Genomic DNA, 67,590 nt, shown 5'->3' on the forward strand with positions numbered 1-67,590 from the left:
GATCAAGCCACTTTCCTCAGGGTTTTCTCCTAGGAGAACTTTGACTTGTACTTTAAAAGGGACATGGAAACTAAGGAACTGGTGGAGTCTTTTGGGAAAGGTGAGTATATTTTAGGTAGTTGGGTAGTTTGGGAGTTGTTAAGAAGAAGGTTTTCAAATTATTTAATCCTTTCTTTCACCGTTTCTAACTTAGACCTATGTTCTCTTTCCTTTGCCTCTGAGTACCATTTATTATAGCTATCCCACTCAAGAGGCTGAGTTTCCTTATTCATCAGTTTCTGCCTTAAATACTGTAATCTGTTCTTATCAAAGGTGCTCCAATGAGGCCAGCAAAGTTTAGGGTCATTGCTAATCAAATCAACCCAATCCTGGCAATATGAGGAACAGTCAAAATCATATTTCTTATACGTCTGAAAGGCACATGTTCATTCTGGGGGTTTGCTGATAGGAACTGCTGTATCTTCCCCCATACCTTTACAACACATTTGTCCCATTTTAAAGGTGTATACTCAAAGATAATAATACCACTTAACTAACAAGTATATACAATACACAAATACACTATAAGGGGATATAACAACACAAATACACAATTAAAAGTATTCCACTGTGCTAGCAATTCATTTGAATTATATAAATAAACATTCCACAATTCTAACCAAACTAGAAAAGGTCCCAAGAGCATTCCTCAAAATGAAAGATGGGGGCAGCTAGGTGGCGCAGTGGATAGGAGCTGAAGAAAGCAAAAGGAAAAGAAAAGCAGGCAACCTCCTGGGACCAGACTACCCCTAGAGTTCCAGTATTGCTGGTTCCAGCCCAATACCAGCTAAGCTGCCAGAACCCTACAGCCTCCAACTGCCAACATTGGAGGTCCCAGCACACAAAGCCAGTGACCAGACCTTAGGCTCCCCACACACAAGAAGCTTGGGTCAGTGCCCTCTACTCCCCAACAGCAGAGCTCAATCTCTTTAAAGGCCAGGAAATAAGCAAACACCAGGAGCAAAAAGAAACATACCATAGATTCATATTATGAGAACAGTGAAGATCAAGGCAGAAATTCTGAAGAGAACAACATTGTCAACAAACCCACATCTGGAACCTCAAAAGGTAATGTGAACTGGTCTGAAGCCCAAAAAGTCTTCTTAGAGGAGCTCAAGAAGGATTTTAAAAGTCAAATGAGGGAGGTAGAAGAAAAAATGGGAAAAGAAATGAGAGGTATGCAAGCAAGAATCAATAACTTGGAAAAGGGAGGAAAAAAATTAACGTAGAAAACAAGTCCTTAAAAAATACAACTGGCCAACTGGAAAAAAAAGTACACTGAAGAAAACAAGTCCCTAAAAAATACAATTGGCCAACTAGAATAAAAGTACACTGAAGAAAACAAGTCCCTAAAAAATACAATTGGCCAAATGGTGAAGGAGGTACAAAATCTAATAGAAGAAAAGAATTTGTTAAAAATTAGAATTGGGCAAATGGAAGCTAATGACTCTATGAGAGAGCAAGAATCAGTCAAACAGAAACAAAAGAATGAAAAAATAGATGCAAATGTAAAATACCTCATTGGTAAAACAACTGACCTGGAAAACTGATCCAGGAGAGACAATTTAAAAATTATTGGTCTACCTGAAAATCACAATGAAAAAAAGAGCCTGGACGGTATCTTTCAGAAAATCATAAAGGAAAACTGCCCTGAGGTCCTAGAACCAGATGGTAAAATAGCCATAGAAAGAATTCACCAATCACCTCCTAAAAGAGATCCCAAATTGAAAACACCAAGGAATATAGTAGCCAAATTCCAAAATTACAAGTTCAAAGAGAAAATGCTACAAGCAACCAGAAAGAAAGAATTTAAATATCAAGGAACCATGGTCAGGATCACACAGGACCATCCAGCTTCTACATTAAAAGACTGTAGGGCATGGAATATGATATTCTGTAAGGCAAAGGAGCTTGGATTACAACCAAGGATCAACTACCCGGTGAAAATGAACATGATCTTTCAGGGGAGGAGATGGATATTCAATGAAATAGGGGACCTCCAAACCTTCCTGATAAAAACACCAGAGCTCAACAGAAAATCTTCAAATACAAGACTCAAGAAAGACACAAAAAGGTAAACAGGACAGAAAGATACAACATGTTGTTAATAAGGGCAAACTGTTTACATCCCTACAAGGGAAGATGACACTTGTAACTCTTACATAAAGGGGGTGGATATAAGTTGATTCTGAAATAATGATAAAAAAAATCTAATCAAGTGGGTTAAATGGATCCAAATAAGTGGATTAATCTGAGCTAAGAAAATGTACTGAAAGAAAAGGAAAGAAGGAGGCAGACGAGGGTAAATTGCATTACAGGAAAAGGCACAAAAACCTATTACAGCAGAGGGAAAAAAGAGAGGGTGATAAGCATTGTTTGAACCTTACTCTCATCAGATTTGGCTCAAGAAGGAAATAACATAATCAGTTAGGTACAGAAATCTAACTTGCCCTAAGGTAGTAGGAGGGAAAAGAAGAAAGAAAAGGGAGGGAGATAGAAGGATGGGAAGAAGTAGTAAGGATAAAGGAAAAGAAAAGGGAAGGGGCTAAAAGAAGGGAGGCAGGACTGAGGGAGGCAGTGGTCAAAAGCAAAACATTAGTGAGGAGGGAAAAGGAAAAAGGAGAAAGAAAAACATAAACGTGGGAGAGTGGGAAGGATGGAGAGAAAGACAGAGATAGTAATCATAACTGTGAATGTGAATGGGATGAATTCTCCCATACAATGGAAGAGGATAGCAGAATGGATTAAACACCATAATCCTACAATATGTTGTTTACAGGAAACACATTTGAAAAAGAGCAACACACACAAGATAAAGGTAAAAGGCTGGAGCAGAATACATTATGCTTCAGCTGAAGTGAAAAAAAAGCAGGGGTAGCAATCCTGAAAAAAAGCACAAATTAAAAATCCTCAATTAAACACCAAATTAGAAATATTGAAAACTGAAGGAAAAATTAAGAAAATTGAAATTAAGAAAAATATTGAACTAATAAATAAAACTAAGAGCTGGTTTTATGAAAAAATAGATAAACCTTGGTTAATTAAATTTAAATTTGTAATTTAAAAAAAGAAAGAAGAAAACCAAATTACCAGTATCAAAAATGAAAAGGGTAAAGCCACCTCCAAGGAAAAGGAAATTAAAACAATAATTAGGAATATTTTGCCCAACTGTATGCCAATAAATTTGACAATCTTAGTGGAATGGATAAATGTTTACAAAAATATAAATTGCCCAGATTAACCAAAGAGGAAGTAAAATACTTAAATAACCCCATCTCAGAAACAGAAATTGAACATGCCATTGATGAACTCCCTAGGAAAAAATCCCCAGGACCAAATGGATTTACAAGTGAATTCTATCAAACATTTAAAGAACAATTAATTCCAATAATATATAGACTATTTGGGAAAATAGGTGAAGAAGGAGTCTTACCAAATTCTTTTTATGATACAAATATGGTGCTGATACCTAAACTGGGAAGAGACAAAACAGAGAAAGAAAATTATAGACCAATTTCTCTAATGAATATAGATGCAAAAATTTTAAACCAAATACTAACAAATAGATTACAGCAACTTATCACAAGAATAATACACTATAACCAGGTAGGATTTATACCAGGAATGCAAGGCTGGTTCAATATCAGCATAATTGATCATATCAACACCAAAACCAACAGAAACCACATGATCATCTCAATAGATGCAGGAAAAGCTTTTGACAAAATACAACACCCATCCCTGTTAAAAACACTAGAGAGCAAAGGAATAGAGTCATCCTTAAAATAATAAATAGTATCTACCTAAAACCTTCAGCAAGCATCATATGTAATGGAGATAAGCTGGAAGCATTTCCAGTAAGATCAGGGGTGAAACAAGGATGTCCATTATCACCACTGTTGTTCAATATCATATTGGAAACATTAGCTTTAGCAATAAAAGAAGAAAAAGAAATTGAAGGTATTAGAATAGGCAAAGAAACAAAGCTATCACTCTTTGCAGATGACATGATGATATACTTAGAGAATCCTAGAGAATCAAGTAAAAAACTACTTGAAATAATAAACAACTTTAGCAAAGTTGCAGGCTATAAAATAAACCCACATAAATCATCAGCATTTCTATATATTACCAACAAAGCCCAACAGCAAGAGATAGAAAAAGAAATTCCATTCAAACTTACTGTAGACATTATAAAATATTTAGGAGTCTACCTATGGAAACAAACCCAGGAACTATATGAACACAATTACAAAACACTTTTCACACAAATAAAGTCACATCTAAATAATTGGAAAAACATCAGTTGCTCATGGGTAGGCTGAGCTAATATAATAAAAATGACAATTCTACCTAAGCTAATTTACTTATTCAGTGCCATACCAATCAAATACCAAAAAATTATTTTATAGAGTTAGAAAAAATAATAACAAAATTCATTTGTAAGAACAAAAGGTCCAGAATATCAAGGGAACTAATGAAAAGAAATGCAGGGGAAGGTGGCCTAGCATTCCAGATCTTAAATTGTATTATAAAGCAGCAATCATCAAAACTGCTTGGTACTGGCTAAGAAATAGAGTGGTGGATCAGTGGAATAGGTTAAGTATGCAAGACACAGTAGTCAATGACTATAGTAATCTATTATTTGATAAACCCAAAGACCCCAGCTTCTGCAATAAGAACTCACTATTTGACAAAAAAAACTGCTGGGAAAACTGGAAAAGAGTATGGCAGAAACTAGGCATAGACCAAAATCTCACACCATATACCAAAATAAAGTCAAAATGGGTTCATGATTTAGATATAAAGGCTGATACTGTAAGCAAACTGGGAGAACAAGGAATAGTTTACCTATCAGATTTATGTAGAATGGAAGAATTCATGATAGAACAGTTCATGACAGGAGATAGAGAACATTATGAAAAGCAAAATGGATAACTTTGATTACATTAAATTGAAAAGTTTTTGCAGAAAGCCAATGCAAGCAAGATTAGAAGGGAAACAGAAAACTGGGAAAGAATTTTTACAACCACTGTCTCTGATAAGGGCCTTATTTCTAAAATATATAGCGAACTAAGTCAAATTTGTAAGAATACAAGTCATTCTCCAATTGATAATGGTCATAGGATATGAACAGGCAGTTCTCACATGAAGAAATTAAAGCCATTTATAGTCATATTAAAAAATGCTCTAAATCACCATTGATTAGAGAAATGCAAATGAAAACAGCTTTGAGGTAGCACATCATACCTATCAGATTGGCCAACATGACAAAACAAGAAAATGATAAATGGAGAAGATGTGGGAAAATTGGAACATCAATGCTTTGTTGGTAGAGTTGTGAACTGATTCAACCATTTTGGAGAGCAATTTGGAATTATGCCCAAATGGCTATAAAAATGTGCATACCCTTTGATGTCTCAGACACCTGTGTCAGCGACTGTATTTATTTTCCAGTTGAGTATGAGAGAGAGAAAGACACGAGCCCAGGTAGAAGGTGCAGAGAACAGACTCCGTTTATTGATCTGAGAGTTAGGGTTTTTATACCTCATTCGTGGGAACAGAACCCAGAGTAGCAAAGGCAAAAGTATCAACAATTATTTTTCTCATGGGAACAGTAACCAGGGGGAGTCCCCCCTGAACTGTCTCCTCGCTTCCCAGTTATCTTCAAGGTCCTTCTGTTCTCAAGAGAGAGACAGAGTAAGGGGGGGTTGGAGAGCCACGTATCTGACTTAGGCAGCCCTCGGACAAAGGACAGTTAGCAGGTAAAACCCGGCTTGGCCTAAATCCTCAGACTTGTCAGATCAAGCCCTCTACACTTCAGCCCAGCAATAGCCCTTTTAGGGCTATATCCCAAAGAGATCATACAAATGAGAAAAGGACCCACATGTACAAAAATATTTATAGCAGCTCTTTTTCTGGTGGTAAAGAATTGGAAATTGAGGGGATGCCCATCAATTGGGGAATGGATGAACAAGTTGTGGTATGTGAATGTAATGGAATACTATTGTGCTATAAGAAATGATGAACAGGCTGACTTCAGAAAAACCTGGAAAGACTTGTATGGTCTGATGGTGAGTGAAGTGAGCAGAACCAGAAGAACGTTGTACACAGTAACAGCCATGTTGTGCAATGATCAATATTGATAGACTTAAGCCTTCTCAGCAATACAAGGATCTAAGACATCTCCAAAGGCCTTATGATGGAAAATGCTATCCATCCAAAGAAAGAACTATGGAGTTTGAATGCAGATGGAATTGCTATTTTTTTTCTTCTGTTGTATTTTCTTTCTTCTTTCTGGTGGTTCCTCTTATTGGTTCTAATTCTTACTTACAATATGGCTAATGTGAAAATATATTTAATAGGAATGTATATGTATAGCCTATATCAGATTGTGTGCTGTCTTGGGGAAGGAGGTGGGAAGAGAGGGGGAGAAAAATTTAAAACTCAAAAGCTTATGCAAATTATTTTTGGTAATTCAAAATACATTAATTTTTTAAAAAATCTGACCCCTACCTCCTTCAATCTACCCTCCTTTCTGTCATTTTCCCTTTCCCTTAGCCCCCTCCATTCTTACTTCCCTGTAGGGTAAAATAGATTTCTATACTCAACTGAGTGTGTATATCACTCCCTCTTTGAGTGAATTCCAATCAGAGTAAGGTTCAAGTGTTATCCACCATCCACCAACTTACTTTCCACTATAAAAGCTCTTCCTGTTGTCTCTTTTATGTAAAATAATTTCTCCTGTTTTATCTCTCCCTTCCCCCTTTTCCCAGGCAATCCCTCTTTCTCACCCCTTAATTTTACTTTTTTGAAACCATCTCATTATAGTTAATTCATACACATGCCCTCTGTCTAAATATATTCTTCCTAACTGCCCTAAAAATGATAAAGTTCTTAGGAGTTACAAGTATCATCTTCCCATGTAGAAATGTAAACAGTTTAATCATATTGGATCCTTTGTGATTTCTCATTCATGTCTACCTTTTTTTATGCTTCTCTTAAGTCTTGTATTTGGAAGTTAAATTTCCTATCCAACTCTGGTCTTTTCCTCAGGAATGCTTGAAACTCCTCTATTTCCTTAAATATCAATTTTCCTCTGGAAGGATTGTGCTCATTTTTCCTGAGTGATTCTTGTTTGTAATCCTAGCTCTTTTACTCTCTGAAATATCATTATTCCTAGCCCTCCAGTCCTTTGATGTAGAAGCTGCTAAGTCTTTTGTTATCCTGACTGTGGCTCCACGATATTTGAATTGTTTCTTTCTGGCTGCTCGCAATATTTTCTCCTTGACCTGGGAGCTCTGGCATTTGTGTATAATATTCCTGAGTTTTCATTTTGGGAACTCATTTAGGAGATGATCCTTTTCATTTGTATTTTCCCTCTGGTTCTAGGATATTAAGACAGTTTTCTTTGATAATTTCTTGAAATATGATGTCAAAGCTCTTTTTTTTGATCATGACTTTCAGGTAGCTCTGAATGGCCAACAGACTAGACTTGTTTCTTAGAGGATAGTTTTGCTTAATGCTTAACTCAGTACTGCAGGTTATACTGACCCCCACCAAAAAAAAAAAACCTTCCAGGGGAGCTGGAGCCGAGGGTTGATGCATGGAAGGTAAGGAATTTCCTCCCACTGCACATCTTAGTGTCTTATCTGGAAACTGCCTCCATGCTAGTCAATCAGCTCAGAACAAAATTTTCCTAAACAAAAGTAATGTTGGAAAAAGTGTATTAAGTTGTCCAGCAGAGAGGAAAGCCAAAAGAGGTGAACATACTCCCTTCATTCTCTGAAAGTTGCAAATTGATAGGATTCAAAGGAGCAAAGAAACAGTAGTTAACTAATACATAATGTTTTCCAAATAAACCACATAGATTAATTAAATTTTACATAAATTAATTAAAATGTACTTCTCAGGAAGCCAAAAATTACCTGGAGCTTCCAAACATCAATCTTTGGGTCTTCTGAAGTCTTCTGGGATCAATGTAACCTGAGGTGTTAGTTTAAGAATTCAAGTCATCTGATTTGTAAGCAGTACATTTCCAGTTTCTTGTCATACAGGGCTAGATTTCCTACCATTCAGTACTTAATAATTTTACCTAAATATTCCCTTATGTCTAAGTCAAAGCTTATAGAAATCTTGGGGGTCATCTGATGCTCCCTTATGTTCTACAATTTCCTATTTTTAGAGGGGTAGAGGACTGCAAGGTGGGAGTTATTGTTTCTGATTCTGATCACAAAACCAGGAGGTCCTCAGGAAGTTGGGGAGGATCTTTAGGAACTATAGAGTAGAATTGTTGAGGTGCAAGATGTGTATGTCATGGTGTTCTCCCAAAAGAATTCAAGCTTAGGCTATCTCCAAATCAAGTAAAGTCATTTATTTAGGGTGATGTACAGGGCAGGCTCTTCACCTTAAGGGAGATAGCAGCCCAGGAGAAGCTAGGGTTTTTTTTTTTTAAATAGAGGAAGCATGCCTGTGGGCAGGAAGATGAGGTTATCAGGAATATGCAGGCAAGGGACTGTAGCTCAGAGTTCTGTGTATATCTAGGCACATCATTATTTCATTGTCCAGCCCATTTGCCCAGGGCAGAGGGGCCTCTGTTAATCTCATCATCTTTGGAAAGGTTTCAGCTAATTTCATCAGAGTGGACTAGGGTCTGGGACACTCAGAGTGGGTGCCTCACAATTCTTGGTAGCAACTGTGATAACAGTATTCCTCCATCTTTTTTTTTTTTTGGCTAGGCAATGGGGTTAAGTGACTTTCCCAGGGTCACACAGCTAATAGGTGTTATGTGTCTGAGGCCAGATTTGAACTCAGGTCCTCCTGACTTCAGGGCCAGTGCTCTATCCACTGCGCCACCTAGCTGCCCTGAAAGGTGTCTGATTTTTTTTATTTTTTATTTTTTTGCTAGGCAATAGGGTTAAGTAACGTGTCCAGGGTCACACAGCTAGTAAATAGCTAGTAAATGTTGAGTGTCTGAGGTTGGATTTGAACTTGGGCCCTCCTGACTGCAGGGCCAGTGCTTTATCCACTGAGCCACCTAGCTGCCCTATTATTCCTCCATCTTTCAAATGAGTTTGTAGACCCCTCCCCAAACCATTTTGAACCCCAAGACCTGAGAACGGCCTAAAACCTGGATTGGCCAATCAGGAGAGACATTTTGGCCCACTCTGGGCTTAACCTACCATAATGCTTTGCATACTCCAATGTAACAGACATGCTTTGCAGCTGACCATGAGCATTCTTCTGTTTATGACTACTAAGGATAGGATGCCTGAGACCTGACACTATCTTGAACAGTGGGACTTTTCTTATCTTGGTATTTCATGGACATATGCTATGCTATGTCCTGTTAAATGGTAGAAGAAACACAGACATCCTGGATCTATAATTTCAATTGACACTTTGACATTTTCCCATCTTATTGCTTTTACAATCCACCCACTTAAGAAATTCCTTTCTTATATCATGGTTAATACATTTGGAGACTATAATTTTGTCTTACATAGGCATCCTGAGCCAGGAAGGGAGGGAGGGGTGAGAGGGAATTGCTCTGAAGATATAAGGTCTGCTTTGTCTTCCATCTGTTGAGGTTTAGAGATTTGGGGTGCTGGGACCCCAAAAACACAACGTGTGGATCCTGCCAAAAACGGTTTATTAGTACATCGATTTGGGGTGGGTGAGATTTAAAGAATCTACCATATTGGCCAGACTCTTAAGGAATCTAAGCATTTGTATCACTAATGCAAGCAGGCCAGATCTTGAGAATCTGAGTACTTTAATGGAGGCCAGATGGACCTTATATACAGAAAGACTGTGGGAGGGATCTAGGAGTGGCCAAGTAGTGGCCAGTAAACTGGGGTGACTATGAGGTAACAGAATGCCAGGGAAGGGAGAACGGAGGCTAGATAGGATTAATGGTGGGAAGTGGCCCTGGGGTGGGAAGGTGGATGGGATAGGGGGGTAAGACAATGGAAGGCTAGTCTAGGTTAAGGATAACACAGAATTGGGAGATTGGGCATAGGTGATAATGAAGGCCAGTTGATAGGATTATAGCCTCAGGTGAATGCCAGAGATTTGGCCACATGGGAAAGTCCAGGGCTTTTTCTTTTTGGGGTCCAGATCCCAAAGACATGGTCTTTTCCCTTTAGGGGTTCAGATCCCATCCTCATCACATCCTTGGGCTCATTTGCACAATAAGCTCCCATGCGTGTCTCTATTCGCATGTTCCACAAGCTTGGAGAAAAATAAACACTCATATTCAGCCTAATTTTGTTTGTCTTTCTGAGATCAAATTTAGTAATGGTCGACAAGTTTTAAGCTAGTCATTTCCTTTGTCAGCATCCTCTCATTTTCCTCATGGCTACAGATATCAGATTGAATTTTCTTTTTAGTTGCTATCTCATACCAGAGGAAATAAGTGTCTCTCTGGTGGGAATGTTTAATCTCAATTGCTCTTCTCAAATAAACTAATTTTTGTAAGTCAAAGGAGCCTTCCTCAGGGTCCTGCTGAAAAGTAGGATCATTCCTGGTATAAAAATACCACTGTGTAAGATATATCACAAGGCATAGGCCATAAAGTTTAAACATCTTATTATCTGCAGTCATCCCTGGAGAGATCTTTGAGCTGGATTGACCCATTGTAAAAGAGGACAACACTAAACAAGACACAAGACACCAGACAAATGTTTCCCTGAGAAGCTCATAGGGTAGGTCATAAAGAAGGAAAAAAAAAAAAGAAATTCCCTACTGTTGGGGTATGAGTGTCTGACCTGCAAACGCTCAACCCTAGTCAACAGGTTATTGTATTAGTGTATTAGTCTTCTTTTCTTAACCTAAGGTCTTCCTAAATGAATAGGATTGGGACTAAAGTTAGGCGACTTAGTCAAGGTCACACAATCAAGTAAACATCATCAGGACAAACAAAAATCTAACACATTTTTTTTTCCCAAAAAAGGGATTCCCTCCACAGCAAGGCACATGATTAAACTGGTAACTCTTGTGTTTGTGTCCTGGATCACAGTGCCTTCCTCACCAGAATCTCAGGGCAGCTGCCACCAAGTAAATAGTCACAGATATAAATATCCAGTTTATTTTCTTTCCCCCCCCCATTTTGCTTATGTTTATTTTCTCAATTTCATTATCTTTTTTTACATTTAATTTTTGTTTTTTCCCTCAATTACATGTATTTTCTCAATTACAACATTGACAGACCCTGCTTTTAAAGATTTTATTTTTTGCCTTTAGGGCTAATATGTAATATCTTCAGATATAGATATCTATTAGCATTGAGGTCTACAGTGGTTAGTGTTTTTCTGGGTTTTGAGTGAACTATCATGTATTCACTGTATGTATGTAATCACAGAATGAGATTATTTACTTAATTTCTAATGATTGATTTCTGCTCTAGGATGGATTTAAACTAGGATGGATTAGCCTTGTGTGTGTTTATTGTTAGCTGTTATTGCAACAATGTGAGAAAAATAATAATCATAGCTGTAACCCTAAGCTGAACCCAGCTATCTCTTGGGACTGTAATTTGATATTGAGTTTTTATTTAAGATATGATAGGCTGACATCAATAAGTCAATAATCCACCATTCAAGGGAAATGATATGTGCTTCTTGAAGACAGTGTCATTTGAGAAACACTACAGTTGGATATGTGTGGCTGAGAACGTTGAGGCTTAGATTCTAGCCAATAGTTCACTAACATTCCGACTCCTTAAGAGTCTGCCCAATATGATTGATGTTCTAATAAACCTTGTCTTTGGCTGAAAGAAGGTTTGGGTCGAATTCTTTCAGACAGGACTCATGTATTGTGATTTTTGGGGTCCCAGCACCCCTAAACCTCAACATGTTGGTGGCCTGTACGGGGAAACTGCCTAACCCCAAGTTCTTTTCCAGCCAAAACTGGAAGGTATGTAAGCCTCCCCCTGCCCCTTTCTTGCTCTACAATTGGGGTCACTCTCCAAGCACCAAGGCTGGGAGGTGCTTTTTGGGCAGACAGTTACAAGGCTGTCTCACACTCAGCCTGACACTCTCAGGCTCTCGGTTGACTGGGTCAACTCGAGGCCATGGACCTGGGTACACCTTCTGCAGCACAGAGGACAAGGACAGACACCCTACTGGGAAGTGTATGCTGAATTCCCTTAGCGCTAAGGAATTGGGGAAAACTGCAGTTGCTTTTTGGATCCCTGAGGCTTACTTACTCCCTTCCCTCTACACCTCTGAATCCTCCTTCATGGAGGTTACAGGGAAAAGTTAGAACAGCTAAAAATATCTTGGCAGATTCTGAAGGTTTTGTGACTGATCATTAAGGAGTTTTGAAACTCCTTCTTACAACCTTGTTCACTCTTTTCTCTCACTCCCTTCCCTTGAGTCAAGAGAGTATCTGTTAACCCCTGTCATAAAAGAGAGTTTCTTCCCTTTACCCCTCATCTTTGATTTTGCCCTCCCCCACCTGGGAAAGGAAAGAGGAGGAAGGGGCAGCAGCTACAGCATGCCCCCCCCCCCCCCCCCCCCCCCCCGGCAATGGCCTCAGGCCCTAGGGCAGTCTTTGCCTGGAAGCATCACCCAGGTTCAGCACATCCTACTCAAGATAAAGAAGCTAGCCTCTAAACTTGGGTAAGCATGCTCTTTTAAAGTTGTTATTTTAACTGTTAATGAGATGTTGATTCTCTGTGTAAAGTAATCTGGAAATGCATTTGACAAAATTGAAGTCACCTGATTGGTAATGGGTTTGTTTCAGTTTCAAAATCTCTCCTTCACAATAGTAGCTGTCAAGTTTTATGGGATTATGACTGTTTCTTTTGTACTTGAATTTTTTTTTCTTACTCAGTGCTTGTAGTATTTTCCCTTTGATGGAAACTCTGGATTTTGACTAGATATTTCTAGCTATTTTCCTTCCAGGCTTCTATTCATAAGGTGACCAGCATATTATTTGTGTTTTTATCTTGCTCTCTAGTTCTAATAAATCTGGGAAGTTTTGATGTATGTATGATATCCAGGCTTTGTGGAGGAGTTGGGGAGGAGGATATCATGATTTTCAGGTAATCTTATCCTCAGATTATCTGTCCTTGGCCTGTTTTCCAGGTTGGTTGTTTTTGATGATATATATTTTCTTCTTTTTTTAATCTTCTGGCTTTTCAAAATATTTATTGTAGTCTCATAGAGTCATTACTTTCTGTTCAGCCCATTCTAGTTTTCAAGGAGTCATTTTATTAGATAAAATTTCCCATGTTCTTTTCTAAGCTATTTTTCTTTTCCATTTTTTTCTCTATAGTCCTTATTTCATTTAACATTACATTTTGTTGCTTTTGTTTCATTTCTTCTAGGTACTCTATGGTTCCTGTGGCCAAGCCATTCTTTTCTATAGAATCTGTTAGGACTTGTTATAGAATAACTCTTCTTCTTTCCTCTTTGTTATCTCTAGCTTTGATTTCTGGATTGGGACTTTGTGCTTTAGTCAGATTCTATTCCCTCCTGTACTCTTGAATAACATGGGCTAGCCCTGCTTCTTTCTGGATGTAATGGCAAAGGCGAGGCTCTGTTTTCTGTAGGAAATCTTTAGTTTTGATTCTGTTGCCTGTTAAGTTTATTTGTTCCCCCTCTCTATCTCTTTCTGGTACAGTCCCATACCCAATGTTCATCCATTGCTGTGATGATGACAAACTCCAACTGGATGTTATTGATTTTGCTTGCAGAAAGCCTATTGCAAGGTCCCAGGTGATAAAACAAACAAATAAAAAAATACATAATAAAAAAAGGTGTTTTATTTCCCAAGTCTTACCTTGTCCATTTATCCTGTTTTGGTCTAAGTGCAGACTGCATGGATCCTGTCTTGTGTATCAGTCTGGCTGTGATTTCTGTCTGCTGTGCTTTCTGACATCTCTGCTTCAAAAAGGAGTTCTTAACCTTTTTTTTTGCCATGGACCACACTGACAGTCTGGTGAAGTCTATGAACACTTTCTTAGAATAATGCTTTTCAGTGCATAAAAATGAAATATGTAGCAATGGAAACCAATTATATTGAAATACAACTATAAAAACATGTAAAAAATAAATTCTAAGTTCACTTACCCCAACTTAAGAAGCCTTGACTTAATGTTGTTGTTGTTTAGTCATTCCAGTTTTGTCTGACTCTTCTTCTTGGTAAAGTGGTTTGCCATTTCTTTCTCCAGCTCATTTTACAGATTAGGAACTGAGACAAACAGAGTTATGTGACATGTCTAGGGTCATATAGCTGGTAATGATGGAATGCTTGGGTGCTTGTGCTTGGGTACTTGTGCTTGTACTTGGACCCCAATTTCTCCCTAGTCTCAGAAACACTGTCTCTGACAATCACTCCCCAGCCCAAGGACACTGTGCCTAGCAATCATTCCTGCCTAGGCACTATCAAGACCCTTATCTCTCTTCCTAGTCCAGCTACACAAAGCTGAGTGAGAGAGTGCTGGGCTGCTCAGGCCTCAGCCCTTAGATCATGTCTCTGATTCCTTAGTAAGTTTCTGTCTTGTGAGAAAGCTTTCTCTTGTTGCAGAGCATTCTCTCAACAAGACAGAGAGGGAGGGGTGCCTTGCACAGCCCAAGGAGTTTTGTCCTTGGTTGGCCCAAGGACTCTTCCTCCTGCCAGACTCCCAAAATCCAAACCTCTGTCATCTCCCTCCCTGTCTGGTATACTCCCTGTACTTTCCAATCCATAGTTCCCAAAGACACCTGGACCTTCGGATTACCTAATCAGTATCCCTGGCATTTCTTTCCCATGCCCTTTTTCATATAAACCCTAGCTCCATCCTCAGTCTCTCGCAGGTTCCTTAAGAATCCTTGCCTGCTTAAAAGGATAACAATAAATCTTTGCCACCTTGACCTAAAGAATGCTTGAGTCTGCGAATTCATTCCAGACGACCCTGTCCTGTACTCGATCCTGTACTCGAGTCTTTGAGGGGTCTCAACCTCTTAGACCGCAACAGTAAGTGTCTGAGGTCACATTTGAACTCAGGAAGATGAGTCTTCTTGACTTCAAGCCCAGCACTCTATCTATTGTGCCACCTAGCTGCCCTTAAAAAAAAAGCACTATTTCCTTCTTCAGCTCATTTTACAGATGAGGAAACTGAGGCAAACAGGGTTAAGTGACTACTCAGGGTTATACAGCTAGTAAGTATCTGAAGCTAGATTTGAACTCAGGTCCTCCTAACTCTAGGGCTGGCACTTTATCCACTATACCACCTAGCTGCCCTTGGCTTAGTACTTATGCATATTTTTTCTTGTGTTCTTGTGCAATCTTATACTCTTTTGAGGTGATTATAGTAATTTCTCTTTGGTTTTCTTGTATTCAAGTGAATTTTTAGAGCTTTATTGGGGTGGTTGTGAGTGATCTGGACTCATCTATGGACTACCATGCTACCATATTAGAAAGAAATCCTAGCCATTTTTCATTATTCTTGACCCTTTGTCCCTCCGGATGAATTTTATGTATTTTTTTCCACGGGCAGCTAGGTGGCATAGCAGATAGAGTGCCAGGCCTGAAGTCTATGTAGTATTACATACATTATACAGTATTATATAATAGCATATTTTGGCCAGAAACTCTGAGGACGTTCTATTCCCAGATTAAGTTGCTGTTGTTGTTTTTTGACTAGGTAAAAGAAACCATTCTCTGCCTTGTTTCTTACCTAGTCTTAATCACAGAATGTTGCCTTCCCTCAGTCAAACTGAGATCTTAGCATAAAACATCTAAGGTCTCCAGGGCCATTTCCAATAGTCCTGATCTCTATCTTGCCACTGGATCCAGATGGCTCCTGAGTGAGGCTGGTGACTTTGCACCGCCCTCCTTCACTTAAATCCAATTCACTTGCATGTTAGGAAAAAAAAAACCAAGGCATTATCCCTGCACTCAGAATGTGCAGTACAACCAATGGGGGAGGTAAGACAGAGACACTAATGTAGAAAGAGCTAACAGTGTCAAGAAGGAATGGGGGGGGAGGGAATGGGGTGGGGGTAGAGAGGGGAATGCGCTGGAGCGGTGACGCAAGTGACTCTCTGAACTCAGACTTCCGGTGTCCCTACCCTACACCCCCCCACCCGGAAGTGGGGTGGGGTGGCCGTTAGGAATGGGATTATGTTGTGGAGTTAGGCCGGCCGAAAATTTCATGTATACTTCCGGCCTTTGTAACCCACTCTCGCACGTCTTTTGTGTGGGTGTCTGGGGGTTGAAAGAGAAGTGAGCGTGCCTAGCTGCCCCCTTGCCCCCGGCCAGGGTTCGCGGTGAGTGGGGTCGGGCCGAGCTGTGCAGGGTGGTTGCCGCCGGCAGTCTCAGGGGAAGGAGGGTCGGTGCAGCCGTGGCCCCCGGGGCCACCCAGACCGGCTCGCTCTCTTGGCCCTGCCTTTTGGCTCTCACCGAACCCTTTCTTCTCCCTCCTTTCACGTCTTTGCACCTTCCTGCTCCCTACATTGCCTTCTATGACTTTTCTTCGCTGTTTCCTTCTCCCTTTCCCCCCTCCCTTCCTCTCCGCCTTTTCTTCCTTTCGTTCCCTCCCTCTTCTTCTCCTTAGTCATTTGCATCGTCCTTCAACCGTTGCTCCCTCTTTGCTGACCCTAGCAACTGAAAGAAACTGTCCTCCGAGGCTGGGAGCAAAAAAGAAAAAGAGAACGCCTTCTCCACAACACTTTTCCGTTTTGTTTTCAGTCATGCACACATCTCGCCTGTTTTGGTTATGATGTTAGAGGCCCTAGGCTTGAATCCCCATTCTTCCGCTATTTAGCAGTGGGAAAGACACGGTGCTTCTTGGAGCCCCAAGCCTTATCTCTAAGATGACTGAGTTGGACTAGATGCGGGGTTCTTGTGTCTTGGACCCCTTTGGCAGTCTGTTGAAATCTAGTACTTCACGGTCTTGTTACCTACGTTCATAATTGAAGGAAATGCTAAATTTCGCTTGGAAGTTAGTGAAAATAAAGATGTAATTTTTTTTCTCTTCCAAGTTTATAAACTCCCTGAAATCTCTTCTAGACTCCCAGATTAAGAACCCCTGGAATAAATGACTTTCAAGCTCCGTTCCAGCTCCAGTACTTACTGCCTTCCAATATGTTTGCTGGAACTTCACACTTTCCTTGGGGTGTCAGACATCAGGACTTTACTAGGGGATTGGAAGACACCAGGTAACAAAGATGACAGAAAGCAATTTATTTGCACCCAAGTACTACTATTCTAGCTCAGTCCTTCCTGTTTGTTTCACCAGTTTTCACTATGGCCATGACTTTAAGTATAAATGAATCAATCAATCAACAAATATTTATCAAGCACCCGTGCTAGATATTGGGTATACAAATACAAAGAATGAAACGATTCCTGTTCTCAAAGAACTTCTAATAGGTGAAAAAATATAAGTATATTCAGAATATAAGGGAAATAAAGACAAATCGAAGTAGTTCAATGCAAGTTAGTTTAGGAGTGAAGGCGCTAAACGTTTGTAGGGAATCAGGAAATGCTTTGTATAGAAGGTGATGCTTTCACTGCATCTTCAAGAAGGAGGGGATTCTGTAAAGCAGGAGTGAGAAGAGAGTGCATTTTGGACATGGGGTACCAGAAATGCAAAGACAGTGAGACAGGAAACGAAGGAATTAGGAAAATAAATAAGGCCAGTTTGACTGAATTGTAAGTTTGGAAGAGGGAGTGATTACTGTACTTGAAAAGATAGATTAGAGTTGGGTTGTAAAGGGTTTTGAAAACTAAACAGGAGTTTGTATTTAATTCTAGAAGAAGTTAAGGAACCACTGTAGTTTACTGAATGAGGACAGTAACGTGGTCATATGTGTGCTTAAGGAAAATCATTGGCAGCAACACATAGAATGAACTGGAGCAAAGAGATTTGAGCCAGGCAGACCAATTAGGCTGTTGCAATAATCTGAGCTAAGGGTAGCACTGTTAAGTGAGAAGGGATTGAATGTAAGAGATGCTGTGGATATAGAAGCAGCAAGAATGTGCAATGAGAGCAAGGGAGAAGTTAAGGATGATGTTGAGGTTATGAACCTGGACACTGGAAGAATAGCAGTGCCTTTCCAGAATCAGGGAAGTTTGGAAGAGGTGAAGATTGGAGTGGGAGGAGGAAATGATGAATTCAGTTTTAGACATGCTGCATTTTGAGATGTCCCTGAGACATTTGATTTGCAATATACAATAAACCATCAGTGACTGAAGTTTGGGGAGACCACAGGTTGGCTACATGGATCTGTGAGTCACTTGCATAGAGATAATTAAAATCCTGGGAGCAGATGAGATTACCAAAGAGGGAATAGAGAAAAGAAATTGGAGCCTTTAATAAAAGCAAATAGTTAAGGGTCAAATGGAGATCTGCACAAACTGGTTGATTAATTAGTCCTGGCCTTTTTTGTTTTTTAAATGATTTAAACATTCTTTTTTTCCTCTTTCTAATTTGTATTTTTTGTTGGGATTAAATACCACTTTTCTATCTCAAAGCTATCTCCTAGGGTTTTTTATTTTGTTTTGTTGTTGTTGTTTTTGGCTAGGCAATGGGGTTAAGTGACTTGCCCGGGGTCACACAGCTAGTAAGTGTCAAGCGTCCCAGGCCGGATTTGAACTCTGTCCACTGTGCCACCTAGCTGCCCCATAGGTCTTCTTTTTCAGTTAACATAAAACCATCGAATGTTATACCTGAAAGGGACTTTCATCATCTGAAGCTCAGGGAGGGGAAATAACTTGCCTATGGTTGCTAGGCAAATTAGTGGTAGAACCAGGACTAGAATTTGGATCTAGTCCAGTGTTCTTTCCTCACATTATTCTTGTATCTAAGTACTTTAAAGTCAGTGAATGACTAACTGAAGTCCGTTACATTTAGAACTACTACTAGCATTTGTCATTTCTCTAACAGTAATTAATTTCACAATGTTCCTCTGTCTCTATTTGGGTAGCCTGACTCCTTGTTGTCATTAAGTGTACAATGCTGTTTTCTGTACTGGTCATATGTTGGGTTCAGAGAATTGCTCTGGTAAGCTTCTCCCTTTCCCTTTCCTTTGAGCTTCAGGAGGAATATTTCATTAATGTTTCCTAACTCTTGGGTTTTTTTTCCCCAACTCCATTGTTTTGTGTACATGTATGTGTTTTAACACTTATTTTATGATTTTAGCTCATGGTTTTGTGACATTTAACCTCCTTATTTATAAAATTAGGGGATTAGAGTGTCTTTTTTTGTTTTTTTTATTGTACTTATTGACAAATACTTAATATACAAATATTTAAATACATAAAAATACTGAAATACATAAGAAAAAAGAAACTTATAAACTTAAATATAAAATAAGAAAAAAAAATTATGTGTACAGCAGAATGTAGGAGAGGATTCAGAATATATAGCAATAACTTTCCATTTTAAGAAAGCCTATATATTAAATTCTGCGAGTTATGTTGAAAGCTATCTATCTTTTCTTTGCTTCCTTGTAGGTTTTCTTTTGCTCTCTGCTTTATACTTTTTACTTTGTTTTTTTTTCCCCTTCCTCTCCTCTTCCCCCATCCCGAGACTACAATTAAGCATGGAAATATTTATATAGAGATATGGATACATACATACATACATACATATATACATATACATAAATATGTAAACATATACTTTCCCTAAGAGATTCTATTCCTAATCTTTGTTTTTATATTTGTATCTCTTTTTTCCTATTTCTCCTACTTCTACTTGATACCTTGCCCTCCTATTACTTAACCTACCCCACCTCCAGGGATTCCTCTCATATCATTTCATTCCCCTAAATCTAAACACCTTTTTGTACACCCCTTTGAACTATTCCCTCACCTTCCCCTCTGCAGATCCCTCCCTTATCCTCTCATTCCAGTTGAGCTTCTGTGTCTCCCTTTTAACTTACTCCCTTATCCTCCCCTCTAAACACCCTTTCTTTATCCTCTCCCCTTTAGAGTGTTATTTCTTTCTAAATTTAGAAGACTTTTATACCCTTCTAGATGTATATGTATTTTTCCCTCTTGAATCCATTCTGGATGAAAGTAGGTTTCCAGAATTAACAGCCCCTCTCCCCCATCTAATTCCTGTATATTGGTTCTTCCTCTTGAACCTCTTTTGTATAAGATAATTCCTGTTTTAGCTGTTCTTGAAGGGTTTTACTTTTTGAAGTCATATCATACTCAGGTCTTCTCCAATCTTTTTTTTGGCTACCTAATTACTAATAACAATCTTAGACATAGGTATTACATTTTACATACATTAAAGGTAAACAGTCTATCCTTATTGAGTCCCTTGTAATTGGTCATTGGTATGAACCTTATATTTCTCTTGGCTCTTGTATGTTAAATCTTCGATTGAGTTCAGGTTTGCTTTTATTTTTTAATGAAGTCCTGAAAGTCTGACAGTTCATTAAATGTCCATTTTTTTTCCATTCAGAATTATGCTTTGCTTTGCTTATATGATATTTTCGACCAGAAGCCCAATTCTTTTGCTCTTTGATATATAGTGTTCCGAGACCTGAGATCTTTTAGTGTTACCACTGCTAGGTCTGGTATGATTCTAATTGTGGTACTGCCATATGTAAACTGTTTTTTTCTTGTCACTTGTATTTTGTCCTTAAGCTGGGGGTTTCAGAATTTGACTATAATATTCCTGTGAGTTTTCCTTGTAGGATTTCTTTCAGGTGGTGATTGGTAGATTTTTTTCTATTTCTACTTTCCCCTCTTGTTCTAATTCTTCAGGACAATTTTCTTTAATTATTTCTTGTATCAAGATTTTTTTTTGGTTATAGCTTTCAGGTAGTCCAATTATTCTTATGTTTTCTCTTCTTGATCTGTTCTCCAGATGAGTTGTTTTTCTTATGAGATATTTTGCATTCTCTTCTATTTTTTCATTCTTTATATTTTGTTGTTGTTGTTTTTCCTGCATCTCTTATAACTTCCCTGCCTTCCCCTTGCCCAATTCTGATTTTCAAGGAGTCATTTTCTTCCTTAAGATTCTGGATCTCCTTTTCTAATTTGTTGGCATTCTTTTCCTAATCTCCTTATTTTTCTTGGATTATTCTTATTTTTCTTTTTAGTTTTTCCTCAATCTCTCTCATTTGATTTTTAAAGTCTTTTTTAAGTGTTTCAGTGAATTCTTTTTGGGCAGGAGACCATTTGACATTACTCTTTGAGGTAAAAGAGGGTTTCTTTTCTTTAGTGTCCTCCTCTGAAGATGAACCCCCAGTCTTCTCTATTCTCATAATAGTTCTCTATGGTTGGATTCTTTCTTCTTTGCAGGGGCATTTTTTTTTTGGTAATAGTTTAGTTTTTATAATCACCTCTAGTCCTGTGGTATGGGGGATGGTGCCTCTGGCCTCAAATCCTTTTCAGTTCTCCTCTCTGATCTTGAACTCAAACCAAGTTCTCCAGCCTCCTGTAAGTGCCCATAGCCAACTGCATCCAGCCCCACTGCTTCTGCATTTACCTGGCTTGGGCTGGTTCCTTCTCACCCCCACTGCATCTCCTCAGCACAGCTGAGTCTGCCGTTCCTTGTCACCAGAGGTTTCCTAGATCTTCCCCAGCTCAGACACCCAACTGCTCTCACTGTCCTAGGGGTAAAAGCTCCTATGGCTGGGGCCCAGGCAGCCTTCTAGCCTAACCAACCCTAGGGTATACTGCTTGTTATTTAAGTGGTACCTAGCCTGGAGGTGTTTACTCTTCACAAGGAGGAAGCCTCATCCTGGGATTTTTCTTCAGATCTTCTCTGTGCCAGGAGTACCCCTGTTCTGCCCCTTCTCTTACTTATTTTCACCACTTTGTGTTCTCCCTGAGATGCTATTTTATCTCTTTTGTGTAGGAAAATCTTGAGAGCTTGAAATTTTCTGATTTATTCCATTATCTTCCCAGAATCCTCTCCTAGAGTATCTTTAAAGTCCTGTCTAGATCTAATGATCACTGAACAATTATCTGCAGAGGTATTGTGAAAATCTCAAAATTTAATCAAATAAAAAGTTAATTGCCTTTAAGAAAGATAAGTTTGTATCATATTGAAAGCTTTAGAGAAGTAGGGCTGCTATTATTGCAAACAAATGAAGTTAGAATTAAAGTTAACTCCAAAAAGATTAGAAGTTTCTGTTTTATAGCAACAATAATTTCTTCTCTTTTAAGTGCCTGAAAGAGAAAGTCAAGACCTGGAGTTTGATTCCTTCATCATAGATTCTGTCTGGAGTAAGTGGCACCCCCTGAATCTGGATAATGTCTGCAAAATCCAGGGAGGCTACGTCCCTGACCCCTGGACCTCCACAGAAAGAGAGACCTCTGAAAATGGAGCTGGGAGAGGTTTGTGCCTGGGAACAGGAACCTGACCTAAAGTATAACACACCCTTTGATGGGGAGATTTTTCGCCAACGTTTTAGGCATTTCTGCTATGAGGAGACTCCTGGACCACGTGAAGCTCTGAACCAACTCAGAGACCTTTGTCAGAAGTGGCTGAGACCAGATATTCATACAAAGGTGCAGATCCTAGAGCTACTAGTGCTGGAGCAGTTCCTAACCATCCTGCCTGAAGAACTACAAGCCTGGTTGCAGGAGCACCATCCAAAGAGTGGGGAGCAGGCAGTAACTATGTTGGAGGATTTAGAGCAAGAGTTTGATGAGTCAGATCAGCAGGTAGGAAAGGAAAGAGAATGGGTAAACCATTGTGAGAGAATATGAGTTATGTCTTTGTAAGAAAAATGAGGAGCACAGAGCAAGAATGAAGGGATGTTGTCGAACATCAGTCTCCCTTGAACTACGTGTTTTCCGTTGGGTTAACTTCCTTTATCTGCTGCTTCTACTTTTAATTGTTATCAGAAATTTAATGAAACAAATCCTTGTTCTTCCCTGCTTTCTATTGGATATGGAGTGGAGGGGATAAGAGTCTGGATATCTGTTCTTGGAGATAGTATTTCCTTTCCCTGTAGTGATTTCCTTACATGTGATATGGGGGAAATATTCCTGAGTTCTTGTGATAGGTAACTGCTGTTGAATGATACTCACCATATGGAGATCCAGGGGGTTAAAACTTAGATTTTTATTATGCTGAAGCACAGGTCCAGAGCTCAAAAACATAACTCAGACCCTTGACTAGAGTTCTAACAAGGCTTATGTAGTTGTCAGTTACATCAGAGTGACAGAAGAATAATTTTTGGTCATATATCCTTTAAGGCCATAAAAGTTAAGAAGACTTAGTTTTGGTGTCTATAGGTAAACTAAGGCAAGCTACATACTAAAGTTTTACTTGAAGATTTATACTACAAAGCTACATTTAGAGAATTTACAATGGGCTAATTGAGAGGGGAGATTTACATGCCAAAAGATATTCACAAGGTCAGAGCTGATTGGGATCCTTCCACAAATAAAAAGTGTTAAATTACTTGAGAAGCCATGACTAAAATTACAGGTCTAATAAATTCCTTTTTCCTCCCTTTTGGCTTTTTATCTTAGGAATGTCCAAGGGCCTTCACCTAATATTAACATCCCATGAGACAGGTTCATCCAAGCAAATAACCTCCAAAACAGAAGAGGCAACGCTGAAGTCCAAAATAATAAAGACTAATAAAAAGAAATTTTAAAAATCTTATGACACCAACCTGTACCTAATTTTCTCCAGGTTAGAGCCTCTACCTACAGAAAAGAGGAGATTTTGGAGGAGTCAACACTTCTAGGAACATTACAGAAGTCCTCTTGTGTTCAGCTCCAGGCTTTGGAGGCCCAGGTCAAGTGTGAGTCACCAGAATCCTACTTCCAATCAGAAAAAGGTGAGAAGCAAGATTTTATCAGGAAAGAGGGTGAAAGTAGAGAACTACACAAATTATCTCTTGTGTTTCCTTGCCAGAAAAGTCCCCTGACTTCTCACTTTGGGAGATACCACCATATACCATGCTCTCTTAATATCAAGTTTCAATTTTATGATTCCTTAATTCTTTCTCAGTATTCGAATTGTCATGAAATCCTGCCATTTTTTATTCCCACACATTGCTACAATGTGATTTCTTCCACTACAACTTCTTCATAATTTCCTTGACTTTTAATTTGAGATTTAGATGCTAAAATAATCATTCTTTTTAAAATTGAATATTTTTTCAGTTAACAAAAATCTGTTTTCTCTCCCTCCCACCACCTTCCCTCATTTAAAAAAAGAGAAAAGTCATAACAAATATGCATAGTCAAGCAAAACAAAATTCTGTGTTAGCCACATTCAGAACTGTATGTCTCATTCTGTCTATTTAGTCCATCACCTCTGTGTCAGGAGATAGGTAGCATTCTTCATTATCTGTACTTGGGATTCTTGGTTGGTCATGCTTTGATCAGAGATAATAAGTCTTTAAAAGTTTTCATTTTTACAGTGTCGTAATGGTATCAGTTGTTCTCCTGGTTCTCCTCACTTCATTCTGATAAAGTCATGCAAATATTAGCAGGTTTCATGAAATAATGTCTCTCAATCCACTCCTTTGACTGATCTTGCTTCAGATATCCTGTACATCAAATTTTCCTTTGGTTTCATTTTCCTCCTTGATTCAGCAAACATTTATTGAGCAAATACCATGTGCAAATAGATGTAGAAGAAAATAACAAAAATATGGTTGGTACCTTCCAGGAACATATTACCTGTGCTTCTTTCTTTGCTCCTTCCCACTCAGATTTTTGCTAGTTTTATGCACACATATATATACACACACATGCAAGATCCTTTTCCATTTCAACAGCATTTATTAAGCATCTGTTGTTTTATATAATAAGAAGCTTAAATTTGTTGAAGATAAAATATTAATACTGTACCTTAAATTTTAGATATATGTGCTAAAAAAATGTTGTTATTAATTTAACATTAATCTAAATCCAAGCATTTCTGTTTCTGAGAGAGATGTCTAAACCAGCCACATCTCTTCTTGCCTTCAGAAATGTCTCTAACCCAAGACAATTTAAAATAACATTTATAGGAATCTTGAATAAGGGAAAGTTTACAGTATGATAAAATACTATTTTGAATTCACATATTACCCCACCTAAAAGAGTAGTCAATCTTCCACTAAAACTACCCAATTCCTTCTTTGACCACACTTCTCTGGTGTTCTCCTGAGTAATTAAAAGGGACCTTTTCCCAGTGATAAATACTGTAATTCCTTCAAAATACCTACCCTTAGGTAGGTCACAACTCATCCCTTCTGAGGATGGGAAAAACAAAAATCTTAACTAAATCACTGTTCTACTTTTCTATCTTTTTTAAAAATAGTGTATTTATTTTTAGTTTTCAGCATTCACTTCCATAAGATTTTTAAATTTAAATTTAAATTTTCTCCCCCTCTTTTTCCCCGCCCAAAACAGCGGCAATCTGATATAGGCTCTAATTCATTTTAAGCATATTTTCCCATTAGTCATGATGTAAAGAACAATTAGAACTAATGGGAGGAACCATGAGAATAAAGCAATAAAACAAAACAACAAAGGAAAAGGAGAGCAAATAGTATGCTTCCATCTGCATTCAAACTCCATAGTTTTTTCTCTGAATGTGGATAGCATTTTCCATCGTGGGTCTTTTGGAGTTGTCTTAGATCCTTGCATTGCTGAGAAGAGCCAAGTCTATCAAAGTCAGTCATCATACAGTGTGGCTATTATTGTGTATAGTGTTCTTCTGATTCTGCTCATTTCACTCAGCATCAGTTCATATAAGTCTTCCCAGTTTTTTCTGAAGTCAGCTTCTTCATCATTTCTTATAGCACAATAGTATTCCATTTTATTGATATACCACAGCTTGTGCAGCTATTCCCCAATTGATGGACATCCCTTCAATTTCCAATTCTTTGCCACCATAATAAGAGCTGCTATAAATATTTTTGTACATGTGAGTCTTTTTCCTATTTTTATGATCTCTTTGGGATACAGCCCTAGAAGTGCTATTTCTGGGTCAAAGGGTATGCAAGGGTATGCACAATTTTATAGCTCTTTGGGTATAGGTCCAGATTGCTCTCCAGATCCACTTTTCTATCTTAATCCATTTACCACCTCTACCTCCACTCCTTTAGGTATTACTCTTGACCTTTCAAACATTTTCCTAAAGAGAAAGGACTGGAAAGGACTTTAGTGTAGAGAATTTTGTTATCCTTCGTTTTTTCAAAGAGGACCAGTGACATCACGGGTGATGTCTTGACTCATGAGTGAATTTAAATGAGACAGAGTTGCACAAAGTTGTCAGCCTCACTCTCTCTTACAGAGTCACTGAAGTCCAGTGGCAAGACAAAAGTCAAGATCACTGTTGATGACACAAGATGCAATGTCTTCAATGTCTGACCAAGTTCTAAATGCTCTATAGTGCTCTTCAGCCATATTCATGGCCATTGGAGCAAATTGTTCTCATCCACTCATGCCTTCAGGGGAAATATTCTCATGCTTGGGGTAGACATCCCCCTAACTCACTGACAGGCTTGATGCCCCAGTCACCTTCAACTTAGTTTAGCCCATCTACTGAGATGGTTTATCAGGGTGTGGCTGCTGCATATGCTTCAGCTTCTTGGAACCACAGATAAGAGTTCAATGCCAGGTAGACACCAAAGGTAAATGAGCAGCCCAGAAAACAGCTTGGCAAGTCCTCACACCAGAGGTGCCAAATCCTCCTTGAACACCCCCTATACACTAGATAGAGAATTTAATCTAATTCTAAATGACTTTTTTATCCACCCTTCTGCTCACCATTTCTTGGACTCTAGCATCTACTCACTTTCCTTTATTATTTCTGCTGCCATATTCTTATGACTACAAGAATGTGTTTTAGATTTATTTTCAAAAAAGCAAAGTAGTATAGAGAAATATCAAGAAATCACATTGGCAGATATTGATAAGGTAATTAATCCACAAAAATATTGAAGTTTTAAGGATTTCAGGTACCCTGAAGTAGCTATAAAAGAACAGACTACCTGGTACTTAAACTTCTAAATGAATTTTTTCAGCTTACAGCCTGGAACTCTCTCCATCTAAATATTTGCCTGTTGGCTTCCTTCATGTCTCAGTTCTATCATCTGCAAGAAGCCTTTCCCAGTCCTCCTTAATCTTAGTGCTTCCCATCTGAGATTATTCCCAATTTATACCATATAAATCTTATTTGTACATGAGAGCAGGGACTGTTTTTGCCTTTCTTTGTATCTTCAGCACTTAACACAGTGTTTGGCATAGGAAGTGCTTCATTAATGTTTTTTGACTTATTGACTAACTGGAGGCCTCAACCCCATACCATATGCTCTGGCCAATATTTACTAATCTTTGTCTTTCTAAGATGTTCTGCCCCTACACAACCTAGAACACCCTCATGTTGCTTGAGGGTTCACCTACCTGAGTTCTTAGGAACAAATTTATTCACCTACTCTACAATCCTAGATTTACTTTCAGCTAATGAGTAAACTTCCTCATTGGAGTCAAGCTTCTGGTGTTCTACCTATATTTCTATATTTTCAGTTAACTAGAATTTTCATTGGCTGTCCACCATGTGTAGAATCTTCTCTTTTTGTCTGTGACTTCTTGGCTTCCATCAAGTCTCAGCTATAGTCCCACCTTCTGCAAGAAGCCTTTACTGGTCACCCTTAATGGTAGGGCCTTCCCTCTAAGATTATCTCCAATTTATCCTATATGTATCTTTTTTAAAATATAGTTATTTGCATGTTGTCTCCCCTGTTGTGATTGAAATTAAGGTAAACTGGGGCATAAAGTTCTGAGCATGTTCAATTTATTGGTAAGGCTAGCAATTACCAATAAAATAATTCTTTCACCTCCTCAGTAAGCTAAAGGACCATAAGTTAGGTCTTACTAGCCTTCATATAGTTTTGGGAAGTACAAGAGAACAAAGAACAGGAAACATCACAGATGGAAAACAATATGATTGATTATGAATTCTGAAGTATAGATGATGAAAAACAATATGGTTGGATGGAAATGGGGAATGCAAGGCTAGCAACCATCCCTCCTTACATCTTGTTGCTATGGTGGTATTTACCTACATGGCTAGTTGGTACCACTAAGTACTAACAGACTAGAAGGACAGCCAACATTGGAGAGATAACATTTTCTGGTGCCCACCTGCATCTTGCTAGAGAGACAACAGATCTCTCTTAATTGTCCGTGGATATGTAAAGTTCTTTAATGAGATAATAGGTTTCCCTTAATTGTGCATGGGCAATAAAATGTATAAACATAATATATTACTTTGAATTAAGGTAATTTATGGGACAACTTAACTCAGAGATAACTTTTAAATTCATGAACTTAACTCAGAGACAGAGAAATATAGCTTAGGTAGTTACGAATAGAATCAATTATAGAATGGAATCAAATACAAAATACTAAATAGACATTTGATATTATCCCTCCCATTGGATGGTGGATTCCTTGAAGGCAGAAACTATTTTTGCCCTTCTTTGTATCCCCAACACTTAACACAGTAATTTCACCTTCCTCAGCTCAAAGTAGAGAGTGAATGAAAAGAACTAGCACATATACCGTTTATTAGCAAGTATTATCTTTTTGTGTGTGTCTTAGCCCCTAATAAACCATTAGCTCTATGAGATGAGGGAACATGTTTTATCTAGACTTGTTGTGTCCCCTAGCATTTAACACAGTGCTCTGGTGCTTTAAAAGTGCTTATTGAGTGAACTAAAGTGTTTCCCATCCTCCAAAAATTTTAATTGAATTTCACTTCATTCCCATAGTTCAAAAAAGATATTTTTTATTGTATGCATGTTTGTAAACTTTCATTTTTCATCTGCCTTCCTCCATTCATCCAGGATCTCTTTAGAGTCCATATAATGCCCTTTAGTTTATTCTAGATATGGTTGGGAGAAGAGAATATAACCTTCCTGATTGACCCTTTTATAAGTGGTTTTCCCACTGTAGTTTGTCTGTAGGCATAGTGTTTTAAAGATAGAAAAATGATTGGCATATGCATATCCCTTATGTCTCCTTAGGCCAGAGGTTCTTATCCTTTTTTTATGTTTATGGACCTCTTCCACGGTTTTGACAAACCTCCTGTAATTTTTCTATCTCAAGCCATTAATATCTTATTGGTCCTATTCCGACCATTGCCTACTATCCTCTCCATTCCTGCTCCCCAGCACTCCTTTCTGAACCTCTCATTTAATTAAGTTTCTCTCCATTTCCAGGCCTCCCACTCTTTCCATGAGTCCCTTGTTTCCTCCCACTTATTTTTGCTCAACTTAGTTCTTATCACTACAGGATCATAGAACTCAAATGATCACAAGAGATTTGGTTTAGTCCCCTGGCTTACTTTTTAAAATGAGAATATTATGATCTTTAATGATAAAATCAAGTAAACTTACATTTACAATTTTTAAAAGTTTTACTGACAGGTTTTGCATTTTTATCCCCTTTATTTCCAAATGTTTCATTCCCTTACCTTTTCCTAGAAAGTCTATTTACAACTGACTTTTTAAAAAAAGACCTTCAAGGGGGCAGCTAAGTGGTGTAGTGGATAGAGCTTGGGCCTTGGAGTCAAGAGGACCTGAGTTCAAATGTGACCTCAGACACTTGACACTTACTAGCTGTGTGACCCTGGGCAAGTCACTTAACCCCAATCGCCTAAGCAAAAAAAAAAAAAGAAAAAGAAAAAAAAAGACCTTCAAATATAGATTTCCATATGACAGCTCAGTTACCTACCCTTTTTGCAGGTGAACATCTAAACTATCTAGAACAGATGGTTACTCTCTTCTTGGAGATCAAAAGGTCAAACAACACCACCTCATTGTTCTATTTTATTACCCACATGTTTAAAAAATGTCCTTTCCTATGACTAATCAAAATCATCTGCTGTCATCTAAACCTTTTTCCTTTCTTTTTTTTTAACTTAGTAGATAGTAAGAATGACTGATTATCATCTCCTTCATTCTTTATACATTTAAAATCCATAATCAGTTCACCCCATCGTCTGCTCTTTCCAATGCTAAACAATCCATATTATTAGCTTTCTTCATTGCTTTAATTACTTTTGTCAATTATTCCTAAAACCTCTGTAGTTTCTTCAAGTCCTGAAGTTGGCTCATTGTCCCCTTTCCATATTACAACTTTGTTATAAGTAGTATACATACACATTTTTAGTATTCTTGCTGTTTGTTTCAATCTTTTGTGTTCCTAAGAATCAATGGCATTTCCTTGGTTTGTTTATTTTAGGTGGTGATAATCAGACTGAGGAATACTTAACTCCAAAGCAGGAAATTTCTACAGAAAAAGAACTACATGAGGATGTCTCTGGAAATATTAATGGCAATATTCCACAGGTTTCAGAGTGTGATAAACACCTTAAGGGTAGATTAAGAAAAAGGAAGGAAAATCTGCTGGGCCAGAGACAACATAAAGATAACGAATGGGAGAAAAATTTCACTTGGAGCTCAGGTTTTATTAGGAATCAGAGCACCTACTCTATAGAAAAACCCTACGGGTGTGATACATGTGAGAAAGCCTTCAGTCAGAGCTCACATCTTCTTAATCATCAGAGAATTCATACTGGAGAGAAACCCTATGAATGTCAGGAGTGTGGGAAAGCCTTCAATTATAGCTCACACCTTATTCTACATCGGAGAATCCACACTGGGGAGAAGCCTTATGAGTGTGTTGAGTGTGGGAAATCCTTTAGTCAAAGTTCAAGCCTTATTCAGCATCAGAGAATCCACACTGGAGAGAAACCCTATCCATGTAATCAATGTAGTAAAAGTTTCAGTCGAAGCTCAAACCGTATTTTACATCAGAGAATACACACGGGAGAAAAACCTTATGAATGTGATAAATGTGGGAAAGCCTTCAGACAGAAATCTGCCCTTGTTCTACATCAGAGAATCCATACCGGAGAGAAACCTTATGAGTGTGAAGAATGTGGGAAAGCCTTCAGTCAGAGCACAAATCTTATTAAACATCAGAGAAGCCACAGTGGAGAAAAAATCCTTTCAACATCATGAGTTTGGGAAAACCTTTAGTCAGAACTCAGGTCTTTGTTATCCATAGAAAAGACACTGGAGAAAAATTCGTTGATGTGATCACTATAGTTTAAAATGTCACTCACAGTTTTCCTTTTTGAACAGTATAGAAGCTCCTCCAGATAGAAGCTTTATTAGTATAACAAATAAAGAAAAAATGTTAAAAAAAATATTGAAATCTTGTCTAGCAATCTTAGTAATGGTTTGCAAGTCAGTCAATAAACATTGAGGATCTACTTTATGGGGATTTCAATATAAATGCAATAGCAAGACTCCCTGCTTTCAAAGTGCTTGCATTCTACTTAGAAGATACATTATGTTTACAGTAAGTACAGCCCTAGCCTTTTTCTTGAAATCTTGTTTTTAATCATTTACATGGGATCAAATTCCACTTCCAAATATGCATTCCTATTCTTACTGCAAATAATAAAATTGATAGCTAGGGCTCGCTGTTGTCAGAGTTCCCTTTTGAAACCAGCGTAGTTTGTCAGTAACAGTGAGTGTGTAAGTCTATATAACATTTACACCCCATATATGAAATCTCTTTTGATTATTCTTAAATGCATCTTGTATTCTAAAGACTGAATAGCCTCCTCATATAACTATTCCATTATGTTTTGATACTATATTCTGAACATAGGAATCAAATATTTCAAAAGAAAGTAGAAGAGTTCTGCAGAGCAGAGTGAGTTTTCCAGTACAGTTTAGAGATGTTTAAGAATCTACAGAGCACATATATGCTACAGATCAAACACCATTAATATTAAACCAGCTACTAAATGTCTCATTGCTCTGTTTAAAGTGAATTTTATAATTAACATCACAATTCACTAGTTTTCTTATTTAATGGTTACTTGCACATTTACATAAACTTCTATAATTAATGCATTTATTTCACCTTAGTAATGTCTAGGTGTACATTTTTTTTAACAGCTGGCCTTGAAATCAGAAAGCTCTGGGTTCAAGTCTTCCCTCTGACATTCTGGCTGTTTGTCCTTGGACAAGTCACTTGACCCCCTCCCCATGCAACTTCTCTAAGATAATATATTATTGAGAAAAATGTTGATCTATTTTCACCTGGAGCTCTCTTTACTGATGAAATCAGAGTTCTGGTCAAATAAGTAAAAGAGGATTTCCTAGTTATTGATAAGGTGCTATATTTAGGCAGTGTTTCAGCTTTCATTTATTTGTTGTATTTGTGTGCAGAGGACATCAGTATCCCAGGGCATTCTTTTACTAGTGGGAATGAGTGAATGACATTCTGAGGACTATATGGGGGGAAAAAATGACCACCATAACATATGGGCAGAAAGAGTATCAGAGACCAAGAGAGAAAGATTTTAATCTGGAAGGAGAGGAAAGGAGGGGAGACGATTTCAAATAGCAACTGAATTTTTTTTTTCAAAACAGTCCTGTTTTAAGGACTGTTAAAAGAATACTAATATGCTTGTCAATATTTTATGGACTCGTGGCAGAAGTGTCTTTTGAATTTGTCCTTTCTGTTCCCACTGCTACCACCCTTATTTTTTTTTTTGCCAGCACTTTTGTAATATCGGTTGTCTCCTTGCCTCCTTTATATTGCCTACTTCATCCCAGTGTATCTGCACAAGATTAATCTTCCTTATTTGAAGCTTTGTTCATGGAAATAAATCCAAACTCAAGACCCCTATGCTCAACTTTCTAACCTTTATCCTTTTTAGCCTTCACTATTGCTCCCACCAAACAGTAATTTCTGCCATTTCCCAAGCACTCTGTACTTTCTTAACTCCACAGCTTTCCTCATATCATTCCCTCAGCTTTTAACACTCTTTCCTCCAGTCTCTGCCTATACAAAGCCTACTCGTCTTTCAATGCCCAGATCAAATGCTGCTTCCTTTATGAAACCCTGCCTGATAGCTATGGTTATAATTATTCTCTCCCTCTGAATTCTTAAGGTTTTTAACATAAACCTCTCTTATAGCACTTATTCCTCCTTGTATTCTACCTGCAGGTGTTTTATAAATTAGATTGTAAATCCCTGGAAGGAAGAGACTATCTTTGTATCCCTTTCATGGCCAAACACGTTGTAGGGTACAAAATAAGTACTTGTTGAATGAATGAGAAATAAGGTTATTAACTATGAATTAACTCTTGAATAGGTATTTTATTGACTCAGATTGTACAAACACCATGGATGCCTGAATCTTAAGATTTGCATTAAATGTGCAAAACCAAAGCATGGTCTTAATAGTCATACCACTAGCAAATATTTAAGTCTTAATTAGAACCCAGGTCCCACAAATGCCAAGTTTATCATTGTTTCCACTGCACCATACTACTTCCCAAAGGAAGATGTAGAAGCTCATTTTAATGAATTGTTGCTACTCCATTCTTGCAGAGCAAGCGCATATGGCATAACCAATTCCTGATTGGTTATCTAAGAGTTAACACTAACTTGAAGAAAACACAAAGGCATACAATAAGGGAAGTTAGCTGTTGAACCTAGCAGTGTGAGAATGGCATTCCTTTGTTCTTCTCTCTACTGATAGAAGTATGGTTTCCATTTTAAAGGAAACACCACCAATGGCATGTTGCTTCTCACTAATTTATGCTAAATAAATACAATTTTAGAAATGCCAGCACACTTCATAAATTTCAAAGTATTATAGAGTCACTGTTGGAAAGAACCTCAGATTATTTAGTTCACATAGCTTCTGCCTGAACAAGAATACCCTTCAACTCTTTTCCCAACAAGTAGTCATCTAGCTTGAGGACCTCTAGTGATAAGGCATATGGTATCTACTGAACAATCTTCTCTACTTTTGTACATTTCTGAAGTTCTACCTTAGTTTGAGCTCAAATTTGCCTCTTTGAAGCTCATTGATTCTAGTTTTGCTCTTTGGGTCCAAACAAAACGAGATTAATCCATTTTCCACATAACAACTCTTCAAATATCTAATATCTCTTCCATGTCTTCCCTTCTCTAGGTTAAATGTCCCAATTTCTTCAAACAGCACTCATATGATCAGAGTAGCTAACTTTTAGCATGGTTTCTCATCCCCTAACTTCCCAAGTACCATCCTTTCAATATAGTCTAGCTCAGCAGTTCTCAAACTTTTTGGTCTCAGGATCCTCTTACATTCAAAGAGCTTTTGTTTATGTGGGTCATATCTATTGATAGTTACCGTGTTAGAAATTAAATTACCTTTTTATCATGATAATAGTTCTAATTTCATAGACCCCTTGAAAGCATCTCAGTGACCCCCAGGAGTTCTTGGACCTTCCTTTGAGAATCATTGCTCCACCTTATCAATGTCCTTTCTGAAATGTGTGATCTGGCCTTTGCAATAGAACTTTAATATTCCTTGCTCTGGATGCTCTGCTTTTGTAGCACCTTGTACCTCTCCTCATATGTGGGCCCCCAGAGACCTACCTAAGTTTAAGGTACTTTGTGAGTTAGCATCCACTAAAAATTTTAGATATAAGTGCACAATGTTTTGTTTACAAGAGAATAAATCAGTTCAAATTTTAATGAGGTAACAAAATAAATGACAAGAAAAATTTGCCCCATTGATGAGAATGCACTCTCACATGTTACCATACTATCAGTGGGGGAGAGTACACATGCAAGGAATGTGCATAATCAGGGATCACATACTTAGGGAATATATAAGGTCAGGGATATTTATGAAAAAGTACACACATAGGGAACATGCAGGAACATAGGAAATGTGGCTGCTGCATGTTGAAACCCCATGACAACTTACATTTCTAATGATTGCAGAGTAGTATCTTCTCTTGATATCACAACACTTATCTACTACTTTGCTTGGTGTCTACACTGAAGTGCTGCTCTTTGCTCATCTTAAGCTGTGTTATCCTTTGTAACTTTCACCTATTACTCCTGTTTTGGGCCTTTGGTACAAAACGAAACAAATCTACTCTGCCACATAGCAGTCTTTCAAATACTTGAAGACAGCTGTTATGTGCCAGGACTGTTCTTTTTTATCCAGGTTAAGCACCCCCACTTCTTTCAACTGACCTTTACATGATATGGACTCAAGACTTCACCATCCTCTGCCTTCCTTTTTAGTTTATTAATGTTTTTCCTAAATTAAGGCAAAGGACCTGAACACAGTGCTTCATTTAAAAAAAAATTTTAAGTTTCAAATTCTCTCCCTCCTACTCCTTCCCCACCCATTGAGAATGCAGGAAATACCTTACATGTTATACATGAAGTCATGCAAAACATTTCCACATTAGCCATATTGCAAAAGTAAAAACAAAAGGCAAGAAAAATAAAGTGAAAAAAATCAGTCTGTACTTAGATAGAGTTCATCAGTTATGTCTCTAGAGGTAGATAGAATTTTTCATCATGTGTCCTTTGAGATTGTCATGGATCATTATATTGATTACAGTAGCTAAGTCTTTCACAGTTAATTGTTACAATATTGCTTACTTTGCACAATGTTCTCCTAGTTCTGCTCACTTCACTTTGCATCAGCCTATAAGTCTTCCCAGGTTTTTGTTTTTTAAAATGCATTCACTTCATCATTTTTTCATCATTTCAGCACAATAGCATTCCATCACAATCATATATCACAACTTTTTCAGCCATTCTCCAGTTGATCCTCTCAGTTTCTAATTCTTTGTCACTGCAAAGAGAACAGCTTGAATATTTTGTACATATAGATCCTTTTCCTTTGATATCTTTGTGGTACAGACCTAGTAGTGGTATTTCTGGGTCAAAGGGTAGGCACAATTTTATAATCCTTTGTTCATATGAACATAGTATTTGAGATACATTATGGTCAGGGCAGAGTACAGCAGGACTAGTTCCCCTTTCTCAGTCTACACTGGGGCAAATATTTATGTTGACATAGACTAGAAGACAGTTTAGACCACACTGATGGTTTGGACTAAGGATAGGATCCTTGAAGCTGATGAGGATATAATCAAGAAAATAACCCCTCCCCATTAAACTCCCACATTAAACTTTTCCACAGATGTGGAAAGAGTAGCTCTTTTTAGGGATCACATATGGGGTATTCATATAGGGGTAACACATGTGGCCTGGACATCTACATGAAGGGATATACACATAGAGAAGCCTTATAACCAGGGCATATACATGAAAGGGACTCTAAACACTGCAAAGCTGCTGATACCTTTTACTGCTCTCAACTTTCTGCTACTTTCTGCCAGGTATTGCTTTCTGCTGTTCTTCACTAGACATTGCTTTTTGCTAATTCTTCATGCTTCAGAAGGTCATGTGTTTTAAGGGTTACCTAATACCAACTGGAGATTCCTCAATCAGCATTCTCATCCAAAAGTATGAAACAACTACAGTCTTCTCCACCAGGCTTCCCAGACAATAGCTGTGAAGTGTTCTATGGTCTTCCCATTCAGGCTTTTTTTAGCCAATGAGCAGAAGCTTTCTTAGCTTGACTGTACCAACAAGTACCAAAACTATGGAAACCCATGCAGAGATCATGTCTACCCTCTGACCTTCTATAATTCTGATAACTGCTCCTCCTAAATTCTATTCTGTTGAATTGCTCTGCTCTCTTAACTTTGGCTTTTCAAAAGATTTTAATTTACATCTCTTATTTTTATACTACCTTCATTTCCAAATATAGAGAACCATTTCCTGTAGCAAAGAATAGAAGTTGAGGAAAAAAGCATTGCCTGGCACTTAATAAATGTGGATTAATTGACTGGAGTCAGGAAGAATTCAGTTCGAATCTATCCTCAGATTTCTACTAGCTAGGTGATTCTGAGCAAGGTTACTTAATCTCTGCCTGAGTTTCAACTATAAAATGTGGATAATATCTACTAGCCAGGATTGTTTTGAGGATCAAATGAGATATTTGTAAAGTCTAAGTCCAAGTACTAAGAGTACAGTGTAGTAAGTGCACGTAGTAGATACTTAATAAATGCTTATTTCCTTCTTTTCTTTCTTTGTTTCCTTCCTTCTTTTTTTCCCCCACTAGTTTCTATTTGGTTAATTCCAGTTTTCAGAGAGTTTTTTTCCCCTTTGGGTAAGGTATTTTATGTTCTAAACTATTAATTCTCTTTCCATATCGTTCTTCCATAGCTCTCACTTCTTTCCCCATGTCTTCCTCTACTGCTCTCATTTGGTTTTTAAAATCATTTTAAGCTCTTAAAAACAAATTCTTGTTTTATTTCTTCAAAGAATTCCAATTGGACTTATACCTAAACTATATTTTTCTTTGCTTGTAGATGTGTTAGAGTCATTCTCTTGTTCTGGGTTTGTATCTCGAGCTTCCCTGTCATTGTAATACTTCATTCTTCCAGGCTACTTATTGACTTTGGACTTTATGTTTGAGTCAGACCCTATATACTTATGAGGAAAATGTCTGAGTTAAGCTTTTGTCCTCTTGAGTCTTTCTGCTGCTTTCTTTGGGTATCAAGTGATATATTATTCCAGGACCTCAGGGACAATTCACATCACGGATCTGTAAGCTTTTAGTGTTCCCAAAGTAGCATATTGGCAAAATCTGCTCAGTGGCTTTCTGATCTGAACACTGCAAGTTCCTGATCCATGTTTGGGTCTACGCAACATGCCTGTGATCTTGTCCTTCATTGGAAGTTCCAATAGGCCACTGTTGGACTCAGCCACTATCAGTCAGCCCTGATTTTCAGATTTTAGAAGCTTTCTCTTTCTACTCTGTATTTCAGATACATCTCTTCTAATGACTTGTTTCTATAATGAAGTCACTCACTTTTCTACTAATAAAGTCTCGTCTGACATCTGTCAAATCGTTATGGCTTAATGGACAATGATAGTATCCTCTTTTTCTTAAGCAAGCCTTTATGCAAGTTGTTTCCTATTTTCACTAGTTGTATATATATGTTATATATATATATACATATATATATACACATATATATGTTATATATATATACACATATATATAATATTACATGTAATATGATTACATATAATATTTTTAAATGTTTTATGGCTTTTGTTTTTACATCACAATAGTTTCTGTAGAAGAAAAAATCTTCTCCCCTCCTAATTGAACCTTATCTTATAATAGAAAAATTAAGTAAAAAGCCAATTTCAATGACTTGATCTAACATATTTTAACATTCTGCTCTAAAAGTCCTCTAAATTTCTGGTGCAAATTTGAAAGGTAATAAGTTTGGGGAATATTGAGTTTTAGATGTCTCTGGGACATCTAGTTGGAAATGTCAAATGGGCAACTGGTGATATGGAATTAGAGTTCAGGAGAGATACCAGTGCTTGATATATATCTGCATAGATATGGTGAAATATGTACAGAGGGTAAAGAGAAAAAGACTCAAGGAAAAACCCTGAGGTACACCAAGGTTAGTGGTTGTAGCATGGATGATGCTTCCTCAAAGGAAACTGGGACTTATCAGTCAGGCAGGAGAGTCGTGTCAAGAAAACTCAGAGAGGAGAAGGGGATCAATAGTGCTAAAGGCTTGTAGAGAGTTCAAAAAGGATGAGGAGTGAGAAGAAAGGACTTTTACAATTGGCAATTAAGAGATCATTGGTACTTTGGAGAGAGCAGTTCCAATAAGTGATGAGTTTGGAAGCTGTTTTACAGAAAGAATGAGACAGTGGAGTTGACAATGGAGGCATCAAGTGTAAATGACTTTTTAAAGAAATTTGGCTGAAAAAGAGAGGTGAGATATAGGACAGTAGAAAAGATCATGGGGAATCTAGTGAAGGTTTTTTAAGGATGTGAAAATTTGGATGTGTAGGTATCAGAATGAACAGAGGAAAAGACTAAAGAGAAGGGGTGGGGAATAGTGGAAGCATTCTGCATCAAAGGTACACATATATAAAGTGGTTGTCCTTGGAGAAGAGAAAGATCAACTCTTCATCAGAACCTAGAATAAAGGAGGAAATGGTGGAAGATGATGTCAAGGGGCTGTCTGATAAGGATGAAGGTAGAAAAGGGAGTTTCCAAAGAATGGCCTCAACTTTTTTTCCAGTCTACCTTAGCTGAAAAAAGTTTTGTGGGACTCTTGAGGAGAGAAGAGAAAGTTTGGAATAGCTATTTTTTTTTGTATCATTTTATTTTTTTCCCCAATTACATGTTAAAATAATTTTTAAACTTTTTTTTTATAATTCTGAATTCCAAATTCTATCCCTGCCTTCCCTTCCCCCTCTCTGAGATGGTAAGCAATCCTATATAGTTTATATACATGCAGTCATGTAAAACATTTCCATATTAGTCATTTTGTACAAGAAGACTCAAATAAAAAAAAAAGAATGAAAGGAAAGAAAGAGAAAGAAAGGAGAGAGTACGAGAGAGAGAGAAGGAGGGAGGGAGGAAAGAGAAAACAGCATGCTTCAGTCTGTATTCAGATGTCATCAGTTCTTTCTCTGGAGGCAGATAGCATGCTTCATCATGAGTCCTTTAGAATTGTCTTGGATCATCATATTGCTGAAGAATAGCTAAGCTGTTCACAGTTCTTCATCATACAATACTGCTGTTACTGTGTATAATGTTCTGGTTCTGCTCACTTCACTTTGCATCAGTTCATGTAAGTCCAGGTTTTTCTGAAATCATCCTGCTTGTCATTTCTTGTAGCACAATAATAGGGAATAGAGTTGGACAGAAAATCACTTAGGGAAGGGTAAAAACATTCTTATATTACCTGGTGAGTTTGGTTTGTTTTGGGTTTTTTTTTTTTTAGGTGTGGACTTAATAGCAGTATCCTGTTAGGTTAAGTTTGATTTTGGATGAAATGAAACACCTATGGGTCATTGAACATTTAACAAAAGAAGGTTACTTTGTTTTAACAGCAAGTATATACACATAGCTTCTGTAGACATGGTTCTCTTTGTCTCCATATGGAAACACATTATGTCAGCAGGACAGGGTATGGTGATTCATGTTGTCTTCAGCCATCCATCAAGTCAGAGAGGCCATGACTCCATGTGAGTGGAATTTTTATGCCTTTAGGTGATCAGGAAACTGTGTCATGTGAGGCAGAAGCCAGTCTGGTTCCTGGGGCAGCTTTGTCTCCTTTTATGGAAAACTTAAACAGTGAGAATTCTGGTCCTATCACCTCCATGGTGGCAAGGTCCTAAGAATCTTCTAGATGACCTTCCAACATTGAAAAGCTTTCAGAACTGGACAACTCTCTTGCCACAGGCAATACTAAAGGGAAAAGAAAAAGAAGAAAAAAACTACAGGTATCTCTTATTCCTCTGCTCTGTCACAAAGAGCCACTACAAAGAAGAAGAACAAAGAAAAAATACTGAAGGAGAAGAAAAGCCAAAGAAACCTAGAATTATTTGCCCCCTTTTCAGAAGGATCAAATGTGTCAACCATGTGGTCCCCGTATTAGCTGATACTGGTATTTTTAAGTTCACAGTGGGTCCCCTATTACATGGTGGTGGTAATAAACCAAAGAACCAAAGCAATACCAGGAATACCTAGGATGATGACACCTCCAGTACAGTCATAGATTCTCCTGATGTAAGATGGTGACAATGAGCAGGAGAAGCATGAGGAATATCAGAGCCATAACACAGATGATGACATTTTCAGCACAGTCAGAATTTTTTATCATGCCTCAGGATCATCTGTAGTAAAGTGGCTAAGAGGCCATACAACCCTCACATGCAACCTGTCCCAGCACCTAATTCAATAATGAGGGTCTCCCAATACTCCCACCCCATTCACTATTTCTCTATTTGATATTCTCTGGATCACCTGCCAAAACCTCCCTGAGAGCCACAGCAGAGGAATGATAGAAAATCTTAGCCTTCTTAGAGACCTTTGTTGAGAGGCTGCCCTCTTCCTCGACTAGGGTAAATAAAGACTTCCCCTTACCCTCATCAGTGGCTTCAGAACTACTACTAAGTCAGTTAAAAGATTCCCTTTCTTCCAAGGAAATACAAACCTACCATAATTATATAGTGACAGTTTCACCTGTCTCATGCTATTAGAAAGCAAGACATCTCCCAACAATACCACCCTTTGGTCCCCCTAAAGGGAAGGAAAGAGTTGCCTAAACCATCTCAGAAGAAAGAAAGTCTGTCAATTGAGGAAGATCTAACCTATTTCTTCCATGGGAAAAGACAGCAAAATTATACTGGACTCCTTCCCAGTTGAAAGCAAACTACTCCTAAATAGTCTCAACTATAGGAATAGAGGAAGAAAAATTGGCGAAGTTGATAAGTCTATACCACTCACCCTGAGCCTGGGCCACCTGGTTTACAACACTGAAGATGTCAGGAACAGTCATAATGATGGGCACAACAACTTTGTTCAGTTCCCTCTAAGCTTCTCCAGCTTCCACTATAAACTTCCAGATGTCATCTGCCTTCCTTACAGGTAACACAGAGTTGCTGTAAAGGGAGCTGATATGATGAAGTACTCCAGCTTCCTTCATCTCCATCACTAGAGAAGAAATATCTTTTTTGCATCAGCTGAAGCATAGTAAATTACACTCCAAGCCTCCATTTCAACTCTGTGTGTATATTGCATTCTTACACGTTTCTAGTACACAACATATTGTTGGATTCTGATTTTTAATTCATTCTGCTATCAGTTTCCATTTTATGGGTGAATTCATTCCTTAGCCTTTCTACTCATCAGATGTCATGAGCTCTTATTAGCCCTCCGGCTAAAACTGAAATCTAAGAAACTAAACCAAAGTGGGAATATCTGGGAGGCTCTTTGCCTATTGCTTCTGAAGACTACTGTGCCTACTATAAGTAATCTGTAATGAAGTAACATCGTTAAGCCTACCTAGTAACAGCAGATTTTAAATTTAGAGATTTTATTTTCCCCATAGATGTTAATAAACAATAATATTTGTTAGTTTAAGAGTCCTGATAACATAATGACACTAACCTAGCCCCAAGCTGTGATTAGTGAAATTTTGCTGTTTGAAGAAAAGTCTCTTGCACTTTAATTTGCTGCTATTTTAAGTTTCGTTATCAGGTATAAGTGCCTGACCTCTCACAAGACCACTAGTCCATTATTTGAGGGAAATGCCATGTGCTCCTGCAGTCTGAGGACTGATACAAGTGGATGTCTGTCTCTGGGAAAGTTGAGGGAATGACCTTGCAAAGGTGAAAGTAGGATCCTCTTGACTTTGTTTTCACATCTTGGTATATTAGACATTTCCTCACCTGAGGAATATCTGAGCCTGGCTGTGATACTCTATGGCTCATAATGAGCTTTTCTGTGTGACTGGCTATTGGCTATGATTCATACCTGAAATCAAACAGAACTAAGCAATAGTATTGATACTGCTATGTCCCTCCTGTTCCCAATTATTCCCAGTACTCCCAGTAGAATAGCAAATTCCATTCATAAGGGCAAGTGTATAATGATGCTTCATTTTTTTCATTGTAAGAATAAACATAAGAGATAAACCCTATTGGTAACTTTTGACTGAATAATATATGCTAGTATAATATTACTATAATGAGAAATCATTTTAAACTGTCACTTGAATTACAAATAATAGACACAATGAGGTCTTAAAATTGATAGGGTACTTAGTTCATAGGAGATCAATACTATAACATCCTTTCATTTGTTAATATGATTATAATATTCTCCTAAAGGAGGAATAAAATTATAATCATATTTAGATAAAGATGAATAAAAATTTTAAAAATTAAATGGAGCATACAATTTTGAGGAGCAACAAGATATGTATGTGCAAGAAGCTCCCTATATCCTGTTTGAACAAATATTTATTACCTGTAGTTAGTTGTCTGTACTCTATATCACCCATATCCTATTTGTTTTGTCTGTACTATAAATATCAACTATATTCTGTTAAAGTAGATGTTTCTTAATTATGAAAATGTCATTAACTTCCATGCATTTCTGTATACTTATAGTAAAAGTATCTTGTAATCCTCAAAATAGTAGCTAATCTGAATAGAGTATTTCCTTTGCTTTTGTTGCTTTATTATATAAAAGAAATCCTATAGAAAAAATCTAACTGAGTTTGTGATAAGAAACGCCATCTCTCTCTGCAGCTCTTTTACAGGTAAAGTATCTTTTGACTTAGCAATTGTGATTCAGAATTTAATTCAGGTACCTAAGACAGTCACATTCTGTGAGCCCAAATGAAGCTTGGCATTAAAATATCCTAGAGATTTAAAAAGGACTTTTACTTTGGTTGCCCTGGGTTGTTTGTTTTCAAAGAGAAATGGCCCAGAGCTTCTACTGAGCTTTAGACTATTGCAAAAACTTCCAAGAACTAATAGAAGAAGAGCAATCTGTTCTGGCACTTCAGTCAAATCTGTCAGAGACACGGTTTTATTTAATTTATTCTGCTTGGAAAGAAGTTCTGATCAGCAGAGTTCCTCCTACTAAATCAGAAAAGCCTTCCCTCCTCAGTAATTTCCAATTCATATTTTATAATCATCATGAAAAAAAAAGATATTTCACAGTAATGGCAAAAAAAAGCATCAAGTTTCAAATAAGAGTTTTCATACTTACTAAACAAAGAAATCAATGTTAATGTCTGTAGGTTCATGAAACTGACTTCCCTCTGTGGCTAAAAAATAATTGAGTTATTACAAAAGATGTTAACCTGCAAGATGCAGGGGACTGGGAATGAGATGAGGCAATTTAAAAATGGGAACAATCTAATGGAAGAATAACAAGAAATCCTGAGGTTATATAGTCTTTGTTGCTCAGTCATCTGATTCTTCTTGGGGTTTTCTTTATAAAAACACTGGAGTGATTTATCATTTCCTTCCCCAGCTCATTTTACAGATGATGAAACTGAGGCAAACAGGGTTAAGTGACTTATCCAGAGTCACACATCTACTGTCTGAGGCTGAATTTGAACTCAGGTCTTCCTGACTCCAGGCCAGCTCTCTATCCACTGCATCATCTAGTTGTTCCTCTTTTGGTCTAGCCACAAACTAGTAAATAAAAAAGAACATTTAGTTAACAAAAAGACATTCACACTTGCTTGGTCAAGAGTAAACAAGATATTCCCATTCAATTTGGTTGCTACAAACAAGGCACTACCACATTAGTCTAATACTATTAATTTAGCTAATATTTCTTCTTTTTTTGGGGAATTAATGTCCGTCTTTGAAATTAATTAAATCTTCTATTCAAGAAGGACTAATTAATTAGATCTTTGATTCAAGGGAGTGAAAGGAGTTTGAGAATACCATGCTAAGCATACTATTATAATATTCTTGATTTTAATAATGAAATTGAGGTCTAAGTGATGCATGTTGGATGTATGCTTTTAAAATTAGACAAACTTCAAAGGACAAAAATCTGTATGAACATTATAAATTAGTGTTTTTTATAAAGTATTTCATAGAAAGTTAAATATGACTTGTCTTTGAAGTAGGTAAGACCACACAGGAAGTTTGGAATGACATCAGTATTGCTAGAAACATCTTAGCAACATGGATCTGACAAAATGAAATTTCATGAAAATATGATGTATTAGTGTCCTTCTAAAACTGTGCACTTGGCATGTATATTCCTAGAGGGAGGACAGATAATTTATTAGACTACCCCAGTTTGAAATATTCCCCAGTGCCAAATAAGGAAAGACCTAGGTAAGGACAAAAATAATTGAGTTATTATGAAAGAGGTTCACCTGGGGTATCTAGGTGACACAGTAGATAGAGCTCCAGCCTTGGAGTCAGGAGGACCTGAGTTCAAATCCGGCCTCAGACACATGATACTTACTAGCTGTGTGACCCTGGGCAAGTCACTTAACACTGATTGCCTCACCAAAAACAAAAGAGAAGAAGAAGAAGAAGAAGAAGAAGAAGAAGAAGAAGAAGAAGAAGAAGAAGAAGAAGAAGAAGAAGAAGAAGAAGAAGAAGAAGAAGAAGAAGAAGAAGAAGAAGAAGAAGAAGAAGAAGAAGAAGAAGAAGAAGAAGAAGAAGAAGAAGAAGAAGAGAAGAAGAAGAAGAAGAAGAAGAAGAAGAAGAAGAAGAAGAAGAAGAAGAAGAAGAAGAAGAAGAAGAAGAAGAAGAAGAAGAAGAAATTAACCTGCAAAATGCAGGAGACTGGGAGTGAGATGAGACAATTTATAAGTGGCAACAATTTAATGAAAGAATAACAAGAACTCCTGAGTTTATATATCAATATACTTTAAATAATAATAGCTAGAATTTATATTTTGCAAAGTACCTTATATTATCTCTTTTTATCTTCACAACAATCCTGGAAGTAGATTCTATTATTATCCTTGTTATATAGATGAGGAAACTGAGGTATAGAGAGATTGTTATTTTACAATAAACGTATTCATTTGATCAAAAAGGTTTTGAAAAAGATGATTAATATGTCTTCAATCCAATTTAGCATCTTGTTGATGGTCTGAGAAATAACTGCATGCATTTGATCTGCTCAAATTATTTTGGGGAAGCTAAAATGGAAGATTACTTGAGTGTTACAAGTAAAATCCCCTTCACTTTGCCTTGAGTGAACAACAGTACCTATCTGTGGGGTTGACGCCAGATCTTCCTAAAAAGTATTAGTATCTCCAAACATTTTGCATGTCATTTCCTCCTCAGCTAGAACCTTGAACCACCTTCTACTCAGAAAGAGATGGACATTATGTCATTTTGTGCATGCAGTACAGCAGGTGAAAAATATTTAACACTTTTGAGGGTTGGAATGGGTCAAATGAGACAGAAGGTGCCTGATAACTGAAAACTTAGACCTTACTCTCCTCACTCTGCACCTACCATCACCTTCTCTCCCCACCACCATGTATTCTGCTATCCAGTGACACTGGCCTCCTTGCTATTCCTCTCATAAGATGCTCTATCTCTTAATTCCTATGCATTTTCATTGGCTGTCCCCGACTGAAATTCTCTCCCTTGGCTTCCTTGGCTTCCTTTAAGCCTCAGCTAAAATCTCACCTATTAGAAGAAGACTTTCCAATTCTCCTTAATGCTAGTGCCTTCCCTTTGGAAAAATAAATTAATCTCCAATTTAGCCTGCTTTTATCTTGTTTGTACATAGTTGTCTGCATGATATCTGTTAGACTATGAGCTCCTCAAGAGCCAGGATAGTTTCTGGACTAAAAACCTTCACTTGACTCTATTCTCTCCTAAAATTATAATCTTATTTCTTTCATCTCTCTTACTACCAAATTCCTAAAGAGAACTGTCTGTATTGCCTATCTCCACCCTCTGCAAATAGGTTTCTCATCCCACTACTGTACCTTAACTATACTCTCCAAGGTTTCCTATGACTTCTTATATGTTAAGTCCTTCTACTTGACCTTTCTGTAACTTTTTGTATTGGTTTTTCTCTTTTCTGTCTGACCATTCCTTTTCAGCCTTCTAGATCATCATTTATTTCCTGGCTTCTTAACGTGGTTGCTGGGCAGGGCCATGACTTAGACCTATTTCTCTTACTACTTTTTCTTTTGATTATTTAATTTGTTTCCAAAACTTATCTTCACAAATTATTCAAGCCTAATATCTTTCCTGAAGCCCTGTTTACATAATCCATTAGTTATTGAAGGGTTGTCTGATTGAGGCCAATCTGGTGCTTCAGGTTCAAAATTTGAATGACATGAGACACTTACAGACCTTCTAGCAATTGACATAGCCATAGCATGGAAAATATATTTAACAAGTATAAAACATTGATTCATTTGAATGAAACTTCCCTGCTTCTGTGTTGGCCATGTTGGGATTCTGGTGAAGGCTTATAGAGAGCAACTTCTGTATCCTTATCAACTAGTTTTTATATTTAGGCCACTAGGAAGCTACACTAGTGGTCCTAGCCTTATTGCCATGAGCTCATTAAGTATCAAGAATAGTTTTAATGCCATTTCAGGAAAAATGGAAATTAATCTAGATATTACAGATATTGCTCCCACTAAACCCTACCCCTTTGTGGCAAGGTCCTGAAGGTCTTTTAGAACAGAAGTGTCATACACACAGTCTGCTGACCGCATTGTGGTCACATTTCCTAGTGTGGAACCAGATTAAAATGTAACTGGGAAATATTTGACAAAATAAATAAAAATATGATAGAACATATACAATATTAATATATGGTTTTCTAAGTCAATATGCTGCATGCAAAGCTTCTTTTACTAAATTATAGTTTACTGGCCCCCATTTCTACTTGAAATCCTTCTGAAGGATTTTCTACCACTTAGGGCCATTACTGGACAATCTAATTTGGGGGTTATGGTATTGAAATTTGTGCTATTTCAGTCCAAATGACCCCATTGTTTTCAGTCTTGCTTGTCTTCCAGATACATGCCAAGCAGCATGTTGGGAAAAGAGGCACGTGCTTTGATCCCATCATCTTGTCCTTTGTATTACCTTCTAATCCCCAAAGCCACTTCAACCCATCTCCTTACCTCTAATTCATTTCCCTATGATGTGGAAATGAGGAAGAAGCTGAGAGATCCTATCCCATCCCTTTTTTAGAAATTTGCACCAATCAGGATTGTCTTTCCCTTATTATGAAATTTGTCTATAAAAAGTTTGTGGTTTGAATTTGGTGTTAGGCAGCTCTCAATATTACCTTGAGATTCTTAATAAACTCTTTTTAATTTTCTCTACCCGAGTTTGCTTCATTATTGAGGGGAAGGCCCAAACAAAGATTTTCTCTTAATAATTTGACAAGTTCAATCAGGAATACACTTCACCCTAAAGGTGTTCACCAGGGAATTCTATTCCTACTCCTTGTAAGGACAGGTAACAATACAGGAGACATCAACTACACCAATTGTAGGGACGTAGGTACCACAGAAAGAGGCATTAGAGCTTTTGGGCTCCAGCCTCTAGCAGGTTCACTCTTGATGTGGGCAGACAGGAAGACAGGAACAGAGATATAATGAGGGATCAAATAATTAGGTTACTTTATTATTCCTCTTTTCTCAAGTGGGTTGCTGATAATGGGAGCACTCTTCTTGCAGGGGCCAGCGAGAATGGGACAACAGCCCCTACATAGCAGCACAACTCCTATCTCATTTCCCCTAAGCCTCAATGGGGCCAGTTGAGGCAAACACATTCATAAATCCCCAAATTCACTCACTGACCAGGGCTCACCTAATTTATAGGGGAGCACACAAAGAAGGCAATTTGCCAGCAACAGCCTCACAAGTTTATGTTAACTTTAGCAATATCCTGATGACTTACCACTGTGCAGACTAGTAGGTTATTTATAAAACAACTCAAATATTTATACTATCTCATCCTTCTACCTCACTGCACAGTTGCTGTAAAAATTATTTATAATGTGAAAACCTGGGAACTAGAGATTGTTTTGGCCATGGATCCTGGGAACTAGTATCTAAAAAAGTAAAACAAAATCCACCTTACTTACACTCCTGCATCCAGCAAACTGAATATTTGTTCCATTGGAGGCAGGAACAAATTCCCGGTGGTCAGTCAGCCATTCAGTGATTGGAGAATTTAACTCCCCAAACTTAGATAGGATAAGGAGAAATAGGTCCCAAATCCAAAGTGAAGCCCATGCACAAAAGGCAGGGTGATTAAGGTGCTTGCCAGCATCTGAGCGTCCCCCTCATTTGCAAGGGAATACTGGTTTTCAAATTCATATGGGGATCTGCAGGGCTAGCCTCCTCCTAATTTGTAAGTAAACAAGTCACTAAAACTTGGGAAAAGGGAAGCCAGTTGGGTTTTGTCTATTGAGCTTCACCACTTGGTAGGGAGTGGGAAAGTTGTAGAGGGAAAAAAAAGAAAGAAAATTTAGCCAGATAAAAGATGGAACCTTGGGGATTGTAGTCAGATGTGCATTCTAATCAAGACTTAAAGATGGCTGAGGGGGACTTTAAAAACTGAAACTGCCCTCATTGTCATACACCTAGAGATTAAAGGGTAAAGCTAGTTTTTCCTGTAATGGGAAGGGCCTTTTAAGAGATTTTATAGAAAATCCCAGAAGGATGAGGCCTCTGGTGGGGAGTGACAGCTGATAGGTGAAGAAGCAGCCACCACATGAAGCCACCATTCCCCCAAATGGATACAAACACCCAGTTGTTGGTAATGTTAAATAGGGATTTATTCTCATGGCTTTTGATCAGACTTTTGGTGGGAGATGAGGAAACCTGTGAGGTTCGTTTTCTGCTTTCACAACTTTGACCAAGTTGGAGACTACAGATCTAAAGACATAAGAAAAGGAAGGAAATATTTTTTTTCCTTCTTTCTCTTTCTCCTGGTTTGTGGAAACCAGTTTGAAATGATTCAGCAGAATTCAACTATTTAGGTAAATTAGTAGACTTTAATCTGAGTCCACTAGAGGGTTATAGAAAGGAAAGAAGAAAGCTAAAGAAAGTTGAAGTCAGTTTTGTACTAACTACATGAATGGAGGTTTGGATGTAAAAGGGTCTGGAGTTTGGAAAGAGGTTAGAGAAGTTAGAGGTTAGAGAGGTTAGTTTGATTTCACTGGGATAAGTAGAATTTGAGAAAGCCTTTAGAGAAAATGCGTGTTAGCAATTTTAGACAGTGCCCTACCAAGTTATGATATTTACTAACTGAAAGCCATGGGCTCTAAAATTTGAGGTGCAGGCAGCTATAGCCCTTGGGGAAAAAATTAAGGTTGTAAATATTATCATTTGAGTTTGTAAACCCAAATTTGACTTGATGGAAGTTGTTGTCTTGAAACCAAATTATGTGGTCTCATTTGTGAGATGTGTTTTTATAGGATAATTGTGGTAAATTAGAACTTAATGCAAAATATATTTGATATTTGGCAGTTTGGGACCTCTTGAGCCCCTTTGAAAAGCTCTCTGAGTGAACCCCAAAATTAAGCTGACAAGGGAGCATTTTTCTGTTTATGACTGATAAGGACCAGGTGCTTTGAACTGGACACTATCTTGAACAATGACATTTCTCCTCTCTTTTTGTTTTATGGATACTATCCTGTTATGACACTCTCATATTTAAGACACCCTCTTGTTTATGGCTAACAGAAACCACACACCCTGGGGACACTCTCTTGTTCTATGGAAACTATAATTTTGGCTGACAAAAGACACAGGCATCCTGAGTTGGGGAGGAGGGAGCACTTCCTTGCTATAGGGTATATAATTCGTGCAGCTGGACCCCAAAGTGAGCTCATTTCCAAATGAACTCTCATGCATGTTGTTCATACATGTCTGCCTGCTTTGAGAGAAATAAACATGCACATATAGCCTAGCTCTGTCTTTCTTAGAACAAACTCCATGAGTTGACAGTTTTGGTGTCATGATTCAGATAGGACAGTGACTGGAGACTGGACTCTTCCCCCAACCATGCTGGGACTGGGCACCCTCAGGACTTATTCTCCTGAAAGTTCTCGCCCTGATGGGAGTAAGTCCCTTCTCTATCACCTGCCCCTATCATTGGACTCTACCTGTTCGTTGCAGTCCGCAATTTCTCTCTAAGCTGGCTCTGGGGGCAAAGAACACTTGTATAGGTCTTCTGTAACTGGATATCCTCTGTAATTCAGCCCTTAAAACAAATTAAGTTTAAAAGCCAACAAGCCCTCTACAATGAGAATGTTTCCATCGCTGGTTTGCTGAAATAGCAGAGTAAGAACATAAGGCAGAAGCTTCTTCCCTTGAAGTTTGTAAAGCCACTTCAGCTTCAGCATCCCTTTCCCCAGCAAGTCTAATTATTTTCCCCCATCCTTTCTACCTTGCCCAACAGCCCCAGCCGCCCCTTTACCCTACTCAGCACCCACTTCCCCACTCCCCTTTCGTTTTGAAAGCTACAGTCCTGACGGAGGCCAACTCCACCCTGCCAACAGACCAGATCCCTGAACTTAACCCCACTGGACCTGCTCATTTAAATCTGCAACCTTAGGGGTGCTCCGAGGAAAGTTTGTGGGATATAATTCCCATCTGACTCTCTTTGCCCCTCTCTCAACTAGGAGAGGTGGCCATGGTAATAAAGGGCCACCCTATCACAAGTTGGTGGATACAGGGGCAACCCTCTCAGGCTTGGATCCTTGCAAATTGCCTACCCCCCTTTCCTCAAAGTAATGATAACCTGTTGGTGGTGGGGTTTCTAATAAGCCCCTCCAAGTTTTCAGACTTCCTCTCCCCATCATTCTAAAATTTGATTTGTGTGTATTTGTTGTGTCAACTTGTCTGTATCTATGTCTCTGTCATGTTTGTCCAGTTAACTAGATTCTGTTACCTGGAAAGATTTAAAATGCAGCCAGCCAGAAGAATTTCTAAAGGCTGTAGTTAGAGAGAACACTGGGAAAGATTAAGTAAATTTATTAATTCCCACCTTAGAATTTCTATGGGAGATTAGATTATTTTAAAAGAGGGAAAGCCTGTAAGACTTTTTCTCTATGATCCCAATACTGGCTAAGTTGGGGGCTAGAGAAAAAGTTCGATAATTAAAGTTATAGAACTGCTAAAAATATTTTAGCAGATTCTGGAGGTTTGGAGATTAATCATTAAGGAATTTGGAAATTAAACATTTTAAGACTGCAGAGGAAAATTCCTGAGACTTTGGAGAATTAGGTAAACCCCTTTGCCCTCCCCACTCCCTCCCCTGGAGTCAGAAGTGTATCTCAGTATAGGGATTGCTAATAGACTATAATTTCCCTGTTAACCCTTCACATCTCAGATTGGATTAAGCAAGTTATTTTATCTCTGTTTGCCCTAGTTTCTTGATTTGTAAAAGGAAAAATAATAATGGTTGTTGTTGTGAGATCAAAATGATATCATAATTATAATGTGCTTAACACAGTGACTGGCATATACAAAGCACTATTATTACTATTTCTTCAATTTAATGTAATTGTTCCATACTGTTCCATATTGTAAAATTTGAGAGAGCATAGTAAAACAGAAATGGTGTTAGACAAAGTAATTTTTAACATGGATTTTGTTACATATGAATTGGGCTTTTAAAAGGATGTGATAAAAATTAGATGATTTGAAACAATATTTAATGAGGTATATTTAGTTATAAACAGGTGATGACAAAAATACTATTATTCACTATAAAATTTTCATTTGAAAATCTCAGCTATTATGAAAGTATATAAGGTGGTTTAAAGATGTAGCTTCAAAATATTAATGATGATATTAATGATTTTCTGTGCAAGATAATTTGGAAGGGCATTCACCTAAATCGATAATGGGTTTGTTTCAACTTTTAAATACACGGCATTGCTTAGGGTGTTATTATATTTCTAGATGTTAGATTAAGAATTGTACTCTCAAAAAAAATGGGGGAGAATAAATTGGTTAGGAAGCTATGAGGCCATTCTAGCAGCCCTGCTGACCATGTGCTATAATATTCTAAGGTGCCACGATTTAAGAAAATTATAACCTTCCAAGTTTTGTCTATATTTAGGAAGAAGTTTTACCTAGGTCTCATGAACTTCTCATCACCAACACTGTTTTCCATTTACCTAAATGCATCAAAACTGTGTGGATGCACAAACATTGGCATTGCTTTTGTGACTGAAGTCTGGAGGAGCAGAACCAAGATGATGGAGGAAAGGCAGGGATTCTCCTGAGTTCTCCCCCAAGCCCCTCCAAATATCTTTTAAAAATGACTCTAGACAAATTCTAGAGCAGCAGAACCCACAAAAAGATGGAGTGAAACAAATTTCCAGCCCAAGACAACTTGGAAGGTTGGCAGGAAAGGTCTGTTGCACCAGAGTGAGAGAGAAGCACAGTATAGCACAGGCTATGCCAGCACAGACCTGGCCCCAGAAAACCTGGAGCAGGCCTCAGGGCAACTGAACCATTGGCAGCAATGGTGGTTTCCAGACCTCTCAGCCCACAGATGCTGAAGACTTGAAAGCTGTTTCTGGAGCTCTTGGCCCACAGACAGGAAGAGGGTCGAACAACTGGTCAGAAGGAGAGTAGACGGGGTCTTTTTGCTAGCCCTGAGGCAGGACACTCTATTGCTTTGCCCATACTTGGATCTGGGTGGCAGTCCTAGGGTGAGGAAGAGCACTAGCATAGCAGGGCTTGCAGCCACAGTAGAGGAGGGACCCTCTTCACAGTTCTAAGACAGAAAAGAGTTCTTGTGGTCATTCACAGACCAGGAATATAGTAAACACCTCTCCTTAGATTATACCACCTTGGAACAACTGAAAACTTACAGGTCACTGGAAGTATCTCTGAAAATGGTTGCACAAAATCCCTGAAACATGAGATAGTACACCTTCCACCTTGGAAGCAGAGCTTTATTTTAACAAAAAGTTTAAACTTTTTGTTAAAACAAAAAGTCAAGGAATAGGCTGGGAAAATGAGTAAACAACAGGAAAAAACTCTGACTATAGAAAGTTACTATGGTGACAAGGAAGATCAAACACATGCTTGGAGAAAGAAAAAAGTCAAAGCTCCTACATCCAAAGCCTCCAAGAAAAATATGAATTGGTCTCAGATCATGGAAGAGCTCACAAAGGATTTTGAAAATCAAGTAAGAGAGGTAGAAGAAAAAATGGGAAGAGAAATGAGAGTGATCCAAGAAAATCATGAGAAAAGAGTCAACAACTTCGTAAAGGAGACACAAAAAAATAATGAAGAAAATAACACCTTAAAAAACAGACTAGGCCAAATGGTAGAAGAGGTCCAAAAGCCAATGAGGAGAAGAATGCCTTAAAAAGCAGAACTGGCCAAATGGAAAAGGAGATCCAAAAGCTCACTGAAGAAAATAATTTCTTAAAAATTAGAATGGAGGAGCAGCTAGGTGGCGCAGTGGACAGAGCTCTGGCCTTGGAGTCAGGAGGACCTGAGTTCAAATATGGCTTCAGACACTTGAAACTTACTAGCTGTGTGACCCTGGGCAAGTCACTTAATCCTGATTGCTCATCAAAAAAGCAAAAAAAAAAAATGAATGGAGCAAATTGAAGCTAATTATTTTTTTTGAGGGGGGGGTGTATTTCTTTTTATTTAGTTTGTGTTCAATGCAAATCAATTCCATAACATGAGAGTAGTTACTATGAATCAAGGCATTAGGACACAAACACAATATACAAGAACCCCAAACACAGTATAAACTAGAGCATAAAGAAATGTTCATTCACACACACAGTAGCTTGGGACATTTCTTGAATTAGGAGGTCTCTGAGTTGGCAATGGAGGACAGCAAACTTTCTTTGCTCTTTTTATGAAGTTAGGATACTAGCTATATTGGATATCTCAAATATAAGCAAAAGTGCATGACCGCATGAAGCAAAAAAAAAAAGATTTCTTTAGAAGGTTTCAACGTTGCAACAGTGGTTTTTGTTTTGTTTTGTTTTAAAGCAGGAAAGCAGAAATATCTGCTTCCCTGAATGAGGCCAACATTAGGCTTAATACCAGGTTCTATATCTAAAAATATTGAATGACAAGTCTCAGTTGTAAACTACTCTGATTCACAAAAATTTTCTTTAAAAAAAAAGTATTTACAGAAATTGTATAAAAGATCTTGTGAACTTATGATGCAATTAAGCTCCCAGTCCTTACATTTCAAATATTCAATTTACCTTGTTTGGCATTTACACGTTTGCCTCTCAATTTTGAGATTCTGAAATAATCAACCTCCACAATAGATCATTTTCAAAACTATTAGCTATTTGATATATGCAGAAATAAAGCAGCATTTGAAAGTTATTCAAGATGTCGTGTACTTCATAAGTCTTTGGAATTAAGGAAAGCAAGGTAAGCTAATGATTTTATGAGAAATCAAGAAACAACCAAACAAAACCAAATAATGAAAAAATAGAAGACAATGTGAAATATCTCACTGGGAAAACAACTGACTTGGAAAATACATCCAGGATAGATAATTTAAAAATTATTGGACTACCTGAAAGCCATGATCAAAAAAAAGAGCCTAGACATCATCTTTCAAGAAATTATCAAGGAAAACTGCCCTGATATCCTAGAACCAGAGGGTAAAATAGAAATGGAAAGAATCCACCGATCACCTCCTGAAAGAGATCCACAAAAGAAAATTCCTAGGAATATTATAGCCAAATTCCAGAATTCCCATGTCAAGGAGAAAATACTGCAAGCAGACAGAAAGAAACATTCGAGTACTGTGGAAATATAATCAGTATAACACAAGATTTAGCAGCTTCTACATTAAGGAATTGGAGGGCTTGGAATATGATACTCTGGAGGTCAAAGGAGCTAAGACTGAAACCAAGAAATCACCTACCCAACAAAACTGAATATGATCCTTCAGGGGAAGAAATGGACATTCAGTGAGGTAGAGGACTTTCAGTCATTCTTGATGAAAAGACCAGAGCTGAATAGAAAATCTGACTTTCAAATACAAGACTCAAGAGAAGTATGAAAAGGTAAACAGGAAAGAGAAATCATAAGGGACTTATTAAAGTTGAACTGTTTACATTCCTATATGGAAAGATGATATTTATAACTCATGAGACCTTTCTCATTATTAGAGGTAGTTGGAGGGGTACACACACACACACATAGACAGAGGGCAAAGGATGAGCTGAATATGAAGGGATGATATCTAAAAAATAAAATTAAAGGGTGAGAGAGGATTGTACTAGAAGAAAGAGAAAGGGAGAGGTAGAGCGGGGTAAATTGTCTCACATAAAACAGACAAGAAAAAGCTTTTATAGTGGAAGGGAAGGAGGAGGAAGGTGAGAGGGAAAGTAGGGGGAAGGTGAGAGGGAGTGAGTGAATCTGACTTTCATCAGATTTGGCTTAAGAGGGAAATAACATACACACTGAATTGTGTATGGTAGCTCAAAAGAAACATGAAATGCACAAATTTAGAGAACGCATCCCAAATGTTCACACGAACTATTTGTGCCCAACCTTTGGTGGAGCATTCCGAATTTGTATCAGTCTGATCAGCCACAGTCAGATGTGTTGTAACTTGACTCTAACATAGTGATGACATTTTGGTCCTCTTCAAGAACAAAGGACAACCACCATCACCAATTTAAGAAAATTACAAATTTCCAAGTTTTGTCTATATTTAAAAGAAAGTTTCATCTAGAATTCTTATCAACCCTGTGCAAGAATTTTCTGTGTTGTGGACTTCCTACTGAGTAAATGGGAAACCTTGCACAAAATAGGAGTGTGATTTTCAAGCCTGCTTCATCTAAGGACACATACATACATACATGTGTATATATGTGTGTGTATACAAATACATATATATGTGTGTGTGTCAATTTGGAGATTTGTGAACTACCACAAGCACTATCTATGTGAGATTCCAGAATGTAATTATTTTCTTAATTTCTAGTGATATATTTAAAGACAAAGGGAAGAAAAGATACTGAGAAAATTTTTAAGACCTGGTAAACATTGTCATTGTGATAAAGTTAATTTAACTGGATATGTTCTTCTTGGCTTATAAAAACTGAATCCCCTCCACCATTAAAAACACCTTTTTGAGTAGAGGGAGGTGGTAACTAGGAATTTTGTGATAACTATGAAATTAGTCTGTTATAGTATTTTGGGGATTTGTGTTATTTAAAGACATTTTACACAACTTAGTTTTAATAAATTACAATTTTAAAGATTTATTTTTGCTTTCCGGTTGACAAGAGAAATATCTATCATTTTAGAGGTTTCTGATTAATTTACTTCCTAAAAGTTTAGTGATCATTTCTTTTAACACCAAGATAAATTTTAAGTTGCTTTTAAGAAAGGAAATTCTTTTTGGAAAAAATGTTTTACAAAAAAGTAAGTTTTAGAAAGCCTACTAAATTTTCATTTGTCAGCTAATTTTTGCTAACTTACCATAATGAGCTTTAAGTGGGAAAGATCTTGCTGTTTGATCTGAATTTGTGGTCATTCCATGGCCTAAGCCAGAGTTAAATTAGTGTTTGAACTTATATGTATCAGATTAAATTCCTGAAGTATCTTATTCTTTCAGAATGATGAGTATAATTATAGAAGGATAAACAAGCTTATGAAACAGACATAAATCTATTAAAGTTATGAGGGTAAGGTCAGCAACTTCTTCTATCTTCAGTACACACAGTTATATTAGTTAACATAAGTAACTTATGAGTTATCTTGTGTTATCTTAATGGGAAATCTGATTTTATGCATGTTTGTTATTTAATCTGGAATTAGAACATGTGTAGAAATATATGCAAACTACTTAAAACTCACCTTAATGATATTCCTTTTGTTTAAAGTGATTCTGAGAGCAGTAGTATTTTTCTGTGATGAATCTCTTACCGTGAGCAATGCGAGATTATGGTCAATACTTATCTAGGATAGGTGATACTTGAAAGCTGAACCCACCTGAAGCTCTGATTATTGGAACTTGCTATTCAAGACTTTATGGGACTATAATTTACTATCGTTTTGAGCTTTGATTACAGGGATAATTGTCTGAATTGTCATGAAGCAAATAGTAGGAAATAGCATGTGTTGCAGGCTGGGAACTGCTAAAGGTGGATACCTGTGCCTGGGAAAAGTTTTGGGGATAACCTCAGACGTGGCCTAGGTAGGATCCTCCTGACTCTATTTTCCCATTGTGCTATTTCCTTTCTGAAAAGGAAAAATTGCCTACGTGGTTAATCCTGGTTAATCCTGAGCTTTTAACATATTGTGACTACATGATTGGCTGTCAGATATGACTCATGCCTGAAATGAAACAAAGCTAAGGAAGTTTTGCCCCTCTATTATGATATATGACATATGTTCCGCTTTTTCCTTTTACAGCAATTTCCTATAATCAAGAAGTTCTGTAAGTACAATACTAAATCTATTAAATAATAGATGGATACTGGAACTTTTCTTAGTTACTATAATAGGAAGTAAGTATCACTATCTTACAATTTTAACCTACATTTATGGTGAAATAATAATATAGGGATGATATCCTCAAGGGGAAATTATTAGACAAAGTAATAAGACAAAGATGTAATGTGATGGTTTTCTAATTAAATAGAATAGTAAATTTTGAGAAAAGCAAGTTTTCTCTAAGAAATATATACAGATGGGGGCAGCTAGGTGGTGCAGTGAATACAGCACCAGCCCTGGAGTCAGGAGGACCTGAGTTCAAATTTGGCCTCAGACACATAATACTCACCAGCTGTGTGACCCTAGGCAAGTCACTTAACCCCAATTGTCTCACAAAAGTAAAAGAAAAAGAAATATATACAGATGTATATGATTGGCTTCCAAAATGTATTTGTCATGGAAATTCAGGCTTGGACCATGTTTTTGCAATAAGTTTTCAAAATTGGGTTTTACACATAATTTGTAGGGATAAAGGTAGAGAAAGTTAATATATTTTCCCATTATTAAAGTATCTGTCTGATAATTTTAAAAGGCAGAGGAGATCATTTTATGGTTAGACCCTCAAAATAATAATAAAAAGATTCTTATATCAGGTACAGGATTAGGGTAAAGATAGAAACAGCGAGTAAAGATAGAAACAGCAAATGGTATGTAAACCAAAATTCTCTGAAGTTTCAAAACTGGAGAACCAAATTCAAGTAATTATACTAAATTATACTAAGTCAGAATTATCTAGGAACATCTGAATTTGAAGCCAGAGAAGCAGGATCCCTTTTAGAGCTGTCCTGAGAATAAACCCTGTTGTTCATGAAAATATATCTAGGGACCAGATAACTACATCTAGGACTCAAAAAGTACTGATTAAATGTCCATTGAAAATTACAACTTTATTGTATTATCTGAATTTGCATGCCTGGGAAACTGGACCATTTCCATGTGTCTATGTTATGCTGACCAGAAACTCTGATCCAAAGATTGATACAAGGAGTTCTCTCTCAATTGTCAACCTATATGTCTTCTAAAAGTCTCTTCCAGGTCCTTCTGACTACTCCCACAGCTGCCTACTTATGGCTGTGGATCACCTAAAGACTATCCCCACTCCCAAGTGGATATCTGAGCCCATAGGAGGCCTTGCTCTTCCGTTCTGTAAGGGCCTGAAGAAAACAACATCTGATGCAGATGGCTTTTCCAAGAATCTGGACCAGGCCTGCGAGAGGAAGGGCTCCCTCCCCCCTTGAGCCCTCTTTTCAGATCCTTGCATGCCATATACCACTTGCCCATTTCTCTAGGCTGCCCCAATTTTGGCTTTGGTTGTCTGACTGTATGGTTTTCTTCTACTATGCCCTCTACCTCAGGCTTCCTTTTGGTCTCCTTCTTTACTTGCTCTTGGTTGTGCTGCAGAGGACTGAGGAAGAGTGAGGTTTTCCCTCTGCCATCTTTGGTCTGCAGGTGACGTGTTCAGCATACCTTTGACCAAAAGGAGGGGAGATATGGGACCTCATGAGCACCTTTTAAATGTTCCCTGAGTGAACCCCAAAATTGAGCTGACTGGGAGCATTCTTCTAATTATGACTGATAAGGACTGGACACTATCTTGATTAATGGCATTTCTCGGCTCTTGTTTTACGGACACTATCTTGTTAAGACACTCTCATATTTATGACATCCCCTTGTTAACGGTAACAGAAACCACACAACCTGGGGGCACTCTCTTGTTCTAGGTAAACTATAATTTTGTCGGACAAAAGAAACAGATATCCTGAGTAAGTAAGGAGGGAGCACTTCCTTGCTTTATGGGTATATAATCTGTGCACCTAGCCCCAAAGTGAGCTTATTTCCAAATGAACTCCCATGCATGTTGTGCATGCATGTCTGCCCATTTTGAGAAATAAAAATGTATATATAGCTTAGCTCTGTTTGTCTTTCTTAGAACGAACTCCGCAGGTTGATGGCTATAAGGAGACATGCTCAAAAACTACACAGATCAGAAAACTGAAGTTAAAATCTGGTCTCAGAAATTTATTAACTGTGTGGTCTTGAGCAAGTTACTTCACCTATTTGCCTCATGTGTACAATGGGATAATGATGAATAATGACAGGCACCTACTTCCTGGGATTGTTGTGAGGAACAAATGATGTAATAACTATGAAATGCCTGACACAGTGCCTGGTACATGGAAAGCACTATACAAATGTTAACTATTATTATTATTTTTACTTGAAAGCAATTGCTCCAAACTGGATTACTCCATCCTGGGTTTTAGATGTGATTAGTATAGAATCCCAAATTGAGAGATGGTAAAACTATATTAGAGGACCTAGAAATGAATTCATATGAATTGATATTATTTAACTAGAAAGGGTTTGTGTTATACTTTAAAAATCCACAATATTGTTTTGTTTACTGTTAGGCTTCTAATTTGTTATGCTGTAAATTTTGGGAAACCCTTGTATAAGAAATGTTGTTACCTTGATTGACACCTAGAAAGAGTTTCACTTGTATTTTTGGGAAAGTAACTTCCTTTTTAATCTGGAGGCTATTAGATTATGAACTGAGCATTTGAAGATGTGGTCATAATGTTTGAAAACTATTAAATATTTAATGGGGTGTACTTGTTTGTTTGTTTTTTTAAACTGGATAAAGTTTGAGACTTGTAGTTGGCCAGGGTCATAAGGTCTTATCAGTCCTGCTGTCAGGGCTTTCAAAAGTTCTGAAGTTTGAGAAATTAAGACTACTTCCAATTAAGACTACTCCCAAATTAAGAGTACTACTACTAAATGGGGTACCTACAAGTTTGCTTACAGTAAAGAGTGAGTTTCTTCTGGAATTTTACTTGGCTATAGCTTTTTAAAATTATTTTTATTAATTTTATTTAATTTGAATTTTCTTTAATTATTTTAAAATTGTACCTGTTAATAGGTAGTATGTATTAAAGTTGCTTCTTTGAACCAACTTAATTACAGTAGACCTTAGATTCAAAGACTTCATTTTGTCTCAGGGACTAACAGGCAGTACAAAATTGGAGGCTTGCTGTAGTCAACATTTTTCTGGGGTTTGGAATCAACTATTGTGTATTCACTGCATACGTGAAAGTCCAGAATGTAATTATTCATATATTATAAATAAAGGGTAAACAAGATTTCCTTATATGTGCTCATTGTTAACTATTCTTGCAATCTGAAAAAAAATTATAATACCTTAGCCCTAAGCTGTGATTAGTGTAAATTTGCTATTTCAGACAAACTCTCATAGGATTGTAGTTTGATATTCTTCTGAGTTTGAGTTCAGATATGATTACCTGAATTGCTATTAAGCCAATTATATTCAAGGGGAATGCCATATGCTGCCCAAGGAAGGAGATTATTGACTCAGTTTCCTGTTGTGCTATTCCCTTTATGAACAGAATGTTTTCCCAACTGGTAAATTCTGAGTCTGGCTATGATACCCTGTGAATAATGTGGAACTTGACTGCATGACTGGCTGGTAAACATGACTTGTTTCTGGAATCAAACAGAGCTAAGGGAATTTTTCCCCTGTTGTGGCTTATGTGAGGTCAGTCTGTGCTCTTGAAGGGACAGTCTTGATACTGTCATCACCAGGGGTGGGGAACCTGTAGTCTCAAGGCCACCTGTGGCTTTCTAGGTCCTTGGGTGAGGCCTTTTGACTGAGTCCAAGTTTTATAGAACAAATTCTTTTATTAAGGGGATTTGTTCTGTGAAATTTGGATTTGGTCAGAGGGCTACACTTGAAGACCTAGAGAGCCACATGTGGCCTCAAGGCCGCAGATTTACCACCCCCGGCATAACCATATCCCTCTTTTTTCCTTTCATAGCAAATTTCTATAATCAGAGCAAGTGAACAGTGGAAGTTTTGTCACTGCAATGCGAAATCTACAAACAGATTAATTCTAAAACATCTGAGTTATAACTGGAAGCAAATATGAAAGATTTTACTCCCTTAATTTGAATTTGTGGTCAACTCCATATCTTGAGCAAGTCAGTAACTGAATTCTTATACTTACCATCCACTTGCCAATAGTTTTATATTAGTATATGAGATTAAGCCCTTTTAAGATATGAGGTAATATATATTATATATATATATATATACACACACATATATGTATGCATATACATATATGTGTGTATATATACATGTATACATACCTATATCTCTGTGTGTGTGTGTGTGTGTGTGTGTGTGTGTGTGTACACATACACAAAATGAAAGATAAGATAAAGATATAAAAATGTTTGGAGAAAAAAATTTACTGGAGTGGTAAACTGAGAAAGCAACAAGATTAACCTGTTGGAAATCTAAGGACTAGGATATATGACAATTAGATTCTAAAATTTCCCAATAGGAAATACAGGCTTTCAGTATGGTTAGGAATAAACTCTAAAAAATAGATTGAGGGTTTTACATGAAAAATTGTATTAATAATTGTTAAAATTTTAAATCAATACATTTTCCTGATCAACATCTCTCTCTAGCAATATTAAGAGACAGAAGTACTCATTTTCTTAGTCGGACTTCCTGAATCCTTTTCAAGAATAGGATTAGATCTATATGGTCTGAATGGGTTTTTACCCCATGAGCTAATTATTGAAAGACCAATCTGATAAGATTTCATCACAGTTTACTAAATTATGCAAAGTTTTATCAATCACTCACTAGCAGGTTTTAGCAGCATTATTTGGAGAATCTCTGCAAGTGACCAAGAACCTGGAAATGGTTGAGGAAATACCTTTACAATTCTGCTCTGATCCACAGGCAGCTGTTTGAGAGATCCACAGGAAGTACTTGCCAGACCCCTGACGGTCATAGATGCTGCAAAATGATTTGACGTTACTGCTATATTAGGTTTCTTTATTGTGAGACCCAAACTGACTCCATTTTGAGACTTCAGTTTCATTTTCCCTTAAACCACCTGATTTCAGGGAATTCCACCTACTCATTCATCTCCTCCCAATTCAGAAAGTCCCCAATCTTTCCTCCAATAAGAAATCACATCGCTTAATACTACATCCTGTTTATTGTGTTCCTTTAATGTTTAAAAACCTGTGCAAAATCTATAGTCAGGGTCTTTGTGCTTGCTGAGAGGCCTTTGACCCAGTTTATTGTGCTTATCTTGCTAAAAAATTGCATAGATTAGAATCTGTCTCCTCAGTTATTATAAATCCACCTGTGACATTATTCATCTCTTACAACTTTGCTTATTTTGTTAGGCTTGTAGCTGTTAGGTATCTGTTACTTATTCTGTAAGCTGCTTATCATTTCTTCTTGGACTGATGCCAATGTAGGAACTAAGGCCCTTGTACTGCCCGTTTGGTGGTCATGGCTTGCCCATAATGTTTATGCAAAGGCTCTTTGTGTGGGCTCTAGTTCCCTTCCTTATCAAGAGTCTAAATCCTTGTGGAAGAAAACTGTGATAAAAGGGGGGATGTTGAAACTTGAATTTCATATAATTTTCATTTATCATGAAACATTATTTTTGTTTAAAATTTTTTCAACCATTTAAAAATGTTCAAGCCATTAGTTTTCAGCCTGTACAAAAAGAGGCAGTAGCTCAGATTTGATCCATGGATTGTAGTTTGCTGACTCCTGTTCTAGGATAAAATACAAACTCTTTGGGCTGACATTTAAAATCTTCTACAATCTGACTTCAGTTTAAGTTTCTGGACTTGTTTATTATTCCTCATAACCTAATCTGTATTCCAATCACTCTATTCTACTAGCCATTCCTCAAACTCAGCATTCTTTAGCTCTACACTTCCCATAGGCAGTACATCACATCCGGAATGCATTCCTGCTTCATCTTTGCCTCTTAAAATTTTTAGGCTTCGCTTAGGTGTCATCTGTAATGAAGCCTTTCCTGCTTTCGCTAGACGTTAGTGTTTTTTCCCTCCTTAAGTTATCTTATATTTTCCTATCCATGGTACGAGTTGTTTTGTCCCAGAAAAACACAAGCTTCTTGAGGGTGGTAATTATTTCATTTTTGTCTTTGTATCCCCAGCACCTAGTACAGTACCTTGCATGACACTTATCACAGTGATATGTCATGATACAAGTCTGTGTCACAATGTTCCATTTCCATTTCCAATTTTTTGTAATTCCCAAATAATTCTGATTCTTAGTATACAGAATAGCTAGCCAAATTAATTGTTTCTTAAATGGGGACAACTCTAGGCCCACTGGATATAAATAGTCCCCAACTGGGTGGAGGGGCGAGAAGTTTTACAATCTATGCGATGAGCTGCTTAGATCTTATGAGATCTGGACTTCTTGTTAGACTTCTTTTAACAATGATTTGGTATAGATTTGAATGAAGAAGTGAGTTTTATCAGTGAAAATCACTTTTTTCTAATCTTTAGTTCTCTAGTCTTTGTATTGTCTAGTCTATGATAAGCATTTTTTTTTTATCATAGCAACAGTTAGCTGCTGGGTTTTGGGTTTTTTTTTAATTGTTCTTCCCATTGTTTTTCTAGCCTCAAAAAGCTTACATTTTAGTGCAATTAAAAGCAACCCCTCCAGATGCCAGACTCATTTGTTGCTTATTTCATAAGGATTAAGCTATTTTCTAGCAAGAGTCTGTCCGTTCCTTCAGGGTTTTTTGTTTGTTTTGACCCCATTTTCCTTTGTGTTTTGTCAATGGATCCTATTTCATTGTGGGCTGGAATGATCCTTTAAACTCTGTCTTACCCACACTAACAACTCTGTAATCTCTATTGAAGCATGTTCTTTAAGAGCTATTGGAATAATATTCATTCTTTAATGAATTAAAGAAGTAGGGGCAGCTAGGTGGCACAGTAGATACAGGACCAGCCCTGAAGTCAGGAGGACCTGAGTTCAAATCCGGCCTCAGACCAAACACTTGACACTAACTATGTAACCCTGGGCAAGTCACGTAACCCCAATTGCCTAAGCTAAAAAAAAAAAATTAAAGAATTAAAACCACAACAACAACAAAAAAAGAAAGAAAAAAATGTTATGGGGCATGAAATCTAGGCCTCAAATGACAGAGAACTAACTAAAAGTGGGGAAGCTAGCTCAGTCCACTTTCATCTGATCTTGTTCTGAGACAGTCTTGCATAGGTTCCCAAAGAAAGCAATACCACCTTCTAGGAGGGTGCTGGAACAACGGGGGAGGGGAAGGCACTAGCCTCAGGGGCAATTATGGGGCACTGAATAAAAATAAGGGGGTGGTGGAAGCAAAAGGAAAGAAGAGAAGAGAATTTTGAAAAAATATTTATTTTATCTGTTGTGTGACAGAGTTAAAGTCGTAGTGATCACGTTATTTTCCAAATGAATATACAAAATGCAAGTTATATCTGATTAATGATCAAGTCTGCTGACAGGTCTTAACAAGGAAGTGTTGGCAGGCAAGCATGTTGCACAGCGTAGGGAAGTCCAGCATGCGTTGGCAGGAATATGTGCAGTAATGACTTGTTTACAATATGATACTACATGGTTATATGAAGCAATATTGTGTTATCATAATTGCAATGCAGGAAAAAACCTACAAACTTACAATAAATTATTAAATTTAAGATGTATCATTAATTTATATTTTTTCAAATGATGCAAATTTTAAAAAATTAAAGAGTTAAAGAAAGTAGATTTTGGGAGGGTCCTGAGTAATTTTTTTTTAAAGGGGCAGTAGGCCAAAGAAGTTTGGGAACCTCTGGTCTAGAGTCAATAGAACACATATAACCATTGTCACAAAAGGAAACCATATCAAAATTATTGATTGTTCCAAGTAATCCACCCAATGCTGTAAATAACTGAGTTGACATAGCAGTGCTATTGCAGTAATTTGGATGAGAAGAAATGAAAGCTTGAGCAAGGATTGAAATGATTGTGAGGAAAAGATACAAGAGATTATTTGGCAAATGATCAACTATATACTATTTCATGATTTTCACCCGTAATATCAAAAGCAAGAAGCAGAGGAAGCCAATGGTAGGTGAGAAAGAGATTCAAAAATAACACTGGAGTTTTGAGTCTGTTTGATTAGGATGGTGGCACCATCAATGGAAACAGAGAAGTTAGATGAAATGATAAATTTCAGGGAGAAAATAATGACTTCAGTTTTGGACATGTTGAATTTGAGATGCCTTGCAGGGTATCCACATAGAAGACATTTAACATTATGAAACTGAAACTCTGGGCTGACCTTGGGTGTGGAAATATAGTTTGTTTGTTTTTTTAAACTAATGTATTTGCAAGGTTGTGGTAGTGGGCAGCTATAATTAAAAAATCAAAACACTGAATTCAGGTATGCTAATCCATTTAACACTTAATGTTATTTTCAATTTATACCTCAATTTTCTATAAAATGGAAAATAATATATTGCACTTGCTTCAATACTCATCCTTTATATCAGTTAATATTTTTCCTAGTTTTTTTAACAGAATTTTTTTATTCTTTTAGATTACAATTTTTTCCCTTATCTCCCACCCAATGAGAAGGGAGGAAAAACAAAATTTATTAAAGATGTATATAGTTATGCAAAACACATTTCTGTATTAGCCATGTTAAAAAAAAAAGGAAAAATATTTTAATCTACACTCTGAGTCTATCAGTTCTCTATCTGGAGGTGGATAGTATGTTTAATCATGGAGTTGTAGTGGGTCATTATGTTGATCACAATTCCTAAATCTGTTAAAGTTGTTTATCTTTACAATATTATTGTTACTGTATAAATTGTTTCTCTTTTAAACCACTCAGGGACAATATATTGTAGTTCCATGTTCTCCTCATATTCCATAGGGTCCTCTGTCTCATCAAATATTGGATCATTTTTCTTTGTTTTGCAATATGTATTTATAGATGCCTGAACTCTTTTATGAGATCTGGAGGCCAGATTTCCTACTGCTTTTAATGTTTTCTTCTGTGGACTTATCTGCTTACTGTCAAGATCTTTGAGTTTTCTGCCTTCTGAGATCTTTGATAATTTCAGACCTTTCCTTCTTATTTTCCCCTAATACTCAGTTCCTGACTCCCTCTCCTCTGGTAATGGTTTTTCTAAGAGCTAGATCTTAAAACATCTCAGGCTGCTCTCATGCTGGGCAATTCATGGTTGACCAGTCTAGGTCTCTGCCCCAAGTGATTTTCTGGAGGACAGAACTGGTCCCAGCTGAATGCTGAACGTTTCCTCTCAGGCTTAATAAAGTGCTGCACAGCCCCCACTTCACTCCTAGGATCCCAAGAGTGGGTAAAGCCTGCCTATGTTTGGGACTTTAGTTTGTATACCTGAACGCTTGGAACATGGTTCATAGATACTATTTCAAATCAAACTCCTCCTTCCTAATCTATAACTATCCAGAACAGAAACTGGAAATATCCTGGCATCAATCTCTATTTATTGTCAGTGAGATGGTAGAAACATGAAGAAGCAGACTCATTGCGGTAGCAGAAACATAAAAGTGTGGAAATGCAAACCAACCTCTATTAGAGAGATTACTGTCACCCTCTGAGATACCATAACCCTCGACCCTCTTTTTACAAGAACCTGAGCCAGAGCTTACTGGGAGATGAGACTGACAAGAGGCACCATTATATCAACATTTTAATGAGTACCTTGGGGAAGGTAAAATCTACAGATTTCTGCATATTTGATACTACTGTATGCATCCTTTGGCTAGCAAGTCATAACTTCTTGCCCCTCTAATTTCTATCATTAAAAATTATTATATAAAATTCCTTTCTCTATGTTGCCTAACTGTTGTCCAGGAATGTACTTTATGGGATAACTGGGTGTTTCAAGTATCTGTTGTGTCAAAACAAAATATATCAATAAATTTGATACTTTTAGCTGCATGTTCATATCTACCTTTTCCTATTCCCTAGTTTCTTCTATCTGCCACTTCTACACAATTACTGAGGCATGCTGA

The 67,590-nt window shown here is 37.4% G+C and overlaps 1 protein-coding gene across 1 annotated transcript; it reads left to right on the top strand.

The window, feature by feature from the left end:
* Positions 1-16,100: 16,100 nt before the first annotated feature.
* On the top strand, positions 16,101-35,571 carry LOC110194274 (zinc finger protein 24-like). Its single transcript, XM_078155737.1, is given in 5 exon segments — positions 16,101-16,298; positions 22,165-22,665; positions 23,648-23,795; positions 30,205-30,965; positions 30,967-35,571. Coding segments are annotated over 4 exon segments (1,389 nt in total). The 5' UTR covers positions 16,101-16,298; positions 22,165-22,251; the 3' UTR covers positions 31,033-35,571.
* The last annotated feature ends 32,019 nt before the right edge of the window (positions 35,572-67,590 follow it).

Source organism: Phascolarctos cinereus, unplaced genomic scaffold, assembly GCF_003287225.1.
Source record: "Phascolarctos cinereus isolate Bilbo 61053 unplaced genomic scaffold, phaCin_HiC Scaffold_5;HRSCAF=322, whole genome shotgun sequence".
Lineage (NCBI taxonomy): Eukaryota > Metazoa > Chordata > Mammalia > Diprotodontia > Phascolarctidae > Phascolarctos > Phascolarctos cinereus.